Here is a 72089-nt window from a genome sequence, read left to right as displayed (position 1 = left end):
TTAGGCATGTCCCAAAGTAGAGTTTTATTGCACCACTATATAGGATGTTTTGTTGAGCACATTTGATGCAATGTACCTTGTCTTCTCAAGTAGCTTTAGTTAGGGGAATTACACTTAATTTATCTCTAAGTTATTCATTAGCATATTTAGGAAATGGTTTTGTGAATATGTCAGCAATCTGTTCCTTTTCATTCACATATTCTAGCTTCACTTCTTTTTCTTGAACTAATTTTCTCAAGTAGTAATACTTGATAGAAATGTGCTTTGCCTCAATGTGTATCACAGGATTATTTGAAATTTTAATAACAGTTGTGTTATCACAATAGATAACTACTAGTTCTGCAATGTATTCTTGCATTCCTTTCAACAATTTCTTAATCCACACTATATTTGAACAATTTACTACAATTGCCACATACTCGATTTCAGCTGTTGATTGGTAAATACAATTATTTTGAACTTGCTTGTCCATGACACCAATCTCTTTCCTAGAAAGAATACACCTCCACTAGTGTTTTTCCTGTCATCAATATGTCCTACCCAATTTGAGTGAATTGAAACATTCTATTCAAATCTATCACTTCTCTTGTAGTATAATCAATAGTCTTCTGTACCTTTCGAATATCTCATTATCCTTTTTATAGCCATCATGTGATTCTCTTTAGGATTTGGTGAAAATCTAGCAACTATCCCAACTCCCAAGGCAATATTTGGTATGCTGTGAACAACATATTACATATTTCCTACCATGGATATATATAGGGTCTGGTTCACATTAGTAGAATCATCATTCTTAGATAGCTTATGTCCTGTAGACATAGGTATGTTCACTAGCCTTGAATCTTCCATACCAAAATTTTTCAATATTTCCTTGATGTATTTGATTTGTAAAATGAAATTCCAAACTTCATTTGACATACTTATAATCCAAAAAATAATTTAATTTCACCAAACATAGACATTTCAAATTCCTTTTTCATCTCATCAAAAATTGATCTACATAATGCTTCTCTTCCTACAAATATGAAATCATCAACAAATATCTCAGATAACACTACTTCATTGATCTTGCTATTCTTCAAATATAGATTGATGTTATCATATGTCCTCTCAAAACCACTTTTCACTACATAATTATGTAACCTTTAATACCATGTTCTTGGTGCTTGCTAGAATCTTTAAAGAGCTTGTTTTAGTTTACATACCATGTTCCTCTTCTCTGGATCTACAAATCATTTAGGCTATTCAATATATACTTCTTCCTATAGTATACCATTTTAAATTTTATATTTGACATCCATTTTATATACCTTGAAATTCTTATAGGATGAGTATGCAAGAAGACTTCTAACTCCTTCAAGTCTGGCTAGAAGAGAAAAAGTTTCTCCATAATCAACTCCTTCTTCTTGTGCATAACTGTTTCATACAAATTTTGATTTGTTTCTTGTTACTTCACCATTTTCATTGAGTTTGTTCCTAAAAACATACTTTTTCCCAATGCCATTTTTACTTTATGTCTTGGAACTAGAGTCCAAGTATTTTTCTTCTCAATGTAGTCAATTTATTCATTTATAGCTTGTATCGACCAATCTTAATTCATTGTCTAAAGCATTGTTTATTGTCTTAGGCTCAAACTCGCTTAATAAGCATGGGTCACTTTTGAGTTTTCTTCTTGCCATAACACTTGATTAATAATCTCCAATGATTTGATCATCTTTATGATGTCTTGTCACATATCTTGCTAATGCAGGTACATTTCTTCTTGGCTTTTTGTCAAGTTCACCTAGAAAAATAATCTCAGGTTCATTTCCTCTTCCTTGTTTTGGTTCTAGATTAGGTTCAAGATTTGAATGTTGGACAATCACTATCTGATGGTTGACATTGTCTGTCTATAACTCAAGATCTTCAATTTTTTGCTCGGCACCCACTCTTTGTTGATAAAAAATTTGCATCTGCATTTCATCATTTCCTATCTGACGAGAACTTAGAGTTTGATTTGTCTATTTATATTGATTGTTGGGAGCATCATCATCCATATAAATGCATGTACTATAGTCTTTAGGTTCTTCATTACATGAAGCATCACCTTTTTTTGTAAACTCATCAAATCTCATATTTTCATTTTCCACATCATTATTAGTGTTAGAATCTATGCACTTATAAGATTTTATTTTTGTGGAATAACCTAGGAATATGCCTTCATCACTCTTTGCATCAAGCTTTCCATTCCTATTATCTTTAATTATATAGCATCTAATTACAAAGATTTTGAAATATTTAACATTAGGAGCATAACCATACCATATTTCAAAAAGTGTAGCACTTGTACCTTTCTTGACTTGAACTCTATTTAGGGTATAGACAATAGTACTAACTACTTCTCCCCAATATTTATGTGATATGCCTTTCTCCACTATTAGAGTTCTTTCACTATCCATTATTGATATGTTTCTCCTTTCAGCTATTCCATTTTGAGGAGGGGTCATAGGTGCTCACATTTGTCTTTTAATTCCTCTATCATTATAGAATGTATTAAACTCATGTGAAATGAATTCACTACCTCTATCAGATCACAAACACTTTAGACTCTTCCCTATTTCTTTTTCAACTCTGGCTAAATGCCACTTGAATAATTGAAAAACATCATATTTAACTTTAAGAAACATCACAGTCATAATTCTAGACTATTCATCCAAAAATAGAATTAAATATTGATCTACATAGAAAATTTTAACACCAATGGGTCCACATAGGCTAGTATGAAAAAATTACAAAATATCACTTGCAGGATATGCTTTACTCTTGAAACTAGACTTGGTAATTTCTCCTAATTGACATTGTTTGCACATAGCATTGTTAGGATTTTTTAGTTTAGGCAACCCTCTTACTTTCATCATCTTACTTAAATATTTACCAAATAATCAAAATTCAGATGACATAATCTTTTGTGCCATAACCAAATATCTTCTTGTTGTGCAAACATAGATGTCTCTCCTCATAGGTCTAGATAGAATAAGTTACCTTTTGTTTTCTCACCAATTCCAATTAGCTTACCATTTCCATCATGTATCTTGGACTTTTTATTGTCAAATTCAACTCTGTAACCTAATTTTGTTAGCTATGAAAGACTCAACAAACTGTAGTTAGGGCCTTCAACCTAGTAAACATTTTCACATTTTATCTTGTCAGTCAATTGAATAGTGCCTTTACCTTTTATAACACATGAGATATCATTACTAAATTTAACACATCCACCATTGTATGCACCAAAATCATAAAATCTATCTCTATCACCAGTCATATGATTGGAACATTAACTATCAATTATCCATCTATTAGTTTTGTTCACATAAGAAATTAATGCAATTTTCTCATCTTCATCAGACTCTACTTTCATAGCCACATAGACAACTTAATCACCATTACTCTCAGATTCATTATCAGTCTTTTCTTTAATAATATAACAAGATTTATTACCTTTTTCATCATTGCTTCTTTCGTAGTCTTTGTCATCTCTTCTTCCTTTGTACTTTATTTCCTTCTTTCCATCCTTCTCTTCTCTATCGTGACATCTAGCAGCAATATGACCAACTTTGTTTCATGAAAAAAATATGATAGGTAATTTACCTTTGTATTTACCTCTTCCTCTTACAAACCTTTTTTCAATGATGACTTCAAGTTTATCAATCTCATCATTAGAACTATCACTTTCACTCTTCACATGTTTCCCTTTCTTCTCGATAAGAACTATTTGTGACTTGAAAGAAAATTAAATGGTAGTAGGTGTATAGTTGTCAAAATTAGACACGTAAAAAGTAATAAGTCTACCAATTACACCTTCTAAGGTCAATTTTTACTTGGTGTGTATCTCAATTCCTAAATTGTAGAGATTCTAATGGCATAGATAGGCAGTAGAGTCCTCAATACCTTTCTTATTACTGTCTGATCATGGGTTTCTCCATTTGCACCTTGAATAAAATTAAATACCTCTTTGATTCTTGTGCACTATTGTATATGTTCTTATCATCCACCATTCTCATGTCATCAAATTTACCTCTCAAGCTTTTGACTTTAGCTCTTAGTACATTGCCATCAACTCCATATATGGTCTTCAATTTGTCCCACATCTTTTTAAAAGTATTGTAATATTTTAGGTCATCAAAGTTGGCATAGCTTAGGGCTGAGGAAATCTCCATCATTTCTTGTTTGTGATCTAACTTTTGCTTCAGTTCTTTAGAAGTCAGAGGAGAAGCTGTTAACTCTACATATTCATTCCTTAGAAAGTTGACAACAACATCATTGATACTAGATATGTGTAGCTTCATCAAGGCTTGCCATGTAGGAAAGTTCTCCTTATTCGGCTTGGGTACGTCTCTCTTGTTTCTCATGGTCTTTGGCTTTAATACATTCAAACTTTTCTTTGTAAGTATTGAGCTCTAATACTAATTGTTCAATTTTTTTAGAATAACTAAGGGGGGGAGAGGGTGAATTAGTTACTCAACTTCTATATGTACAAATTCAACAATTAAATAATTAATGTGTCACTATTCTAATTATCCTACCATTGCTTAGTCTCAACTATAAAACTATCATAAACTTAACTTGCATTCTATAATGAAAACATCACCACATGTAAAACATTCATAAGAAACTCATCACAGTTTGACACTAGGATTTTATGTAGAAACCCAATTCGGGAAAAACCACCAAGATCATGTCACCCTTTTTCACTCTTCCAAAATGAGCTATGTTAGTAGCCAACCTTGTTAAAGGTTACAACACACATTGTGAAATGTGACTTGGTTAGTGGATTTAATCACCTTGTTAGGAGTGGCCTTGAAGAGGACTTTGATCATTCCATTTAGAATGTCACCTACTTAAAGGATTTATATAGACTATTAAGTTTTTAAATGACTATTAGGTTAACCTCTATTAAAGGGATTTCAATTCAAAAATTTTACAATGATAAGAAATAAAACTATAGGTTTTGATATGTGTGATTACAACTCACTTTTTCAAATCTCTATTTGGTTCATATACTAGTTTAGTGATAAGTCTTTCATTGTCATCTCTAATCTTGATCTACTTAGTCACTCTTTAAGAAATCAATCCACTCTTCTTATCAACACTTAAGCCTTCTACTTAAATTCACTTATAAACACCAACATCACATATGTAAGTTTTCCCTTTTAGCTTCACATATACTCACTTCTATTTTTCTGATCAACCTTTCTTTGGATGACTTCCTTTATATAAAAGTTCACACACACACTGGCTGGGGCTAGACAAGTCACCAAATGTTCATCTCTATATAACCTTAAATATGCAATTTTTTCTTTACCATTTTGTACATCCACCATAGATCTTATGGTTTATGATCAGATTAAACTCAATCCAATGCATTTGTACATCTTCATGATCATCCCCTAGAAACTTCTCTAGAATCCTTCTATTAGGTCTTTACCTATTCATCACCTTCAATTTAATGATCCAACACCTCAATCTTATCTTCAACATGTTTTACATCTCCCAAGAAATCAATTGAGTCAGCTTGATCTTACAATTCCTTTGAATTTGGTCTTTTACTATCACTCCACAATCATTGACATTCTTGGTCACTAAAAATATTTCAGGCTTGTCATCAATTAAATTTATCAGTTGATGGTAATGCTTGATCAACACTAGATTTTCTTGGCACTAATTGTGGCTTAGTTGACACTAGAATTACTTGACACTTCTTAGTATTTTACTCTTTTTCTCAGCTTTTCTTTTCTTTCTTGACATAAACAATTACTTTTCCTTATCAAAGTCTATCTAATCAAACATCCATTGTAACTTGTTTTTCATAACTTCAGCCTTTCCTCTAGGTGCTATAGTCATGAATAAATCTCAAATCCTCTCATCAATCAAATAGATATGAAATTTAGATTAGGTAGAAATATGTCACATCCATATATTTGATATGAATGACAAAATAATAATTGTTCCAATTGTAAGTTTCCAACAATAGAAGATGTTTAGCATTTGGAAGATAATGTTGAACAAGAATTTGAACTAGAAATACAAAATGTACTTGAAACTATTTTTCAAGATGTTCCTATAGGATAAGAGAGAAGGAAAGAACGTGTACTAGAAAAATATGCTTGAACACATCGTGCTCTTGAGAAAATCACTGGAGATAAATAATATTGAGTTATGAAAAGGAAAAGACTCATAAGTGAGACATGTTTCCTTTATGAGTTTGATTCTAACTAAGTAAAAGATTCTTTGGATAATGAGGATTGGATTCAAGGAATGAATAAAGAAATTGAGTAGATAGAGAACAACAAAACATGGACATTGGTATCTCGACCTAAGAACAAGAATTTTATTTGAACAAAGTGGGCATTCATGAACAAGCTAAATGAAAAATTTGAAGTCACAAGGAACAAGGTAAGATTGGTATGTAAATGATATTCACAAGAAGAAGTAATTTACTATGGGAAAACAATTTTCCTTGTTGTAAGATTAGAAGGAGTTAGAACACTAATTGCATATTCTTCTTATGAAGGATTTAAGGTATACCAAATGGATATTAAATCTACATTTGTAAATGGAATATAAGAAGAATAATTTTACATTGAGAAGCTAGAAGGATTTGTTGACCATAGTAAGAATAGCATAGAATGTAAGATTCATAAGGCAATATATGGTTTGAAGCAAGCTACTAAAGCAAGGTATAAAATTTTGCATAATTATTTGGTGACTATTGGATTTGCAAGAACTAGTCATAACAACAATTTATACTTGAAGATGAGTAATAATAATAAAGTATTGTTATTTAAAATCTTTGTTGTTGCTATCATACTTGGTAGAAAGGAAGCATTATGCAAATCATTTGCAAATGAGATGAAGAAGGAATTAGAAATGTCTATGTTTGGTGAGATCAAATTATTTGTTGGTTTACATGTATATCAAATGAAGCAAGGTATCTTTATTACTCAACCAAAATACATCAAGAAGATATTGATTTTTTTTGGAATGGAAGGTTTAAGACTAGTTAGTACACCTATGGCCATAGGACATAAGTTATTTAAGATTGATGACTCTATTGATGTGAACTAGCCATTGTATAGATAAATGATTAGAAAGCTACAATATGCTATTCATAAAAGACCTAGTATTGCATTAGAAGTTGGGATAGTTGTAAGAAGATCTGCAAGTCCTAAGAATAATCATATCATGGTAGTGAAAATGATACTAAGAAATCTAAAAGGAATAAAATACTTTGGATTGTATTAGAAGAAGAGTGACAACATTTTTAACTAAAAGTGTTCATTTATTTAGATTGGACATGAAATGTTGACTATAGAAAGAGTACAAGTGGAGGAGCATACTTTTTAGGAAAGAGGCTAGTTTTATGGATAAGCAAGAAGTGGAACTATATTTCTCAATCAACACTAAATATGTGACAGTAGTAGTGAATTAGTAAAACATCATATGGATCAATTTTTTTTGAAAGGAATGAAGGAAGAGATCACTGATCTAGTTGTTATCTATTGTGATAACACAATTTCTATAAACATATGATGCATACAAAGACTAAGCATATTTCTATCAAATATCATTACTTGAGAGAGATAGTTAAAGAAAAAGAAGTGAGTTAGGAGTACTTAAACACTTAGGATAAAATAGCTCACATTTTCACTAAGACATTACCTAAAGATGCTCATGAATATCTAAAAGATAAATTATGGGTTATTCCCGTAGACAAGGCTACTTAAAATGAGATGGAGATCTACATCAAATATGTTGATCAAAATATCTCAAAAATTGATGCACATAGTCCTACTTTAGGAGTTGCTTAAAGTAGTAAAGGAAGAAGAAGAAAGTAAAGAAAGAAGGATATCTAATGATATATTAGTCATACACAAATAACAAATGATGAATTTAGTAATGACATAAGGATATCTACATGATCAAGATACATGAGATAGATGAAGTCTCTTTGGAATTGTTGTCAAAGAGGAAGATGATATTGTGATTCAGTTACCTTGGTATAACATGACAATGAGAAATATTGAGTTACCCTATGAAGGGAGTATGTATCTAGAAAGATATATTCCAAAAATGGAGAATGTATGTAAGGTGTTTCCAGTAATATAGAAGCATCTAATTAATTTCATGATCTAATATGATAGAGGGAGTTATGTATTCCATATCAGAGCTGCATGAATGAGAATCAAAATGGATATTAATAAATATCTGATACTAAACATAGAGGGAGTTTTCTTGATGCACTAAATGTTTTGGATTGCATGGCAACTAGAGTTGTTTCTATCAATGCCAAAGAGGGAGATTGTTAGAAACTATAATTAAAACAATTGTTATATTTTAATTAGTTTCAAACCTTATTGGTAAGAAACTTTTGTATTTGAATTAAGTGCTATATCTAAATTATTGATGAAGAGGACATAAAAATAGAACCTAGATGAAAGGTTGAGTTATGAGAAGAATCTACAATGGGGATTTGATTAGTTAGACTTTGATAAGATAAAGTGATTGTTTAAATCATGCTACAAGTAATGATAACAGTTATACTAAAACATTGAAGAAGTGATCAAAGATTGACCAAATGCATAGGCTTCACCGAGACAAGGAATATAAGATTAAGGAGCTTGCAATATTTTCCAAGTGATGGTAATGTCGACTAAGTGCTAGTATGTGTTGAGCAGAAGAAGTGTCGACCAAATATTAGTATATGTGTCAAAATAGAATGTTAGTAGAAACTAAGTAAATTAGTGATAACCTAGCATTAGAACAAAGTATTGGCTGAGAGACATCATTTTTCTAATTTTAGAGAAAATTATGATTTCTAGCCAACAGAGTTGATTTGTTGGAATATGTAAAGCATGCTGAATATAAGAATTGATGACCTAGGACAACTAATCAATGGAATGTTAGATATAGGGACTACTGAGAGGTGGGGGCAGGGGGGTGGGGGGGAGGGGGACAAATCAATACTCTACAAACTTTTGTTACCAACTTGATATTATTTATTACTTTGAACCATGCATAAGAAAATAAACAAGAAATGTTGAATAGTAAGAGTAACCATGCACAAAGAGAACTCATAACACCATATTTTGTTAACTAGGAAAACCCTAGCCAATGGAAAACCTTGGTGGGAATGATGCCCACAAAGATATATATATATATATATATATATATATATATATATATATATATATATATATATATATATATATATATATATATATATATATATATATATATATATATATATATATATATATATATATATATATATCCCTTTCTAGAGGATGGACCATATTAGGAGTTTATAAACACATTTAGTATATAAGAGTCCTTATTAGGAGACTTTGAATCCCTTTTAAGAGATTCCAACCCTGTTAGGAGTTGTGGTATAATGTATGCAAGAAGAGCTCACTATAAAAACATGAACTTTCAATTACAAGAAGAGCTCACTACCCAAACAAGTAATTTATTCTTTAAGTTCCTCAAATATAGAAGTATAGATGTTTTCATTTCTTTCTAGTTGATCTCTAACCTCAGCATAATCTTGGATCACACAATCAAGTTATCAAAAACTTGCTTCTAGCATATGATACAAAACTTCACATTCATATCTTTCATGCTTAACTTCACAAATAACTTCACAAGATGTCTTTGCATAAATACCATGCCTTTTCAAAAATTTTATCTAGGTCAGATAGGACTAAAATAAACTTTCCAACTTAGAATAAACATCTAAGATGTCATCCCCCATTGGTCAAATAATTATTTTGCAAACAAAATAATTCTTTTACCTTTCATTCCATTATTTTGTAAATGTTAAATATCTCTTTTCTGTACTATACATACTAATCTCCATGGTTATACACATCATCATCAACATGTATACTATTTACACATAACCTCTCTATTAGAAATAACATCATATAAACAAGTTATACTTCAAATACTGTTCTTTTTTCCTGTCTGATAAACACATAATTGCATTAACTAGAACTTGTATAATAAGTGTTAGAGTTAGTATTCCTGCAAGCATCATTAACCACATGTTCAACATACTTCATTCTTCCTCCATGTAACCTTGCTAGTCATAGCATGACATTAGCAACAAGTTGCATATAAAATAATACATTGTTGTAAACCATTTTCATACTTCAACAATTTTTTGAGTACCAAAAAGCTAAGTATCTTTATTTCTGAAGTTTTCTACAAGTGCAACATGTACATAATGTGTTGTCATTCATGAAAACATTTAAATTTCTACATATAGACAATTGTTAAAAATCTCCCCCTTTGGCATTGATGGCAATAAAGTAGGGAAAATTGGCTAAGTACAAAAATTTTACCAAAACTTACAACATTACTACACTTACCATCTATTACAAGTGCTCCCCCTTTTTATATGACTAAAGAATGCATAAATTACTTACATTTTTCTCATATTACTTCTTCCCCTTTGAAATCAATGAAAAATGTTGGAATGTCCAAAAAAATCTATTAAAAAAGTTCTGTGTTACTGCTATCAAAAAACTGTCAAAACTTGTCAAATTTTTTTGTCTCACTACCTCAAGCTTATATTGTCTTCATACAAACATCAAAATTTTCCTTTAGACTATCCATACCTTTCTCCCATGTGTCACTACTTTGGCAGTAGTGAGAATTGTATGTAAGGCATATGAAGCAATCTTAACTGCATTAAGGTCAGAATATATGAAATTAGAATAAGTGTCCTTTGTTTTAACACATTCCTTCAATTATCTCTCAATGACTAATAGTTTCAAAGCTATAGATTCTCTAAAATCTGATAATCTTCTCAAAATTTTATCTTTTTCAAGTTGTAGTTTCCTGATGTCAATGTGAAAATTGACAACTTGTCCTTCAAAATCATCAATTTTGCTAGAGGGTTATTGTAACTAACTTTTTAGAGCTTCTAGCTCACTTAGCTTCCCTTCAATCTTATTATCCAAATATTTAGTCAACTTGTGAGATAAAGTAAATTTGATGTACATCACCTTGCCATCTTATTGACATCTTTGAAGTTCCTTGATATAAGTATGAAGACTCAGCAAATCATTCTTTATGTTTTAACAAATAGTACTAAAAAGATTAGCATCATGAGAAATTTCAGCCTTAGACTCTACAAAATTTAACAAATCTATAAATTCATCATGAAACAATTTCACTACTGCTTTGGCTCTTTGTTCGAGGTTGGCTTTCATATGTTTGGCTGCAAGAGTGCTATGTAAATTATCAATTACCTCTATTAATGCCCTTTGTAGACTCTTGAATTTCTTGTTCTTATTAATCAACTTGCTCAAAGATGAGATCAATTTAGATTGATCATCATCATCATCTATAAGGTTGGCAAGAGATAGTGGAGTGGATGAGCTAGATGCTTTAGTTTCATCTTCCTTTTGTGATGTAGGAGATCCTAGGCTGCACTGATTTCCTGCATATTCTTTATTTTTCCTAGTTCTACTAAGTTGCAATGTCTTGCATTGCTGAGCTTTCAGTAATTGCCGAGTGTTGGAGGATGTCGAGTCTGTAGTTGCTACCAAGTGATCCTTTGGATGCCAAGTTCATAGTTTCTATTAAGTGAACCTTTGGTTGCCAAGTGCATGTGGTTGCTGAGTGTTCTTTGGATGCCGAGATCATTTGATTGTCGAGTGTTTGTTTGAATGTTGAGTTCTAGTATTTTGTGAAGTCTTCATTTTCTGAGTAGTCTGTGTCTAGTTCTAGTTTGGGCCAACCTTACGCACATTTAATTTTGGTATATGTAGTTAATATTTGATGTGAGCTGACTTGTGGCTATGCAAGTATTTAATGTAAGGTTTAGTTTTTTAATAGGTCGACCTATGGCAACACAAGTATTTAAGGAGGTCTAGGATTGAGTTTTGAAGGGGGTAGATTTGTTTTTGGAAAGGGGAATGCATATGTGTCTAGAAATGTGAGTTTAAAGCTAGATCATGGATCTAGAAGTTGAATTTTGTATCTAGCCATAACCTAGAAGGCCTTACAGTTAGGTAGTATGCTAATTACTTGATGAATCAATAAAGTGTTTCTCTTCTTCCTCCTTTGGTTGCTATTATGTGTGTTGTTTTTCTACTCTGTTAACTCCTGTAGGGTGGTTTGGATAGTTGGGTGTGCCCTTGGCCATAGTTATTTCCTTATCTCCTTGCATCATATGGTATCAGAGCAAGATTTTCCCTTTTGGAGATTGGATTATGCAAAACCCTAAGTGAATTTGGTTGTAGGGTAGTAGATTCAAGGATTTGACCTACAACTTGTAGAGGGTTACAATCTTGTAGTAACCTAATTTGTAAAGATGGTTCAAGGTAGAGGAAATATTGATAATGCAATATTAGATACATTGAGACAAACTGCAGCCATATTAGATGCTGTAGAGATAGCCTAGAGGAGAGGAGCACATCTTGATGATGTAAGTGATGATGAAATGGTAGCACCAAACCCTAATCCAAAATTTGAGGAAGATCAAGATGAAGCAAGGTTATTAAGAGTATTGTCTTGGGAAAATTCAAAGTCCCTTGTAGAAGTTGTTCCTTATGATGGAAAATTGGATACCAATGTTGTGTTGGATTGGATCTCTAATTTGGAGAAGTTCTTTGAGTATGAAAGTACTCATGATAATAAAATGGTAAAAATTAATATAACAAGGTTAAATTGTCATGCCTCACCATGGTGGGGGCATTTTCAAATTGATAGACAAAGGAGAGGAAAGGAAAAGATGAAGACCTGGAAAAAATGGTAAACAAAGTAAAGAACAAATTCCTTCCTGCAGATTATCAAGATAGCTTGTTGAGAAAAATGCATAATTTGAGGCAAAGAGACATGAGTGTGAAGGAGTATACTGAGAAATTTTATAGGTTGGACATTAGATCTAGACATGTGGATGATGATGTTGAGAAAATTGTAAGATACCTAAATGGATTAAGATCTAGAATTCAAGATGAAATAAGTTTTGTGAAGATGGGAAGTTTGGAAGATGCATACCAAGATGCCTTGAAAGCTAAGGAGATCTTGACAAAGAAGCATGAACAAAGACAAAGAGGTAAAGGTGGTAAATTTCAGAGAGGCAGAGGTAGATCTTATGGAGAAGGTGATAGATCTGGCAATTATGTGCAAGATAAGGGAAAATATGAATGGAAGAATAATGACAAAGGCAAGATTGAGTGGAAAGGTGGTGATTCTTACCAAGGAACCTGTACTAGTTCTTACTGAGGAAGAGGTAATTCTTATTCTAGAGGTGGATTTCATGGTAATTATTTTAGATGTGGCAAAAAAGAGCATAGATCCTTTGAATGTAGATCTTCTAAAAGTGGACAAAATAATAGAAATGTTGTGATTCAAGGAGACATTGAGAGTTCACCAAGTGGACCTAAGGCTGGAGAAAATATGATGGTGAGAAGAACCTTATGTAATAAGGGAAGTGACGAGGAACTTTTCCTAAGAAGAAGTCTTTCCAAAACCAAATGTAAGATGGCCAAAAAATACTGCAAGGTGATCATTGATAGTGGAAGTTCTAAAAATTTGGCATGAAAAGAGTTAGTTACAAAGTTTTAGTTGTAGAGTCTAAAACATCCAAAACCCTATCATGTTCAATGGATCAAAGATGAGCACAAGATATTGGTAAGTGAGCAATGCATTGTGAAATTCAAGATTGGACATTGCTTTGATGAAGTTCTATGTGATATTATGCCTATGGATTATTTTTATATTTTGTTGGGTAGACCTTGGCAATATGATATATATGCTATACATGACAAAAGATTGAATCAATATGCTCTTTGGCTATATGGGAAGAAACAAATATTATTGCCTTTGATTGAAATTCCAAATGAGGTTAATTGTACTACTATTAAAATATGCATGGTCAATGGGAAACAATTTGAAAAAGAAATGAAAAGGAGCCAAGTTTGTTTCGCTATAATTCCTAGAGGATTGAGTTTTGGTAGTAATGACCGAGTGAAACTAGAAACTAGCAGAAGTCGAGTACCAGTAGAAATTGAAACTTTGCTGAATGAATACAAGGATATTGTTGTAGAAGATATTCTTGATGGTTTACCACTAGTAAGGAGTATAAGTCATTGTATGGATCTGATTCCTAGAGCTAGTTTTCCAAAAAAAGCACCATATAGATTGACACCTATAGAGAATGAATAACTTAATAGAAAAGTACATGAATTGTTGTAGAAGGGATTAATCAGAGAAAGTTTGAGTCCATGTAGGGTACCTACTATATTAGCACCTAAGAAGAATGGAGAAAGGAGAATGTGTATTGATTCCAAAGCCATTAACAAGATCACAGTGAAATATAGGTTTCCTATGCCGAGGATGGATGACATAATGGATTATTTGAGTAAAGAAAAATATTTTATTAAGATTGATTTGAAGAGTGGCTATCATCAAATTAGAATCAGAAAAGGTGATGAATGGAACATTTCTTTCAAGATAAAAGATGATTTGTATGAATGGTTGGTTATGCCTTTTAGTTTGACCAATGTACCTAGGACTTTCATGAGATTAATGAATGAAGTTCTAAAGAGATTCTTGGGTAAAATTTGTGATTTTTTATTTGGATGACATTTTGATATTCAGTATGACTAAGGAAGAACATCTTGAGCATGTTAGACAAGTATTGCAGAGATTGAAAGAAGAGAAGTTGTTGATTAATCTAAAAAAGTGTTCTTTTATGCAAGAAGAGATTGTATATTTGGGATTTATGATTTTGGTTGATGGTTTGAAGATGGATCCTAAGAAGGTCAAAGCAATTTTGGAATGGCCTACACCTAAGAATGTAGATGAGATAAGATCATTTTATGGTTTGGCTAGTTTTTACAGAAAGTTCATAAGAAATTTTAGTTCTGTTTGTAATGCTATGACTAAGACAATGAGAGGAGTCGCAAAGGAATTTAAGTGGACACATGGAGCTGATAATAATTTTGAGACTTTGAAAGAAAAGGTTGTTGAGTTAATTGTATTCACTTTACCTGATTTCAATAAGTTATTTCAAGTTGAATGTGATGCTAGTGGTAGTGCAATAGGAGCTATATTGAGTCAAGAAGAGAAACCTATTTCTTTCTTTAGTGAGAAGTTGAATGATGCTAAAAGGAAGTACTATGTATATGATCAAGAGTTTTATGCTATTGTTCAATCTTTGAAAAAGTGGAGACATTATTTGATTCCTAAAGATTTTTCTTTGTATATTGATCATAAAGCTTTATAGTTCTTGGGAAGTCAACATAAATATTAGAGAAATATGAAATGGGTTGAATATTTGCAGAGTTATACATTTGTTATCAAGCATAAGAGTGGAGTTACTAACAGAGTTACTAATGCATTGAGTAGGAGACATTCTTTGTTGACTTAGATGAAGGTTGAAGTTCTTGGTTTTGATTAAATGAAAGAATTGTATGATACCGACCCTAATTTTTTTGAGTCATGGAGAGAGTGTAGAGCACCAAATCTAATAGATCACATAAGTAAGTATGATGAGTATTACATTCAAGAAGGTATATTGTTTAAAGGAAATTAGTTGTGTATCCCTAGAAGTTCTATGAGGTTGAATTTGATCAAGAAAAAACATAGTGGTGGATTGGTTAGAAATTTTGGAATTGATAAGACATTGAGTTTACTAAACGATAAGTATTATTGGCCAAAAATGTATAAGGATATTCAAAAATCTGTGAAGAGTTGTGGAGTTTGTCAAGTTGCAAAAGGAGTAAGTCATAATACTAGTTTGTATACACCTATTGTTGTTCCTAAGAAACCTTGGAGTGACATCAGTATGGATTTTGTTCTTGGATTTTCTAAGAAAGTGAAGGGGTACAATTCTATATTTTTTGTTGTGGATAGATTTTCTAAGATGGTACATTTCATACATTATAAGAAGACATTAGATGCTAAGAATGTTGCCAAACTTTTTTTTAAAGAGATTGTGAAATTGCATGGATTAACAAGAAGTATTATTTCTAACAGAGACAATAGGTCTTTTGGTTAATTTTGGAAGACTTTGTGGAAGAACATGGGTACTGAGTTAAAGTTTAGTTCTACATTCTATCCATAGAAAGATAGAAAAATAGAGGTTGTGAATACAAGTTTGGGTAATTTTCTCAGATGTTTAGTGGGAGATAAGCCAAGTAATTGGGAAGCAGTGTTGGCAGAAGCTGAGTTTTCACATAATAATTCTATGAATAGGAGAATAGGGAAAACACCTTCTGAGATTGTTATTAGAATGTAGCCTAGAGGTATATTGGATTTGAGAGATGTTGATGGTGAAGAAAAGAGGAGTGCTATAGGAGAATAATTTGGTAATTTTATGGAGTCTTTGCATAAGGAAATAAAGTTGAGGTTGGAAAAAAGTAATCAAAATTATAAAGAAAATGTTGATAAGTCTAGAAGAAATCATGTTTTTGAAATTTGTGATGAGGTGATGGTTCATTTGAAGAAAGGAAGATTTCCTATTGGAACATATAGTAAGCTAAAGATTAAGAAGTTTAGACCTTGTAAGATCTTGAAGAAGTTTGATAGTAGTAATGCTTATAAAGTTGAGTTACCTAACGAAATGGATATATCTCTTATATCATATTTTCTGATTTATATAAGTATCATGAGTTAGATGATGAAGTTGTTGTATCAGCAGATTATCTTAAGAAATAGATTGAAGAATTTGAATAGAAATTGGATCAAAGAGTTGGTAAGAACACAAGAGGAAAATATTACTATGAATATTTGGTGAAGTGGAAGAATAGACCTATTGAAGATGCTTCATGAATTTCTCAATCTAAGTTGGATTCAGCTCAGGTTGTGACATCTCAGTGATTTAGGAGAATCATTTCATCCAATCCTAGTTGTTTAATGTAGGAGCATCCTAGGTTGCACTGATTTCATGCATGTTCTCTATGTTTCTTAGTTCTATTGAGTTGTAATATCTTGCATTACTAAGCTTTCAATAGTTGCCAAGCATTGGAGGATGTCGAGTCTTTAGTTACTATTGAGTAACCCTTTGGATGCCGAGTTCATAGTAGCTGCCGAGTGAACCTTTGGTTGCCAAGTGTATGTGGTTGCTGAGCAATCCTTGGATGTCGAGCTCGTTTAGTTGCCAAGTGTTTGTTCAGATGCCGATTGCTAGTATATTGTGAAGTTTTTATTTTCCAAGTAGTTTATGTCTAGTTCTAGTTTGGGCCGAACTTGCACGCATTTAATTTTGGTATAGGTAGTTAATAGTTGATGTGAGCCGACTTGTGGTTGTGCATGTATTTAGAGTAAGTTTTAGTTTTGTGATAGGCTGACCTATGGTTGCACAAGTATTTAAGGAGGTCTAGGATTGAGTTTTGAAGGGGGGGGGGGGGCGGGGGGAGAGAGTTGTTTTAGGAAAAGGGGAATGCATATATGTCTAGAAATGTGGGTTTAAAGCTAGATCATGGATCTGGATGTTGTATTTTGTATCTAGTCATAATCTTAATTGGGCATGTATGTTGATTACTTGATGAATCAATAAAGTGTTTCTCTTCTTCCTCCTTTGGTTGTTGTTATGTGTGTTGTGTTTCCGCTGTGTTAATTCTTTCAAGGTGGTTTGGATAGCTAGGTGTGCCCTTGGTCCTAGTTATTTCCTTATCTCCTTGTATCATTTTGTTTCTTCTCTACTATCTCCTTTGTTTTTCTCTCTTCTTCTTCCTTTTCCTATTTTTCTTTCCTTTCCTATTCTTTCTTTTCTTCTTCTGGCTTCTTCTCTTCTTCCTCTTCTCTCCTCCTCTTTTCTTCTTTCTGCTTCTTTTCCTCCTCAAGCAACTTTAGCTTGGCTTCTTCAATCTTTTTTCATTCCTCTTCTAACTGCCTTTTCTCCTCTTCAATCAATTTTAATTGATCTTGAATGTTTTTAGAATGAGACTTGGGCTGATTAAATCCTACAAAAGGATCATCATCAATATTAATAGTAACATTTGTTTGATCAATTTGCGTTGTATAACTACTTACTAATACTTCCAAAGTTTTCTCTATAGTGGTAGGTGCTACTTTTAACTCAAAAATCATTTGGTTTATGGCTGTAGCTATTTCACTTCTTATGACATTCTTCTCACCTCCCATAAATAGAAATGGCCTCATCTTACTTCGTAAGTAAGGTGCTAGTTTTTTCATCAATTTCCTAATTTCTTCTTCATCATCAATTTTGCACATTATTTTTATCATGGATTTCTAAAATTCCATGTCTTCTTCAAGAACCAGTGCTTTCTTTGCTATAAGTCTATCATAGACTTTCAGATTCACAATGCCTTCAATATCTTCAAGTTTCAAATTGTTAAGAATCATATGTCTCATAGTAGAGATATCAATTTTCTATCTCTCAATATCATTGTATAAATCATAAACTTATTCATTTGCACAAAGTTCCCCTCATTTACAATAGTTGTGTTAATCTTTTCTATCTTCCATTTCTGGGTTTGCCTTGTTTTACCTACTGGCTATTTAGAAGCAATAACCTTTTCAGGCTATTTCACTTCTTGGTCCTCTTCTTCTTCCTCACTGGAATCTTCAATTGTCAACAATATTTTATTTCTTTTCTTAGGTCCAATAGCTTGTTTCTTGACTCTTTTTGACTTGTGAGTCTCAACTTCTACTAGCCTTCAAAATTTCTTTTGGGTTCACTAGGTTGCTCGACACATATGGGATGCTTTCCTCTATAGGAATTTCTACAATGGATACACCGGATGCTTGACCAACTAATAGAGGTTGCACATACATCACACCTTGTTCACTATTCTGTTTTAGTCTAAAGATTGTTTGTTTGACTGCCAGTGATTCACTTTTTGTCATATTGACCTCAATCAATTCTTTCTTCATCATCATCTCAACATTCTTATGAGATGCCTTTTTCTAAGGATGCCTACTAAGATGACTGAGTTATCTCTTCATATGTTCCAAGTATGTATGGGGCTTTTTCCTTTTTGAAGTTCAACAATAGATCAATGCAACCAATAGCTACATCATCACTCAATTCATAACCTAAGGGTTCAAGAAATATTTTCCTTGGTTCTACTACTTCAACATAAGTTAGGTCTATATCTACCATAAAACATATGCCATCTTTAAATCTATCAACAATTATTGGTGCAATTCTAAATCTTTGTTTCATTTCATTATAGAATGTTCTCATAATCAAATTGTCACTATCCAGGATTTCATCTATAGGATGCCTTCTGCATACATCTATTATCTTATCCATAGTACATCTTTCATTGTTCATGATATTTGTAATTGATAGAAATGGAAATATTTTAAGTACATGAAAGAAAATATGATTGATTAGTGACTAAAATTTCAATACACCATTTTTAGTTCTCTTAATCTTCTCTAGATTCTCAAGAAGTTTTACTCTCAATATCTCACTCAAATTTACTTGTTCTTTCTCAATACAAATCTTGTAGGCTGCATAGATAAAGCCTACATAAAAATCATCACTGTCAGGACTTGCACAAATAGAAGATATAATAATTCTACTCAAGAATCTCACATCATGTTGTCTAATGGTATTGATCACCAATGCCTTGCCATTATAAACTACTTTAGTATTGAGTTCAACCTTCTTCTTGACTAATTTTTCACCAATGGGTATACTTCCTTGTTTGCTAAGACTAGTAACCTCATGAATAAGGTTGACAGACATGTCAACTACATTGTCTCCCATCCAAAACTTCCCTTTATGTATTCTACTTAATATAATTTGAGTCCATTCTTTGTTCTTGAGTCCATAGTAGAAGTAATATCTGAATTGGTCTAAATCATTTAGATGTTCAAATTCAGGCTTTATAGTCATATCATGGTTGAAATTTTTTTCCATATCCTTTTTTATAAGTTCACCTCCAACACTTTCAAAGTCGCTAGACAAGTAACTTCCTACGTCTTCCAAGTAAACTATGTTGTTCAGAGTTATTAATAGAGTCAAATTAAGGTTTCCTTCTAAGGGTTTCATAGGGAAAACCTTCAATTTGGGTCTCACAATGTTCTCAACATTGTGAACTACTTTCATATCCATGATTTCACCAAATAGAAATTTATTGAAGAAGTTTTGTGTGAAAAATGATAAAATACCTTTTTTTGAAGTAGGGTTTTGCTCAAGATTGCTTTGACAAATTGCTCCTATGTGTTCTAAGCTTCTAAGATGATTGCAATTTGGTGCTAATTAAGTTTGTACTCTATTTATTTATCCAACATGAAATTATGTTAATTGCGTACTTAGATAAATTTAAAAAGCTAATAATTTGATTTTGAAATTAAATACCTACTCAAAATCATTTGTCTAATCTTCAAATGCTACCTGAGGTTAACCATAGATTCCTTTCATCATGACAATGCTCCAAAAAATTTTGGTCCACAAAATTTGCTGTGAAAACATAGATTTCATCTTCTATTATAGAATAAACTTTTTATGTTATAACATTACCTCTTATTTCCTTTGTGACTTATTCTAATAAGCTCCAATTTGCAAGTGAGCTTAGCTACATTCTAAACTCATCTATATACATCTTTTCCCAACCTAACTACTCATAGTTCGATCTCTAAATGAAGTTTAAAATTCTGGTGTTGTGAACAAGCTTAATTCAATTTGGTTGAATCAAACTCAATTACTAACTTCAATCTTCCTTTCTTTGCATCATCTAACTTTTCCTCAAATCCAATAGTTAATCCATTTACAATTGTCTCATCAAGTTCTTCTCGAAGTTCACTAATTACATTTCTTTGATCTCCATTATCTTTGCTAGTTCCAAAGTTCCTTTGATGATTCTTTCTATCATTTCTAAAGTTTCTTTCATTGTTCCTTATATTTCCAAAGTTTCTTCCATTGTTCCTTCCGTCCATTCTAAAATACTTTGCTATATGTCCAAAGTTGTTGCATAACTGACATACTGGGGTTATGCTTCTAGGATTTTGTTGATCAATAGGTGCTTGACAATTCTGGGCTATTTGTCCAAAGTCATTATACTTATAACACACAATTTTTTTCTTTCTTCATAGGGTCTTCTTTCTCTTGACGTCCTCTCATAAGACCTTGTTCTATCTACAGGGTTAGTATTTCCATACATTCTACTATTCCTTTTATCATTATCATATTTAGGTTGCTTACAATCAATTTCTTTTCTGATAAATACCATGAGAATTATGAATATAAAAATTTGTAACATGATAAAATGACTTATTTGTACAATATCTTTTCATATGAGCTATTTCATTACATGAAAAATACTTATCTCTAAATTCATACATCGTTTGTTTAGGATATTCAGATTTCTTAGGTTCATCCAATTTCTTAGTTTCCTTGTCTTGTCCAACTTCTTTAGATTTATCAAAAGATTGACTGGATTCAATCTTATCATCATATTTATCTTTTTCTTTCAAATCTGATCCACTTTCAATTTTCTTTGTAGACATGCTAAATAGGTAACCAAGATTAGTCTTATCATAGGTAGGTCTTTGTACTAACATCTATTCATAAAGCTTTTTTCTACTAGAATAAAGATTTTGAAGCTATAGCTTGCTTTGACTTAGTTCACTTTTCACAATAGTGTTGTACTTTTGAAGTTCTTCATGATCCACTTTTAATGCTTCAAGTTTAGATGTCCACTTTTCTAGATTGGCTCTAAGATCTAAATTTTCAGTCTTCAAATTAGATTCAACTTTTCTAAGATCATTCTTCAAACTCAACTTTAGATTGCTAATCTTCAATTCATTATTCAAGATCTTGTACCCTATTTTCAAGTTTAAATATTCATCACCATCAATTTTAGATTTAGTTGATTTAGGCTTGGATTTGAGATGTTCAATCTTGTCCTTCAGTTGTCCAATGTACAATTTTGAGTCTTCATATCTATTTCTCAAATTATCTCTTTCTTCAGTAAGTAGATCAATTTGTTCAAGTGCCTCTTCAAGGTTCTTCATCAACTATTCCATATCCATTGGGATCTTACTCAAGCTGTTGAGCCTCTTCTAAGTAATAGTGCTTTGATACCAATTGTTAAAAATAGGGAATATTGAGAGGGATGGTGAGCGGGGGGGGGGGGTGTGAATCAATATTCTAAAAACTTTTTTTACCAACTAGATATTATTTATTACTTTGAACCATACATAAGAAAGTAAACAAGTAATGGTGAATAGCAAGAGTAACCATGCACAAAGAGAACTCATAACACTATATTTTGCTAACTAGGGAAACCCTGGCCAAGGGAAAACCCTGGTGGGAATGATGACCACAAAGATATACTGATATATATATATTCCTTCTTATAGGATGGACCCTATAAGGAGTCTATAGACATATTCAACACATAAGAGTCCCTATTAGGAGACTTTGAATCCTTGTTAGGAGATTCCAACCCTGTTAGGAGTTGTGGTACAATATATGCAAGAAGAGCTCATTGTCCAAATATGCACTTTCAATTACAAGAGGAGCACATTGCCCAAATGAATAATTTATCCTTTAAGTTCCTCAAATATAGAAGTATAGATGCTATAACTTCTTTCTAGTTGATCTTTGACCTTAGATCAATCTTGGATCACAAAATCCAGTTATCAAAAAGTCACTTCTTGCATATGATACAAAACTTCACATTCATATCTTTCATGCTTAACTTCACAAATAACTTCACATGATGTCTTTGCATAAATACCATGCCTTTTTACAAATTTTTTCAAGGTGGCTAGGACCAAAATAAACTTTCCAACTTAGAGTAAACATCTAGGATGTCATCCCTAATTGGTCAAGTAATTATTTTGCAAACAAAATAATGCCTTTACCTTTCATTCTGTTGTTCTGTAAATCTTAAATGTCTCTTTTTTGTACTATCTGTATGGATGTCTGTGGTTATACACATTATCATCAACATGTATACTATTTCCATATAACCTCTCTATAAAAAATGACATCATATAAACATGTTATACTTCAAATATTGTTCTCTGTTACTATTTGAAAAACACATAATTGCATTCACTAGAACTTGTATAATAAGTGTCAAAGTTAGTATTCCAGCAAGAGATGTTAACTACATGTTTAGCTCACTTCATTCTTCCTCCATGTAACCTTGCTAGTCATAGTATGATGCCAGCAACAAATTGCGTACAAAAAAATACACTACTGTAAACCATTTCCACACTTAAACAATTTTCTAAGTACCAAATAGCTAAGTATCTTTATTTTTGAATTTTTCTACAAGCATGCACATCATGTGTTGCCATTAATGACAACATTTACATATCTACATATAGCCAATTTTCAACAGGAAAACATTTTTTTCACATTTCAATGCAAGGATTCAAGGATAAGTTTGGAGAAGTTTCTAAAATAGAAAAGAGGAAAAAAATGTTGGAAGGATTCAATGAATCTAACTAACCCTAAGATTTATGATGATGTTTTAGTGAAAAAGATCATAATTACTTATTTAATGAGGTACAAGGGCTAGCCTAATCTAATGTGGTTGGGGAAGTTGTTGATGCTATTGATTGGTGAACTAAAGTAGAAGGCTAAAGAAGAGTTGTAAAGAGGTGGAGAGTGATTTCTTGAAGGGTTGACAAGAAGATCAAAGATATAGATGACAATGAAGGCTAGTTTGTGGATTAGTATGTAAGTCTAACTTTGTCCTATATTTGCAAAGTGAGTTACATTTGAAAATAATTTTTTTTTGTTACTTTCTAACCATTTTATCAGTATTGAAATTCTTTAATCAATGTTTATCTAATAGTCATATGTAAATCTTTTAATCGAGGTGGAATTCTAATGGGGAAAAGCACATATTTGTGTCACCTTTTAGGACCTCTAAACCTATTTTGGTAAAATTTCATTTCTCTGTCAAAACTTAATTTTTTTTCAAAAAATAAAAATGCCCTTTTAGAGATCTTAGAGTCAATATTAGCATTATATAAATTGTATAGTATTTTTATTAGTTATAATATGTTGTAATTTCAAAATATTATAAGTAGGTATTTCAACATTTCAGAAGATGATCACAAAAAAAGAAAAAAGTAAAAGTAAATCATATAAAAAATATTTAAAATTTATATTTATCTCTAAAGGAGAGTCCTCTTCAAGAATATGTAATTTATTTTTGAAAAGGTGTAGATTTGATAGGAAAGTTTTGATAGGAGGAATTTATTTATTTATGAGAAGGTCAACTTTGAGTACTTATATCAAAGAAAATATACATCAAAAACCAATATTTGATGTTTTGTTCCCTTGCTATACATGTCATCTATAACATATTTTCAAATTAGAGAAAAAAAGGATGATTTGTAAATACTTGTTTGATGAGAAATACACCTTATATTTTTTGCAGTTAAAAAAATGACTTCAAAAATAAAATAAAATAGAATAATTTCTTGATAAAAAATATTAAAAAAATTATAGGTGCAAAATTCATCCAATTTCACACATTTCATCAGTTTACATCATCTTCAAATTCTAAACACAGGTACCATTTTTATGTCATTAAAGTTGAACAGTTTGCATTATGGAATCCTTTTTCTTTATAAAATGTGACACAAGTTTGTGCATTTACCCTAATGAAATATTGTAAAGTCCTCTAACAAGGCCACTCATAACAGAGTTATTAAATCCTTTAACAAGGTCACATTTAATAGTGTGTTTTGTTACCTTGAACAAAGTTGACTCCTAACAACACTTCAAAAGAATGAAAATATTGGTCACATGTCACTAGTGGTTTTTCCCAAATTGGGATTCCATATTAAATCATAGTGTCAAACTTGTGTGGATGTTATTTGTGATGTTTTATAGTTAAGGTTTGACATTCTACAAGTCTATTATATTCATGATAGTAAAATGCTAGTTTATGTTACTAGAAGTTTACAATAGAGACCAAGCTAATGGATGTTAAGATCTGAAGTAGTTGAAGTGTTTGTTTTTTCAATTGGTACATCTAGACCTTGGATAACTAATTCACCCCCATCTTAGTTATTCTAAACATTCTAACAAGACTAACCACCAAAATTTCCCTTACATGGCATGGTTTAATAATCTCTAGACATTATTTTTATATGAATATAGTACCATTTAAGTAGCCCTAAAATAGGTAAAAAGTCATTTGGAGCTCTCAAATCCAAAATTTTGGTTAGGGTCTTTGAGAGGTGAATTTGAAACAAATTTTACCATTTTGTAAAGGAAAAGGATGACAAAATGTAAACTATTCAAGTTTAACGACATGAAACTTGGATTTGTGTTTATATTTTGAAGATGATGTAAACTATAAAAAAGTACAAAATAGGATGAATTTTATGCTCGTAAATTTTTTTTATAAAAGAAATGAGCATCATTTTATATATTTTTGAAACAAAATTGAAGTCTTTTTTTTAATTGTAAAACATATTGGGTGTAGTTTTCAACAAAAAACAAATAAATGAGAATATATTTTTCTCTAATATCAAAATATGTTATAGATGACATGTATGTCTAGTGTAGAAAAGAAAATATTTGATTTTGATATATAATTTCTCTGTTATAAATACTCAAAGTTGATCATATAAAAAATCAACGATATATTTCTCCCTTCAAAATTTCTCTACCAAATATACACCTTTATAAAATAAAAATTCCATATTTTTCTTGAATATTAAAATACCTACTTGCAATATTTCCAAAATTGGTTTAGACATTCTCTAGTGTGACATGGATTTTTTCTTTTACTTGATTAATATTTTCATGGATGGTAAAGACATATATTTAGTATTCTTGGGGTGTCATATCTGATCAAATATCATCACACTTGATACCTTTTTTTCAAGAGATAATTGTAATTTTTTTTATATCAATAGTAAACACCTTTCCCCCATAGTAAATAAGTCAATCTTCCCTTTTGGTTAATTAATTAATTAATTATCTTCTTAGATATATAAACATGTGTAGACAATTCAACTATTTTTTACTATTTATGTAGGACTATAATAGATAGAATTAAATATAGGAATTACAAAAGTGACCAAAATTATAATATTAATCTAATAATGATGCTTAATAATCTCCTTGTTTATCATTGATATAAAATAAAATTTCAAGAAAAGAAATAATCCCAGAATATCAAAATCAACCTTACAAAAAATAAACTTGTTTTTACCCTATTTCAAAATATTTTCATAGCATTTGGTGTGTGTATATATATGGTAAAAATGGATGAGACCATTATATTTTATTCTAAACTAATTCAAAAGGCTCTAGGAGGAAAGAAGTAGTGAAGAATACCTCCCTTCATAGTTGAATGAACAATATATATTCAATGAGAAACTACAAAAATCTATCCAAAAAATAAATTGGAGGTAGATTTAAAACCAAAATACTACATGAGAAGCCAAAAACCCTCTAGACATCTATCAGATATTAAATGAAGAGACTTCACCCAACACCCATGCTGAATCTTTATCAGTTTCAATGAACTAGCTTATGATGTTGGATCCTATTCAATCAACCCTTTACCCAAAGCAACTACTTTATTGGCTAGCCAATCAACTAATTTGTTGGCCTCCCTAAAGCAATGTGAAATTTTGAATTCTTCTAATTTAGAAAGTAATGCCCTCATCTCCTAGACAATGTAGTGGATCTCCCAACTAGAAAAGTGTCCTAATGTAATGGTTGAAGTTATAATTTAAGAATCCTCTTCTATGTGGATTCTCTAAGTCCCATTAGAAATTGCAAGACCCATTCCCAAGTGCAAAGCCCTTCCCTCAACAATGTTATTAAAACCAATTGGAATCTTGGAACATGCTACCCAAATAACTTGGGAATTAGAATCTCATAAGACATAACCTACCCCTAAAATCCTAGGATTTCCTCTTTTAGCTCCATCAAATTTGAGTTTAACAAAATCTTTATTAGGCAGACCCCACTTAATGTCCTTCCTTCTCTCCATCTTATTTTGTTTCCCATTAACACTCCTTTGAAGGGGATAGAAATGAGTGGCCACCTATTGGAAATCCTAGAATCATGAGAGGATAAAAGTGAAGACAGTGACTTAGATTTGGATGTATATGCATTGATCATCTCAAACACTAATTTTTTTGCAAACTCACAAACTTGAGCTACCAAACAACTCTCTTGTTTGAAATTCTCTTATTTCTTTCCCACCAGATACTCCAAGTGATAGCTGCTGGAATCACCTACCAAACTTGAGAAAAAAAAGAGTCTTTATAAAGAAGTGACCATTGTTCAAGAAGGCCCTAAAGGTCAACCAACAAGAGGCCATTCCAACCCAACTTAGCAAGTGTTTGATACCCAAAATCCTAAGAAAAGGAACATGAAACCAACAAATGATTCAAATCTTCAAGATGCTTTTCACACATTAAACCATAAAAAACAGCTTTCTTTTGGCAAGACTGTAGGGTGCGAACAAAATCTAAAGATGTGTCTACTAGGATAAAAATTATTGCTATTTAAAGAAAGATAACCAAACCTGACTAAATACCTACCATTTGGAGCTAATTTCCAAACTAACTTTTCCTCATTTTGATTAATGTACAAGAGCCTTTGTTCAAAAATATTAACCAAGAAGTTCTTCTATGACTGTGTAAGTTGAAGCTGGGAGAGATCTTTCCAAACTGCCAGGAACCCATCATCTTTTGTTCGAGTTAGAATGAAATAATCCTTTACTGCCAACCCCCATTGATGCTAGAGAAGAGTTTTAATTGTTGGATCAAATTTTGGCATGGAAAAAATGGGGGCATCCCATTCCATGAGTCATCCAAAAAAAGAGCCTTATCCCCTGAATTTATCACCTAGGATAAATGAGGAAGGATAACTTGTTTGCATTTGATAAAAAAATTCCACATGAACGATCCTGAGGGAGGTTATTTGATTGTGAAAATCTTGGCTCGATCATCAAAATCCAAATACATCATCCTAATGATCTTAACCCATAAAGATCTTGGATTCTCATATATTTTTCAAGATAGTTTAGCTCCTAAACTGATGTTTCTCTCAAAAAGGCTATGAAGACCAACACCCCCACAATGTTTGGGTAAAAAAATCTTATCACAAGCTACTAAAGGAACCTTAGCTAAGTTATCCTTATTGCCCTTCCAAATAAAATCTTTAATGTATTTTCTGATCTTTTCCATGAATGTCTTGGGAGCCAAAAGCACTGACATAATGTAGTTGGGAATGGAAGAAATGATAGACTAGATAAGAAGGATTTTTCTTGCAAGCGAGAGCCATCTTGCCTTCCAAAAAGCAATCCTATCTCTTATAGATTGAACTATGTTGTCCCAAAATGAATATTTATATGAACCTTGAAAAAGGGGGATGCCAGGATATTTTCTAGGAGTTAGAGCAAGCTCAAAGCCAAGTAACTTTTGAATAGTTGATTGAATTGATCTTGGGAGATTAAAAAAACTATCTTTGATTTTGACTTGTTTAATTTTTGGCCTAAGAAAGAGTACTAAACCTCCAATGTTTCCTTGATGACTTGAGCTTCCTAAAGGGAACCCTTACCATACAACAATGAATCATTTGGAAATAATGTGTGAGTAACCAATAGCTGGGAGTGATGAAGAGAAATACCTTCCCAAGTACCTTGAGCATTCTTAGTAGTCATGTGTCTACTCAAGCCTTCTGCCATAATAATAAAGAGGAAGGGAGATAATGAACTCCCCTGCCTAACTCCCTATGAAGAAGGAAAGAAACCATGAGGGGAACCATTTACCAATACTGAGAATCTTGCCCCTTTGACACATGCTATAATCCACTTGATCCATTTAAATGTAAACCCCATTTTTTGCAGAATTTTCTTTAAGAATAGCTAGCACACTTTATCATATTCCCTCATCATGTCTAGTTTAAGAATCATAGCCTAGAGACCCTGAGATTTAATGGAGTAAAGAACCTCATGAGTGATCAAAGCTCCCTCAACTATGTCTTTTCCTGCAACAAAGCCTCCTTGTTGATCAGAGATGATTTTTGGAATAATTTTCCCCAACCTAAGTGAAATAGATTTAGTAATGATTTTTTATATTGTATTACATAATGAGATTGGCCTATAATCTACAACAGAGGACAAATTCAAACATTTAGGTATTAATATGGTGAAAGTATTATTGAATGGTCTAAACATACATGAGTTTCTCCTGGATTCCTCAGCTACTGCCAGACTATCTTCTCCTATGAAATCCAAACATTTTCAAAAAATAAAGGAGTAAGACCATCTAGGCTAGGATATTTATTAGCCTCCATGGAAAACACTACTATCTGAATCTCATCTAGAGTAAAAGGCTGAAGCAAAAGGTTATTATCTTCTTTTGTCACAAGTGACGGGATAAAATTTAGAGAATCTGGAAGGACAAGGGAGTCACCCAATTGGCTGAGAAGGTCTTGGAAAAAATAGACTGCCTCTATTTGAATATCCTTATTCAAAGTAAGGGTGTTTCCCCTAACATCTTTAATTTAAAAAATAGCATTCTTTTGTCTTTTAATTCTGATTGAAGCATAAAAGAAGCTAGTATTCCTATCCCCTTCCCTAAGCCATAATTCTCTAGACTGTTGTCTCAAGTAAGTCTCTTCCTTGAGGAGAGTTTCATCCAATTTTCCTTGTAGATTCCTCTGGATATCATAGACCTATTGTGAGAGACCATTGTTAATAACATGAGCATTCCAATCCTCCAATTTCCTTTAAGGGCTCTCCTTTTCTTTAAAGATGTTCCCAAAACTGAAATGATTCCATTCCTTGATCTTCATTCTCATGAAAGCCAATTTTTTGTATAACTAAAACATCATATACCCTTCAGAAGGGGGCACTCCAACCAGTACTAATGAAGTAGCTGCAAAAAATCTTTATCTTTGAACAACATTTGTTCTATCTTGAAGTATGACTTAGACTTAAAAGAGTTAGCTTCCAACTAAATCTCTAGACTTATTGCAAAGTGATCTGATCTAGGTAAACTAAGAATATTAGAAGTGCAACATCCATGTTCCAATAACCATAATGGATTAAGAAAGAACCTATCCAATCTAAGCCCTACATACTAAGATCCCTTTCCCCTATTTGTCCAAGTTAACTTACCATTAGTTGGGACGCAATGAAAAAGGACATTACCATCAACAAAATTCCTAAAATCCTAGGTAACCTAATAAGATGGATCAGCTCCTCCAACCTTATCCTTAACTCCCAATGTAGCATTGAAATCACCACCTAAAATGACCTTAAAGTCCCCAAGATTTGAGAGAGCTTGAGATAGTGTAGTCCACAATATTTGTTTACTAACAACTCAGATTGAGCCATAAATGCTTGCCAAATAAAAGGAGACTACAAAGATAGATACTTGAACAAGCAGCCAATTATTATTTTATGAAACCAACTCCACCTTACACTTATGAGGCTACCATAAAATTAACAAACCCCATGAAGCTCCTTAAGAGGGAATGTGGAGAAAATCCCAACTCTTCTAGGATCCAAATAACTTGTCACCTCTATCCCTAGACAATTTTATTTCCTGCATTAAAAAAATATTTGCCTTGCTTATCAGAATTTGGTCCCTGATAAGTTGGACCTTGTTAGAGGCATTAATGCCTCTAACATTCCAAGAAATAATTCTCATTGGAGCCTCGGAGAGCCATTTGCTCTCCTTTCTTGCTTCATCTATTTGGCTATTGAAATAGTAGCCACATCTTTCATCTTCCTGGATAATTTGGGGAAAGAGAGGGTAGACTAGATCCCCAAAGCTATTTCTTCCTATGTTTTTGCCCCCTTAGGAGGCCTACCTCTTGGTCTTTTTGAAGAAGAATAGACCAGAATTTTGGAAGTGTCTGCATCTATTTGGACAATAGCACAAGAATTATGCAAAGGGAAAAAATTCTCATCTATGTTCTCTATCCAAGTGAGCTCTGTTTGAATTCCCATAAATTTATCATAATCAGGATCTTTCATTCTTACAATCTCATCAAACAGTCTATCTGCCACTTCCAAAACAAGGTTGTCAACATAACCATCTAGATCAGCTTCAGAAAGGTAATTAACTTTAGATGAGTCCTCAATATTCTCCTTACCAATATAATCTTGAAAGCCCTTATGAGGAGAATGAAATGGAGCAAAATCCTTGTGGCCCTACTATACCCCTTGATTAATTTGTAATTCTTGGAGGAAACTATGTTTAAGATTTTTCGTAACTGAGGAGCTAGCCAACTCCCCATTGATAGAAGACTAGTCAGGCTCATAGTCTAAATTCAATCCTCCAATTATTAGAGATTTCTGAGGAGAAGGAACTACCTTAATATTATCCAAATATTTATTTAAAAACATACCATCTGGATTTGCCTGATCTAGTACCTTCTCAATGATCAAAGAATCATGATTTTTTTTGGAGATAATATAATAGGCTGACAATCCTGATCCCTTGAAAGGTTCAAAAGCTTATCTTCCCCCAACAGAATACTTTGATCCCTTTGAACCCCTTAAGAACTCTCAATGGGACTTGGTTGTCCTGATTTGACATTTACCTGTGGGTTACCGTGTTCTTCTTGGGGAGGGAAATCTGCCCTGAAATCATTCATGATGCAATCAAGAAAGTGACCGATCCCCTTAGGACTTGCTACTCTATGAGGATTATGTGAATTGTGGAGGTAAAAGGAAACTAAAAAATCTGATGGATTTTGGGAATCATTATAGAGAGCTTGGCACTTTGAAGCATGTGAACAAGGATCTAAATATATTTGTATAGAGAGTTTATCTCTCTGATTACACTGAGACCCCAATTGGCCAAGTGAATCCATTTTGTTCAAAATAGTATGAGGGCCATCCAAATGGATTTGTTGTTGAAGGGAACCAAATTTAGATTCCAAACACAAGGCTTTAGGCCATTTCCTTTTGACATCTTAGAGTAGGCACAACCTTGGTAAAAGTTTGAAATCATCCAAGGAGATCTAGTCATGCCTGAAAAATATACCCAGTTTATTAGCCATTGCATCCAAGATTTATGACTATCTGAATTCAAGAGGTAATGCAGGAAAGTAGATCCAAAAGGGGAAAAATTTAATCTGACACTTGTCTGGTTGAAAATTAGGATACCAGAGCTGTGTGTGGACACCCCAACCATTAAATAACTAATCCTTAGCATGATGTACTTTATCTCTGCTATCCTTGTCCTAAAGATGGTAGTGAAAAAACTAAGGCCATTATCTACAAGAAAAGACTCTTGGGACGCAACCCAACTTTTAGCAATCCAATCTAAAATTTGTGTTTTCGAAGGAGTATAGTTCCAGATCTTACCAATGAGAGTTTGCGCTTGTAAGTCTTGGACAGAATAAGAGTATATTGGCTTCATAATACATAGTCTGAATGCATCTCATGGTGCTGCTCTTTCTTGTCGGGCAAGGATATTATAGGTGAACTGGTTCAGAGTTTGGAAGTCCCTTTCAATTGACTGAAACTTTGGCCAGCAATTGGGGAAACTACTTGATCAAGATGAGATGTATCTAAATAGGACAGGGAGATGGGCGCACAGATATCAAAAGTTACCCTTTTCTTTGGCCTCTGTCATCCCATTTTGTGAAAATGAGCACCCAAATTCTGAAAAGATCGATTCACAGGAATGTGAGTTGGGTTTTGAAATTTTTTCGGCCAAGATTTATCCACCCAAGTGCCAGATTGGAAAACCCATTGAGGTGTGTTTTCAGGCAACGAGTGTACTGGTTCATCCACCGATTGACCTGAGCAAGAAACCCTTTGGGGAGCCGAGGATGCCCTAGCAGCCGAATCATGAGAAAGCTTTTCCCTGAGATCCTATATCTATAAAAACTGATTTATCTCATCACTCCATCGCTCTAATCTATTTGTTTCCTTTCCTTTATTTATTTGGGTTGTTCCTACCTCTCGCACCTGATCCCTAGTTGCAGCCTGTGCACTTGTATTAAGCCTAAAATTTTACACTTGGTCTCTATCGGTGTTACTGGGAATGGAGATGGGAAAATCTCTGACGACATAGTTGGACCTTGATTTGGTGGGCCTCTACTGCTATGGGTGCCAAAGGGGCTAAATCCTCAAGGCAGGGGGAGGCGCAGTTGCAGACATCATGCCCATATTTTTCCTTTGGTAGTTCCATTTGGTGTCTATATATCACTCCCAATCTTGACATAAATAAATCATTTAATACACCTTAAAAATATTTACAAGAAGTAAAATATGTCAACAAATAATAACATACCCAATTTTACTAGAATTTCCTTCCTTAAAGTAGCTATCATGTTCACCATATTTTAGAACCTATTGTTACTTCTTGTTGTTCCAATTAAAATAGCAACTCTAAGGAGATGAACATGAACATGAATTTATTCTAGAAGGGTTTTTCCATTTTCAATGGAACTATGGTAAGTTATGGTTTCTTTTTCCAGCTTCAAAATCACATGAATAATATCGGTGATACAATTTGCATGAAATTACAAAAAATTACAAAATATTATTTAGAGGTACGAGAATGTTGTATCTTTATTTTTTAATTCAAAAAAATCCTTATGTAACTACTCAATTGTCTCTCTACTAATACTACCTAGATCATCTAAAAGCTTGAAAGATTAATGCACCTATTTGATAAATACCTCTTAAGCCTCTATCTCTTCCCAAATTTATTTAATTTACTGCACCCAATGAATTTTTTATTTAAATGGGATTTCCATCCATAATTCTAGAAATATTGAATTTTCTTTTGCATATACCCTTCACTTATTATAATTGTAGATAATTTATATTTTCTCATTTAGGTGATCTTTTTCTTCTATAGGTGATGTAAATGAATTTTCTGCATTGATGAGTGATCCATATCTAGTTTAAATAAGAAGGTACAATTAGGCACAATTAAGTACGAGAATGTTGTATTTCTATTTTTTAATTCAAAAATATCCTTATGTGACTACTCATTTCTCTCTCTACTAATACTACTTAGATCATCTAAAAGATTGAAAGATTAATGCACCTATTCGATAAATACCTCTTAAGCCTCTATCTCTTCCCAAATTTATTTAATTTACTCCACCCAATGAATTTTTTATTTAAATGGGATTTCCATCCATTATTCTAGGAATATTGAATTTTTTTTGCATATACCCTTCAATTATTATAATTGTAGATAATTTATATTTTCTCGTTTAGGTGATCTTTTTCTTCTATAGGTGATGTAAATGAATTTTTTGCATTGATGAGTGCTCCATATCTAGTTTAAATAAGAAGGTACAATTAGGAACAATTATTGGAAGAGTAAAAGTAGTATTTTCAATGGTATTATAAATTTCTTATAAACATTTATATAACTATTTCTTAAGGGATTCAAAATTGAATAACTTATCCAAAAACAATTAGATGGTGTATCATTACCAAAATCAATAAACAATTGAAAAGTCTTTAAAGGGTAAATCATAGGGCATGCTATGAATATGCTCCTAAAAATAATTATTGGAGCCTTTAAAAGAAATAAATGTCATAAATTGAGAAACCACTTAGCTACAACACCTAAATAGTTTATCAATTGAATTGAAGGTAAGGAACCCTAGAAGGTATTATAAAAAATATTATTATCATATCATAAATAAATAAAATAAAGTTTTAGAATGATATTCCACTATATGTAATTCATTTAGGAAGGTTTGAGATAAATATTTTTTTTCTAAAGTGGTCAATTCTATGTATAAATTCGGGTGAGACATCTAGTCTATTCCAATGGTGTTGTGAGAGGACCTACTTCTTTTTGTGTCTTTGATATATCCTTTTGGTAGTTTTTTTACCTCATTGATAAATATTTATTTTTAACTCAATATTTTTTTGTAGAGCATGGTCTGATAGAGGTATCAAATTAATTAGGGATCCTCTAATAGACAACCACCTAGGAAGTTTGGAGACTCTAAAGGAGAAATATAAGATACCTCCTACACATAAGAAAACTCATAAACTCATTTCTAAAACTATTGACATTTTTCCCTAGAATGATTATCAACTTTGAGTATTTCTTAAATCTTTTGAAATAGAAATATGGTAATCTCTTCTTTGATACTTCAACCAAATTGATTTATAACATGCTAAAAGACAATAACTCCATTATTAACTAGATTAATCATTGATGGAATTTTAGGTTGTATAATACTAGATGACACCTTTTTCTTGATTTGTTTTGGCACTACCTACAAAATCTCAAAGAATACTTTACATGGATTTTTCTTCTTAAAGAAGTTTGCTATTAGTTCTAGGTTGATATCTTTTGTTTCAAATTTTGTACATTTCTCTCTTTTTGAGTATGAAGGAACTTTTGAGTACATTTATCTTTTAATATTAGCTTTCTTTAAAAATATAGTATTTCCTTCTTGGTAAACCTATAACCTAGAATTACATTCAAGGAATTACTTTGCAAGAAAGCTTAGATGGTTTTGCGAAACTATTTGGTCTGAATGCGAATAAATTTTTGTTTGTTCTTACTATGGAAATTTTATGGTTCCTTTATTTGACGAGTGACAATATTTTCCAAAAAAAAAGGAGGATGGTTACCAATTTTAATTTTAAATTCACCTACTTTTTGATAATATCTTAAGTTTTTCTAGAGTTAGAGGTGCTAATGGATGAATTTATGACCCTGATTCAAGAAGAAGATATGACCTTACTCGAGAAGGGTGTTCATTTGACCTAATATTTTGACAATTGTGGTATAATGTTGAATGCAATGCAAATTGAGAGACTTTCATTTTCGACACAGGAAAACATCATTGACAATGAAGCCAAAACACATACATCTTGGATGAGGGTGAAACTAGTAGACTTAATTGGAAAGGAGATTCTAATGGTCAAGAAGTTTCCTATCTAGAGGGAAACACCTGTAACAATAATTAGTGTGAATGAATTTAGTTTGGTCTAATTTTATTCTCTTCTTTCAATAGTCTTTGTCTTGGGTTCTTTCTCTTTTATTTATAATATTATATTTTACATTTTTTATATATTAATATTAATATGTTGTGCATAATGTTTTTTTAATAATAAGGGTTTACTCCTTGATTTTCCACATTCATGCCTAGCCTTGAGCTTTGAAACAACCTTCAATGGTGGTCGTGATGTTCCCTCCCCCCCGCCCACCTAGATTTAGGCCCTCCTAACCTATTTCTTGTTATGAAATCCTTGCCAGTGTAGGTATATCTTTCTATTGACTACATTGGCATTTTCCTTGTAAAAGGCTTAGTGTTAGGCCCCTAGAGAGATTACTTAGCATTCCTAGGTCTCAATCCTCCAGAACCAATTTCCTCCACTTCTAGGAAACTTAGAATAATTTTTTTTCAATATCCATAGATAAACCCATGAATGGAGACCTCCCAAAGATTTTTTTTGGGTTTTGATGACCCAAAAATATTCTTGCCAAATTCCTTAGTTAAGAGAATGACGTCATCTTTCAAGCTCTTGTTAGTAGGATGGTTCCTACCATTTAGAACCTCTATTGATATAGTCATAAAATGGTGTGGTCAATTGAAATTTAAGGGTAGTATGATAATGGCTTCACTATAAGGAAGGATTTTCCTATTCTGGTGCACCCTAGATCTAGATGTAAAAATTGTGTTATTAGGTTCATAGAGATGTGAGAAGCATAGTTTATTTCTAGCCCATTAAAAACCTAGTTTTGACCACACAACAAACCTTTTCCACTTGGCCTCTATTGTATTTTCTTTCTAGGACTCCCCCTCAAATCTTGGGATGGAAGAGTCATAAGCATGAATAGTAACTCATTTGATCAGTTCACTATTAATGAGATCTCTAGATCCAAGTGTAGGCTTTTTTTTCTAGGATCTCAATCAATGTTTCAATTAACCACCCACTTCCCACCTCCATTTCTCTCAACTCAAAATGGATACAAAATATCAAGATGCTCATATATGAGGATACTACCCCATTTGGTCAAAACTTCTTGAAATATGGTCGCCTTAACCTAGATTACAAAGAACTTTCCTAGAAAGTCAACCAACGAGTTTCATCACCTAGTATATTTAAAGTGATAGCTAATGAGGTGGGTACTACCTTGAAAACACCTTTCTTGAACAAGAAAGAGAAAGATGAATCCCACCCTCCCCCCTCCCTAAATGGTAGTTCATTAAGATACTAAGATAACTATCAAGGAAATAAAAAGATACCATTTTACTAAAGATATCAATGCTATCTTCCAGTTTCCCTAGAATCCTACACATGGTTGGGCCTAAGCCTAGTTGTCTTGGAAGAACAAAAAATCTAGGAACAACTTTTGAAGTAGTTCTTAACATTAAATGAAAATATGACAAAGTTGAGCTAACCTTGGCCACCCTATGGCTGACCATTGAATATCCCTAGGGTGACTTAAGTTTTAACTCACCTAGCGCCTTGAAGAGCTTGATAAGGAGTAGAGTCACAAATACACTTATAGAAGGATTATCAAAGGAGTTGATTCTGGATGATAAAGGTGGGTGAGATGAAATAAAAAGGATATAAACTAAACCAAAAGAAGATGTAGAAACTGATACAAGAGTGAGAAGACCAAATGTTTGAACAACAATAAATAGGCTATAGAAATGCAGATTGCTAATAGAAAAAATCAAGCTTGGAAGGCTCATAAAAGAAAAGGAGTAAAGGGAGGTCCTCTTCTAGAATATAAGGGGTTTGAATAGTCCTAAATATAGTTCACTATTAAGAAAAAAATAAAGTTGATATCCCAATTCTTTAAGAAGTTAAGATGAAGTATGACAACTTTGCTCGCATTGTTAACAATTTCTAGCAAGGTGTTGAGTTTCACTATTTTGAAGCCAATGGTTCTTCTAGATGCATTGGAACACTATGGAATCAATGTAAATTTGTAGTGATTATTATTTCTTCCTCTCATAAATTTTTGGCTATATTTTTTCAAAAACATGATTTGTCTTGGCTTCTTTTCAATATTTATACTCCTAAATCACAAGATGGCAAGATTGCTAACTATGACAATATCATGATATTCTTGACCACTAATGGTAACATGAAATCTATTTGTATGGGAGATTTGAACACTAGCTCTTCCTCTTGAAGAAGATGGAAGGTTTTGTAGACTTTAATGATAATAAGATGGATCTTTCCAACTTCATTAGCACAGATGCTCTGATGGACCTAGAACTCCTTTGCCCCAAGTTCACTTAGTCAAGTAATATAAAATGACAAGTCCTCATTCAGGTCAAATGGGAGAGACTAATTTTCCTTGCTAGCTAGGAAATCTTATCTTCCTCAATCCTTCATTATCTCCCAAGAACAACCATGGATCACTTCCCTATTCTTTTTTTTTTGGAAGGAAAACACGTAGAGAGGACTCCAACCTTTTCTATTTGAAATAATGTAGCACTCACAAAAAAAATTCTAAAAGAAAGTGTATGAGTGGTGCAAAATAAAGGTAATATGCATGATAATGTTCAGACTGAGTATGAAACTAGAGAATATTAAAATGAGGTTATAGAATAAAGTAAGACATTATTTAGAAATATCCTTAAACAAAAGGAGGTTATTAAAAATAATCTGAATAGACTTTAGAATAGTATGAAAATGGGAGTGTGACATCTAAAGATTACTTGGAGGAAGATAATTGGCAGAAAACTACAAGGATAATATCACCTAGGAGGAAATTTGTAGGAGACAGAGATGTGGAATTCAGTGGATGATGTAGGGTGAATAGAACACTTCTTTCTTCCATAGGTCATATTCCATCCACCAAAAAGGAAATATTATTACTTCTCTCCTAGATGGAGATAACAACAACCTTTCAAAGATTGAGTAAATGGGAGGATAGGAAACCTAGTTTTTTAGGGATAATTTCAAGAGACTAAATGTTAATATTGATCAGGGGATTAGAGATAATCTCGTTAACTCAATCCCTTTTTGGTTGAATGACAATGACAATGTGAAAATTCTTGGCCTGGTCATAGAGGAGGAAATCAAGGTGGAAGTGATTTTCATGAAGGCTTACAAGGCCCTTGATCTTGATGGCTTCCCTCCACCATTCTTCCAAGCCTTCTAGAAACTTCTTAAAGAAAATCTGACAAAATTTGTGAAATATTTTGTCAAAATGGGTAATTTTTTGAAAACCCTATACAAGATGTTTATTGTGCTCATGCCAAAAAACTATGAGCCAAATCTTTGTAGAATCTAGACCCATCACCTTTTGTAGTAGAGTCTATAAAGTGTTTTCTAAGGACATCACTAATTGTATAAAGCCTCTGATGGACAAGTTTATAAGCCCCTCAAGGAAAGGTTTGTCTAAGGTCAAAAAACTAATTAACATTTCTATCTCAACTCCTAAAATATTACACTTGATGGACAAAAGAAACAAATTGGGGATGGCTCTTAGTTTGGATTTTTCTAAGACCTATGATTTGGTAAGTAGGGAGTTCTTGTTTTTTGTCATGGATAAGATTGGCTGTAGTAAAAGGGTTATTAATTTAATTTAGGACATGACTTATGCAATACACTACTCACTCATTGTTAATGGAATATCTTTAGTCTCTTTTTCCTTTTGGAGAGGTCTATGGAAATCTTACCATCTCTCACCATATATGTTTATCATGGGTAAAAAATTTATGGAAAAAAGAGAAGAGGGATCTATTAAAGAATTAAAATTGGCCACTACCCTTCCCCTATATGTTATACAACAATTTTTTGATTATACCTTCCTGTTGTACATCTCTTCAATTATGAAGAGAGTTAATGGAAGACCCTCTTGGGCTAGTATGCCCATGTTTATGGTCAACACATCAAATTTGACAAAAGTGTACTTCTTCATTATGAAGGCTAGTTTACAAAATAGAATCACTTGTATTCTAGGTATTGAGGTAACCTCTCTCCTAGATACCTACCTATGACTCTCTCCCATGCTCTAGAAGGTTAATTGGTAATTATGGAACATAATATTTCTTTAGAATGGGAATTCTTTATAAAAATGTCAATTTATTGAAAGGGAAGTATCTTAGTAGAATGGGAAAATTTCAACACATTCCAAATATTTGGTGTCATGGATTATATCTTGAAAAGGATTTAATGAAAATTCCTATGGAATGGGTTGGAAGAAAAAGTAACGATCAACTTGTTTAACTGGGATACTATTTGTAAAGCTAAATTTAGAAGGGAATTGGGGGTAAGAAAAGTTGGTGATATCAATGTAACTCTTCTAACTAGGGTTGGTTGGAAGATAGAAAAAGATCTAGGATGCTAGCAAAAATTTATTAAAGACAAATACATTAGTGACCCCTCTTTCACCTCTCAACTATTTGACATAGACCTTCTATATGGCTCTAGGATCTGGAACAATGTGATCAGGAACCACACATCCTTGTAAGAGGGACAATGTTGGTAGGTAAGCAAGGGAGATAAAATTAGTTTCTTAGAGGACAGTTAGATGGGAGGAAAGGCTCTAATCTGAAAAAAATTATGTAATGTCAAAGATTATTTGAAATTAAATTTGGCGATCTAGTTTCTAATTATATTACAACCTTCTACAAATGGGAAGTTTTCTACTTAAAATTGAGGGGATTGTGAGCATTAATTGTGATGGTATTCCTTTGGGGAAGTATTTGAAGCATTGCAAGAATAGTTCAAGAGATTGTTAGCATGATTGAAATGTTACATTCATGAATGTGTTTGTCATTAATTTTCACATAGTAGTATTTATGTATAGACTAGCAAAGTAGAAAATAGAGAACAAGGACATTCATACTATGTAATATGATAAGGTCAACCACAGTTGAGGATATTTTCTACATTATGTTCATATGTTTTGAAAAGGTGCATGTATAAAGAGTTGAAAACATGCGAGAGTTATTTGAGAATTATAGAGGATGGTGTACAGAAAAAGTACTTGAGGAGTAGTTTTTGATTTTTGGATTGTATCTCTTAACAATGATAGAATAATGATGAGAGAAATTAGATTGTGATAGTAGATATCCTGATGATCATGTTAGTGAGTACATAAGGTTAGAGGTCATATGTGTGAGAAGTTGTGTTTACTCTAAGACGTTACTATTTTGTAATTATGAAAAGATGCCATGAATTGTAATGTCTTAATAAGGTCCTACTATAATAAATTTGGAAAGCCTCAAGGTCAACTTATAGAATTATTTTGAGGATATGGTATAAAGGAAGGTTATTCTTGTTTTGGTTAAGTATGAAAACAGATCTAATTTTTGAATTGTGCAAGTGATATGTAAAGTTGGTAAATGCATGTAAGTGATCAAAGTGATTAGTGTGTTGCAAGTTTGAAGATTTGGTATTAAGATATAAGAATGTGTGGTATTGGCATAGTAAGAGGATAGAGAATGACTTTGAGTTTCTAATTTCCATTTCATTTCTATTATTCTACAAGGACTAATACAAATAATAGGTGGTCAATAAGTTCTGTGGACTTGGTCCTAAAGCTATTTGGAGAGTGGGTCAGTCTTCATTCTAAAACTCCTAACAAGGTTGATTTAACACCTAACAAGGTTGGAATTTCCTAACAGGGATTCAAATTTTTCTAATATGGATTGATATGTGTTGAATTTATTTCATTGGCTCCTAATATAGTCCATCCTCTTACAATAAGATTTTATATAAGTGCATCATTTTATGGACCTACCATCCCCATTAGGGATTTCCCTCTAATCAAGGTTTTCCCTAGTTAACATATTTGGTGTTATTATGCATGTGTATCTTCTAATGGTTGTTGACTATATTTTTGACATCCGTAAGGTTTAATAAGGTTGATACAAGTTATATTGATATGATAATTGACCCCCCTCCATTATAGTTATCTTGGTGGAATTCACGTTCTAACAAGGACTTCCTTAGGATCTGATGATTATGAAGGAATTACAAGAGATATTCAACCTCATTAGGATCCATGTTTCTCCATTGCAAGACATAATATTTTGGAACAAAAACCAATATGGTGACTTCTTAGTTATATTGTTTTATCTTTAGTTGACTTACTTATAGGTCCCCAAGATTTTCTAGGCTAAAGTGTGTATACCTTAACTTACCACTATTTTTTTTTTTCTACTAGTGGACCATTCTCCATGAAAAAGTATTGACTATATATAATCTAAAAAGATGATGTTTTCAATTTCCTAATCTATGAATTATCTATAAAAAACTAGAGGAGGATATTTTCCACCTATTTGTCTCCTACCCTTTTCTTTCAAAAATTTGGTTGTCCATGCTGAACTTCATCAACATCAACTAGGTATTTGGTAACAACATTCAACAATTTCTTGGACATTGGGTTATCCACTCTAGTCACCCCCACCTAGCTCATTTGCAAAATTTTACCTCTACATATCTATTGGGGTGTTTTGAAGGAAAGAAATAACATGAGATTTAAAGAGGTTGAGATGACTATGAAAGGTATTTCAATAATAATTCATAGAGGTGGTTGATTGGAAGATGCTTGATAGTCCCCCCTCTCCCTAGGATTCCTCAATGAATATTGGCTAGAAGATCCCTAAAAATGCTAATTCCTTTGATAGCTCAAAGAAGTTTCTTCATGTAAACACTCACTAGCATCTACTTAGGTGGATGATTAAAGCTAAACTTTGATGGGGCTATGAAAATTGTTCATGCTATGGGTGGTGTAATTGTTAGAGATGAAGGAGGGAAATTCATATTAGCCTATATTGGTAACTTTAAAAATAACCCTTTAAATATCTAGCTAAATCTCTAGCCATATTGTGGGGTATCAAGTTCATGACTTACTTTGAAAATAAAAGATTTTGGTTGAAGGAGACTCTAAGATATTTATGGATGTTGTTAATCAATAGTCAAAGGATGACTAGGCATTGAAAAGTGTACTAACTAATGGTTTTCTACTCCTTGAAAAAATGGATGAGACCAAATTCCAACACTTATTTCAGAAGAAGAGAAGGTGGTCGACATATAGGTGAGATTTGGTTTTTAACTGATTGGACTATGGTTCTGGGAAAAACTAACATTCCTTCAACATGAAATTTAAACACTCTCTAAGAGTCAAGGAACATGTCACCAATAGAATGTGGCATATCTATCATAATGGGTCAATTTGCATCTAGTTTATGGGTGATGAGATCAATAGCTACATTATCATGCCAAATAATTATGAGCTTATATGCACTTTTCTACATATTTTTCTAAAGGGGGATTTTGGTAAGATTTGGGGTGAAATTTTAACATATGTCTAGGGATGGAGAATTAATGATATATCTAAAAGGATATATCTAAAAGGCCATATTTATGTTATGTGAGTTATACCGAAAATAAAAATTTTAATTAATAGCCTTTCCTACATAATCTTTTAGAAGATGTAAGTAATTGGCCTTAAGATATTTGTAATAAAAGTACTTAGAAAAATAATTATGATGACAATAATCTTTCTAATCAAGCTACTCAAAAGAATAATTATGATGAAACTACTCTTTCTTATCAAGCCACTCATAATAATAATCATTACATCATACCTCTTTGCAAGGGTTGCTTTAACCCTTCCACAAAACTAAAACAATTTTTTAAAAAAATGTTTTCAAAGTAAAGGATATTCTTTGTAATTTTCTTAAGGTTTTCATGCTAGAAGAAATGGAAGAGCCTTCATTTTTAGTCAATATGGGAAGGGCAAAGGAAAAATGAAGCCCTTAAAAATTGAAAGTGAACGGTAGAAGAAAGAATGTTCTTGGATGTATATTACTAAGGGTAGTTTGTTTCCATTCATTAATCCCATGGAAGACTAAGATAAATTGATATCTATATAGTTAATTAACTCTTGGAATGATCTTAAGGTTAACATAAATAAAATTACTATTGATATTAATGAGGAAGTTATTTCTCAATCTACTGGTCTTTTACTGGATGGATAAAATGTGGGAAAGAGTGACTAAAGTTGTAGATGAGATGAGTATGAACTATTTTTTCAACAAAAACAAAGAGCCAATTTATTTGAGATCTTTCTTCAAGAAAATGAAGTTATCTACCCCTTGAAATTATGTCTATTTTTTTATTATAACATACCTAACTATAGATGACCATCGGAAAGTGACTTACTATTATGACTTCCCCCATTCAAACTAATTTTTCTATCATGATGTAATTTCTCTTCTTTTATTTTTATTTCATGATTTAGAGGCATATGTCATAGATGTTAGGAAGTGTAGGGTAGAAGGAAAAAACTACACCATTCTACACCAAGATCTCATTTTTTGGCTTTATAAATATCACTATATCACATGCCCTCCCTGCAATATTATTTTTCTGCAACCCCAGGCCCCCAATACATCTTGTATGTGGTTTTTAACTATATTCCTAATTCCCCTATTACTTCCCAAGATTCTCCTTCTTCTACTGGTAGTATCCTTAAAACCTAAGATAGTACTCTCTATTAACCTTGGGGATATAGGAATTGAGATCTTTTGTAGGGAGGTGGAGATCAAATAAAATTTCTATTATATCAAAAGAGAAAAAACATGATAGCCCTGAAGAGAAAGACTTGGATTTTGAGTCTAAGGGGGGTTGGGAAAAAGAACCCATGCTAAGTAGAAGTAAAAAGAATGGGAAGAGGAGGATACCAAAGATGCCTCATAGGAAAAATATCACAACCATGTCTTGGCTACCTTTAGTATGGTCTAATGCAGGCGCATCTCGTTACTAAATCATTTCAAAGGTCCAAGATTCTCCATATATTTTAAATGGTCAATTTTAATAATTTGGGATTATGTCTTAGTGGATAGAATTAGGTGTTTTATTAAATAAATGTTATAGTTTTTAGTTGGATATGTTAGAGAGTTAGAGGAAAGGGTTAATGATGTTAGTGTCGGTTTTAGAAAGGATAAAATTAGTAATAGAAATGCCATGTGGTCAATAATTAAAAGAATCTCATCAGAAAGTTGGTGGCAATTTTAGGAGTGTTCATAATGACGAAAAGAATGGCTATGGAATAAAAGAAACCGTTTCATATTTCTTCTATTTGGAGGAAAGTCGGTTTTCTTTAAAAAACCAATCTGATATGTAAGAAGAATATCCATGATTGCTGCATGGTATTGATGGTAAAGCATCTTTCAGATTCCTATTCTTAGCAGTTACAAGAATATCCATGATTGTTGCATGGTATTGATGGTAAAGCATCTTTCAGATTCCTATTCTTAGATGGAAAAGAAAACATTTTTATTACTACTAAACAGCAAGGCCAGTCAGACTTTGGTTATTAAAAAGCCAATATTTTATGTAAAAAAATGATTCAAAATTGGGAAGGAATGTGAAGTTTTATGTCTCTTTTGGTCTCCTGTGTTTTTTTTTCAAGATTATGGTTCTACTATTATGCTTCATATATTTCTCATGGCAATCAGTTTAGGGAATAACAATTGCAGAAAAATGTACTCTGATGCGGGGTCAATATCTCAAGTTTGAACCGTTGGATTTCTCTCAAATTTTTATATATTGTTTGAAACCTAGTTACGCCAAATATCAATGGTTGGATTGAGTAAATATTTTTTGGTTCGAAAGTTATTCATGTCTGAGTGCGGGTCTATCCGAAGGCAGCAAGAAGATATTTTGGGGGATTTTATTTTCAAAGTTTTGTTTATTGAATCTGATTTTACTATGTGATCCTGAAGGTTGTAGATGCCCCTTGAAGCAACTCAGTTGAGTGACTAATTCCTCCTGAGTTTTCCAAGGTGTGGCTCTGCATCATGGTCACAATTGATTTTGTGACCAATGACAATCTAATTTGGGCAGAAATGATAACTCTCCCTTGATTGTGACTTCCTCTCTCAAGAAGCCTAAGGAGGACCCACCTTTTTCCATTTCCCTAGAGAAAATCTCTTTTCAAACCCCCAAGACCCCTTTTACTCCTCTTGTGCACCCCCTTATTTAGGACCCCCTACTACTAGACCCAATTTGGATAAATCTACTTTCAAAGAAGTTAAATATGAATTGAAGAATCTATGGATTAAGCTAGAAAAATAGAAGAACCTGTTGGTTGATTGGAACACAAGGTTCACCACTCTGGTGGAGTTTCCTATAAAGGTTATGCATTCTACAAAAACCACTCCCCACCTTCTTCAGTATGGGAGGTAAGGAGAAGGAAGATGAGGTGAATTCCAAGAAACTCTATAGGTCCCTATCAAATGACTAGTTGGATGTGATAGTTTGGAAACAAATCCCTTGAGGAGAAGAAATAAAGATGTTTTGGTCTCATTCTATGCTAATTTTTTCACTACTTCTATGATTTTTTTAATGAAGGTTAAATTTTTTTCCTATGTGGCCAATATGCAAACATTTTTATGGACTTTAATACAACTAGCTTAATTAGTTTTCTTGTAGGTAATTGGTATGAAACTATCAACTATAATGCTTTTGATAGTGGTTTGGTTAGCTCTCATGGTAGTTTTCTAGGTTAACAGGTGGATGATGTGTTGTTTATGATTCTACTCATTAAGCTATCTGTTAGTTGATAGTATTACCTTTACTATGGTTATTTCTTCTTGGCTAGTCACCAATTTTTTATTTATTAAAATTAAAAACATCTTGTATGATAATTTCCTCTTTTTAAATTTCAAATATATATTTTTGTTTTCTTTTCTTCATCCTTAAATACTTTACTTCTTTATCCTAATGATTTATTATCTCTTTCCATTTCTCTTTATTCCCCTTTTCTCTCATCTTTTTTCATTCTCTATTTTGTCATTTTTTCTTCTTATATTTCTTCTTCATGTGCTTGTTTTATTTTCAAAAAATTTTGAAGTAGGGAAAATGTTTTAATTAGAAAGTATAGATTCTATAATTCTAGAGGATACTTCTTAAGTTTGTATATTTTCACATCCCTTGATTCTTTGAAAAAAATGATGTAATTTTCTTGATTTATATACTTATAAAATGATGAAGGAGAAGTAGATGATGGAAGAATCTTAGCATAAAATAACATACCCAATGTATATTCCATAATAGTAATCTTGCTACTCATATGATACTTGAATTGAGGTAATGTATCATTCCTTCTCATGATCTCATCTCTAGTAATAGATGTAAATATTTTAAAAGAATATTACTTTATATTATTATTAAATTTATTCATGGTTGTATTAGGAAAATATTCATCTTTTTTTTTTTTTTTCTTATATACAAATTTTGAATAATCTTATCAACAAATTATCTACAGTATATTCTCAATTTTCTCTATATCAACATCAAGCCTAGTACAATGCTATACAAATGTCTATGAAACATTTATCTTCCTAGGAGGAGGTTGGGGAGGTTAGCAAAATCTAATGCTAAGAGGAAATTGAAGGAGGGAGCCTCATAGGAGGAGGAGTTGGGCTCGAATGATTTGGGCTGCCCTGAATGAAGGATGAAAGAAAAAGTAGTAAAATTTTGGTAGGGAGGTATGGAGGAGGTGAAAGAGGAGATTTTAGACTTCTCCAGGTCATATTTGGGAGAAGGAAAGGAGAATAAGGATGTGTCACATGTTTCATGTTTCAACAATAGTTGATCTAGAGTGTGTGGACCTAAGAGGGGATACGTTCTTTGATATGGTGGATAGGGTGCCTTCCCCCATAATGATCTCCTCCTCTATTAAGGTTGTTTCTAAAAATTCTACTAACCCCCCGATTGTGTAGGATACTACAAAGGCTGGTATTGATGGCCATTCGGGTGAGCTACAAAAGGCTAATAATGAGGTGTGGGAGAGAATCCATGTGCTAGAGGAGAGAATGCGCCTATTGACAAAGTTTATGGTAAAAGTGATGCATGCGGCTACCATCACACTAAGCTTGCCTAAGGACACTAAAGGGGACCTATCTAAGGAGGAGTCTAAGATGTTGTTTGACTTCCTGGTGGAAGACTAGGTGAACATCCTTCTAGGGAGGAAGGTGGCCAAGAAATCTTAAGGGCTCCCTCCTTTTTCTTTTTATGCTATTAATTTGCTAGTTATTGGACTTAATAGGTTGCAAGGATGTTATTCCTTTGTTAATATTTTACTATAGTTTCTTAAGTTTGATAACAAGAAATTTGTTTAAGCCTGCTAATACTTTCTTAATTATGGTTTCAAACTTTCTTTTTGTTTCAAGTAGCAATAGGGGTTGGTTTAGTTTAGATGGTTTTCCACTAGTAGTTTTGGCTGCTTTTAATTCAATAACATTTATCTTCCTTTTGATTTTTTATACTCAAACAAATTATTAAGTTCATCCATACTATCTTAGAAATGAATTTCAAATAATTTATACCACATTAAAGAGATATTTGTTACATTATTGTCTATCATGTATTCCATTTATAAATCTACAATTATTCTTGATTTAAATTTTACCAAAATTCAAGTAAAATTAGATGAGCCTTGGTGGTTTAGGTTCTCAAATTCTTGGATAGAGTAAGGGTAAGAATACCTTTCATTCCCTTGAGAGATGGCAGTTATTTGTCACCTTTTGATACAATTTATTTATTGAATCCATTTACCTTAGGCATTAATCACTCATGTTATTGTGCTTAGACATTCTTATCATTATAACTCAGTATCCTTCTATTTTCACTTTTATTTTAGTTCAATATAGGAATAAAGTGTTGGACTAATTGCCAATATTTCTTTTTTGCAACATTTTTTTATAAATATAGTACCACTAAGGTAGCCATATCATATATTAATAATATATTTTATCTTTCACATTCAACATTTTGGTTTGGGTTTTTTGAATGATTTTATTTATATATGATAAAGACAAAGACTTAGTATACTTAGGGTGTCTTATTTGATTAAACATCATATCACTTGATTACTTTTTCAAGAGATAGTTTCATGACACATTTTTACCAATAGTAATCACCATACCCCTATAGTAAATAAATAAATATTCTCATCTATTAAATTAATTAATCATCCTCTTAAATATACATGTCTTGACAATTCTACTATTTTTAGTATTTATGTGGGACTAATATATAGAACTAGAGATTTGAATTACTAGAGTGACCAAAATTACAATATTAATTTAATGATCATGTCTAATAATCTTCCCATTTATCATTAATATGAAAGAAAATTTTAAGCAAGAAAACATTGTAAAAATATCAAAATTCCCCTTATGACTAATAAACTAGTTTTTATCATGTTTCAAAATATTTTATTAGCCTTCAGTGTCCTTTCTTTTGGTCAATAAAAGGAAAATGATTTTTTTTTCTATTAATGTAAAAAATATTTACATTTGACTCCATTCAAGTGAAGGCATCAAGGGAAAACAATGGAGTTAAGAAAACCCCCCATATTGCCTTGGATCAAAGTCTTATATACAATATTGAAAAAGGCCTAGAAAGGGTCTTTTAAAAAGGCATACATTATTTTACATAATAATAAAATATACCTAGTAGAATACTAGCAATGAGCTCTACATTTTAGATCTTGCACATTAATATATCCTCAAGAAATCTCAATAGAAATTATGCATCATGATGAAGAGGAAATGACAATAGTGAGAGGTTTAACCACTAATAAGAAGGACCAAATGACACAAGCAGAGGAACACAACTTAAACATCCTATAAGATGAATACCTTCCATCATAGACAAATCACAACAACCTCCTTGACCAATTATTGGAACATGTTAGCATGAGCAGTATTTCACAAACCTCAAACCAATAATGAAATATTTTGGCTAAAATAGTCTTTTTCTAGAACATTTTTTTTGGTTTACCCAATTGGAGATCAAAGACCATGATATATAGTGTTTAATTTTGAATAGCTTAACTAAAAAACCCAATAGATGTCTAGAGAGTTTAGGATGCCCAAATTTTCTAGGGATATCTAAGCTAACACCTCAAATTAATAATAAAATTGAACCATTCAATCAACATATTAGCATAAGAACTAAAGAGCTTTGAATTCTATAGACCTACAATAGATTTAGATTATGAAACCAATGCCCTAGATATCCACCATGAAGATAAAAGTCACAATATGTGGGTTAATTTAAAGTTTTTCTTAGGATTTTCTACATTGGGTAAAAAAAAGATCCATAAACCAAATAGAAAGAATGTGATTGCAATAGATAATATTATGGAAATCATTGTAAACTTTTTCTAAATTACCATTTCACTATGAGCAACATAACGCCTCACTAGGGAACCCAAAATAAATTAACCTAAATTTTTCACTAAGTTTTCCAAACATTTAAAAAAAAAGAAATAACTTAACAACAACAGATATAATGTAATACAAATAATAACATACACATAAACACATACCATAAAACATATAACAATTCTTAAGGGTCCCATGACATTGAATCACATTTAAGTTAAATTAATACTAAAACCAATATCATCCATATTAAAGAATAACTACAAGTATAAATCCATTTAAATAATACATAATTATCTTGAATGTCACTTGGCAATAATTAGAATGCATAATTATCCATTGTACAGGTCACTAGGTATGAAAGGCTAAAAGAATATACATCATAAAATAGATTGCATCATCTCTTAAGATCCATGAAATAAAATACAATACAATAGGTATAAACATCCATCATAGTACACAAGAACAAAATGAAAGGAAATATATAACAAGGAACTCCAACCATGACTTCAAACTGTTAGATCTCAATGGTAAAAGTAAATAACACTACCACCCAACCGCGTGGAACCTAAACGGTCTGCTCCCACCATGCTAAGGAGATAGCCTCAAGTCCCAAATAGTATAACAATACTAACATTCAAATCCAACATCTAGGTCAATGAGAACTTGGACACAATCTAACTCAAAGTACCAAGACACAAATGAAATCTAAACCTAGAGGAAACAATGACATGTAGGAAATCTACTATGTAAGTGGGCAAGTTTCATCAATTGAGTTAACTCTAAGGTTAACCTGGGAGCCTCACTAGACTCCACCCCCCTAGTGTCTCTATGCGGTATTATTGTCCTTTCATAGTAATAAGGCATACTAAAAAAGAAATCTCACAACAAAACATCCTCTCTACTCCCATCCTAGCTTGTACTAGCATTCGAGGCATCGGTGAGGAAAAATAATGACTCTTATTAATTCATTTTACTCTCATTTAATATAATGTTATCACTTATTAAAACAACTTATAATGGGTTATCCAAGCAGTCACTTAGAGCTTTGACCTCCATTTCAAGCCACTTCCCAATGAACACATGTTGAAAATAGATTGATAAAAGTATGATAAATGTGTTTCAATAATTGTTTTGTCATTGATGTCAAACCTATTATTTTCTGGTAAGAAAATTGCTTATATGATTTAAATACTATCGTGCTTATTTGATTGATAAAGAGGAGTTGATCAAAATGATGTAACAATAGCACCTAGAGGAAAGGTTGAGTAATGATATGAAAATAAGTACAAGAATCAACTAAGACAGTGATATCATAGTGCATTGATAATCTACTTATGGTTGCAAAAGTTGGTTACATCAAGCAAGTTCAGAAGAACAAGTTGAACGAAGTTTGTCTACCAAGCTTGACTGAGTGGATAGTAGGTGCCAAGAAAAATCAGTGCAAGCTAATTATAAAATTAGTTGGAGTGGAGCAAAAGTCTATTTTAGTGTAAGCTAAGTGAAATAGTTACCAAGTAGAGTTTAGTTGATGCTAAGCACCAGTAAAATTTAGTTCCTATCGAGTGTTTTGATAGTGGGTGCCAAGCAATGCAGTATGTACTGAGCATCAGAAGCTAGTTAATGATGAGTGTCAACATTATTAGAAAGATCATGAATTCAATGGATTTGAGTTGTCAAAGTTGATTTCTTGGATTATGTGTATCATGTGGAAGATAAGATTGATGATTTGGTGGCATAGAATTCATGGTAAATCATTATGAAGTGAATTCAAAGAGGATTGAAGAAGTTTCTTGAAGGGAATGAAATGAAATAAGGGCTAGATTCATTGAATCTAACCTAATCTATCCTAACCCTAAATTGGATGATGGAGAATGTACAAAAAAATATCTTAATTCTCTAATTACAGAGATGGCTAGTTAGAAGCAAAGGTTGTCATGTGTGAGGAAGACATGGAGTCTAGGGCACTGCTTCATTCAGTGACCTAAGAAAAGAGACTTCATTGGTAAGTTAACCAGGAAGGCTTAAGGGTATAGATGCTTGAAGGGTGAAAAAACTATCAGAGTTGAATTGTGTGAAAGCCAAGCAAAATGGAGGACCAAAACAAAGATCTATAATTTGCAAATGGAGTTGTAAGTTGTTATCAGATCAACCCTTACTATTACTCTCTAATAATTGTATCATCCTAGGGTAAATCCTTCGGATTATGGTTGAGCTAATATTCATTTATAAATCCTTTAACCAGATGACATTCCAAGTGAATGATCTAAATTCCTTTAACAAAGGCTCACTCCTATTAGGGTGATTGAAATCCTTTAATAGGGTCACATTTAATAGTATGCATTGTAATCTTTAACAGGGTTGGCCTTTCATAGGGCATCACTTCAGAAGAGTGAGAAAGAGTAGCATGTTACTGAAGGTTTCTCCCAAATTGGGTTTCCACATAAATCATTGTGTCAAATGTGTTATTGAATATTTTACGTTTTATGTTTATATTTCTGCAAATTGATTTGATAGTAACCTACAAGTTTTATTTGATTGCATAATCTTATGGATGCATGCATGATGATAAATATTTTATGGGTTCACTAAGCTGTGAAAATTTTTACTAGTACATTTGGACCTTGGATAACTAATTCATCCCCCCTCTCATTTATTCTAAAGGATTCCAACAATTGGTATCAAAGCCATCTGCTTAAGAGGACTAGTTTGAAGGTACTAGAAGCACAAAGATCAAGATGTTAAAAAGAGAAGTACTCAATTTTAATAGAGATAACTTTCCGACATGTAAAGTCTAATGAACCTACACCTTGGAGACTTAGAGATCATGCACAATCTACCATTACTATTAAGCATGTTGATCCTGCTAGAGCTCTAACTGTTGAAGATCTGAAAAAGAAGAAAGAACACAACCAGGAAATGTTGGAGATTGCTTCTTCCCTAAGCTATTATGAGTTTGATGATATCAAATCATGTGACGGTGCAAAGAAAATGTGGGATACTCTACACACCATCTATGGAGGTGACAAGAATGTTCTAAGAGCCAAAGCTAAGGTAAGTTTGATGATATGAGAATGCAAGAAGGTAAAAATATTGCTCAATATTGATTTAGGATAAAAGATGTTTTTAATACAATAAGAGGAGCTATTGGTAAAATAGATGATCTAATATTGTACCCAAAATTTTTTTGAGAATAATGCTACCCATCTAGGTATGTGTAGGATCATGGTCAACCAACCTATGCCCTTAAGTGGCAATGAAAAATCAGCAAATCAGGGTTATGTCAACTTGACATGCAATTTTAAACTTGTTATGAACTTTCAATCAAAAATTTCTAAGAAAATAATCTATAGGAAATTGAATTTATTTTCTGAACTACTAGGCCTTATTTGAAGAAAGAAAAAAAAATGATTGATCAAAATTTTGAATTTTAATGAAATAGTTAAAAAAAATTAGGACAAAAATAAGTAAGCATATGTCTGTCCATCTTAATTAGAACCAAATGACAATATTTTTAAATAAGATTCTAGTTATAAGTAGTAGACTCATGCCCTAGTGTTACACATTTTCTTGAGTATTATTACTTTGAATATATAATTAATTATGAATTTTTTACTATAGTATTTTTAGAATAAAAAAACTCCCATGTCTAACCACCTTAACTAATTCAAAATTTTACAAAATTTAAATTTTCTTTTATTTTCTTTATAGTAGTAGAAGTATATATTGTGATGCATCTTTTGGATTTTAAAAATGTTATACCATTTAAAAACATTATTTGGTTTTCAATTAGTCTATCAATCAACACTTTATGTGTTACTCCATTAGAAAATGAATAATAATTACTTATTGAACTCATAATTTGATAGACATTACATTTATTGAAATATAAGAACATTCTTAAGAAACCATTTTCAATTCATCAAATATGGGTGAAAGAAAGAGTCATCAGATACATGTTTGAAGTAAAAACCACACAAGAACAACCCAAAAACATGTTTTTGAGACATTTTTAAAGTCGACCATGTAGGGTTGGTACCCAAAGAAATAATGGGCCTTATAAAGGTATTGATATTTTGGTTTGGTATCAAGATTGGTGGAAAAAAAGTTAGAATAGATTTTGAAAAGCTTTGAGGCATTTTAGAACTACATATTTTTTAGATTGCCACTTTTTGGCACACCATGATTCTGCACATACCCATCTATGCTATTAGAGTTTCTGCAATACAAGAACTAAAATGTGTACCAGGGAATGATCTAACTCTTGAAGGTCTGGTAGGTAGGCTCACTACTTTTGAGCTATCTAACTTTGAGAATTACAAAATTGAAAATATTGAATATGCTTTCAAAGCTATGCTATAGAAGAAGAAGAAGAAGAAGAAGAAGAAGAAGAAGAAGAAGAAGAAGAAGAAGTATGTGTCCAGAGACAACGAGATAGATGAGGACGATGTAGATCAACTTGAAGCACTACTAGCAAGGAGATTTCATAGAGGTAAAGGAAAGTTTAAAGGTAAATTACCTATTATTTATTTCAATTGAAATGAGGTTGGTCATATTGCTGCTAGTTGTCTAGAGAAGAAGAAATATAGAGGTGGTGACAAGTACAAAAGTAGAAGAGATGAAGACAAAGAGTATTATAAAGATAAAGGAAACAAGTCTTGCTACATTTTTTATGACAAAACAAGAGATGAATTTGATGATCATGATGATAAAGTGGTGTAAATTGCAATGAAGGATGAATCTGATGAAGATGAGGCGACTACACTTGAGGCTTGTGTGAACAAGAATGACAGATGGATCATTGACATTGGGTGTTCACATCACATGACTTGAGATAAAAGTAAGTTCATTACCTTGAATTTTTATGATAGAAATAGTGTAAGATTTGGTAATGATGCACCATGTTTGATAAAAGGAAAAGGTTCTATCAAGCTCACAGAAAATATTTTATGTGACAATGCTTACTATGTTGAAGAAATTAAGTATAATTTGTTGAGTGTTCACAACTGAATAATTCAGGATGTATTGTTGAGTTTGAAAACAAGATTGCTAAGATATATGATACTGATGGAAAATTGATTGGAAAGGGTGATCAAACTAGAAATAATCTATTCTACCTTGATATAGAGGATGCTACTTGTTTAGCTATAGAATTAGATGATGTCTGGTTATGGTACAAGAGGTTATGTCATGTTAATTTTGATAACTTGGTTAATATTAGTAACATGAGAAAAGTTAGAGGTTTTCCTAAGTTGAAAAAGCATGACAATATAATGTGCAAACAATCTCAATAAGGCAAGATCACAAAGTCAAGTTTTAAGAGTAAGAGTCATACCTCTAAAGGAATATTAGCTATTGTTCATACTGACTTATGTAGACTAATTGAAGAGCAAAGCTATGAAGGAGATAAGTACATTATGCTACTTGTTGATGATTATTCTAGAATGATGATAGTAATGTTTGTAAAACAAAAAATTTATGCTTTCCAAATGTTTAAGTGGTACTTAGCAAGAGTTGAAAAGGAAATAGGTAAAAGTCTAAAATGTTTGAGATCTAAAAGAGGAGGAGAATTTACATCAAATGAGTTTGAGATGTTCTATAATGATAAAGGAATAAAAAGATAGACATTTGCTCCTAGAACCCCTCCACAAAATGGAATTTCTAAAAGGAGGAACAAGTCTATAATGGACTATGCTAGGACACTCATGATGGAGAAAAATGTTGCTTTAAAATACTGGAGAGAAGTTATAAGTACAACTATCTATACATTGAATCCTATGCAAGTCAAGAAAGGTACTCATTCAACACCTTTTGAACTATGGTATGGATACTCACCCAATGTAAAATATTTTAAGGTATTTGGAAGAAAATGCTATATTCTATAAGATTTTAGGAATGGTAAATTAGATGCAAAAAGTGAAGAAGGTATATTTTTTGGCTATTCCACAAGAAGTAAAGCTTATATGTGTTTAAAAACTAACAATAACAAAGTTGTGGAAAGTGAAAATGTGAAATTTGATGAATATACAAAAGTATACGAGGCTGAACCTATGAAGGAATTTGAAGAATACAAATTAATTGTATACTTTTATGAAAGTATGCCTACTAAAGAAGATGGTGGAAATCAAGTTACAGACCAACAAGTTTTAGCAACTATTGAGTCACATACTATGAATGCCAAGTTGCATTCAGGAATCAAGCTACATTTAGATGCCGAGTTATAGAATGAAGTTGACACACATTCTAATTCTGAGACTAGTGTACATGAAAGAGATGCTAAACTACCTGACAGAGATGTCCATAGCGATTCAAAAGTTGACAGACCAAATGAAAAAACTAGAGCTGAACCAAGATTGTCTAAATATGTAAAGAGACACCATCCTGTTACACAAAACATTGGAGATAAAGGTGCTAGACCAATGACAAGGAAAAAGTTGAGAAATGATAAATCCTTTCTGAGCATGAAAGAACCAAAAATATTGAAAGATGTCTTAGAAGATGTGGACTAGAGTAAAGCTATGGAAGAAAAGATTGAACAAATTGAGAAAAACAAAACATGGTCTCTAGTTCCTAGACCAGAAGACAAAAATGTGATTAGTACCAAGTGGGTATATAGAAACAAGTTAGATGAAAATGGTGAAGTCACAATGAACAAGGCAATATTAGTTTGTAAAGGATATGCACGGGAAGAAGGGATTAAATATGGAGAAACATTTCCCATTATTGCTAGATTGGAAGGAGTAAGAATTCTACATGCTTATTCTGCATACAAAGGTTTCAAATTCTATCAAATGAATGTTAAGTCTACATTTCTAAATGGTATATTAGAGGAAGAAGTTTATATACAACAACTAGAAGGATTTGTTGATGTTAACAATAAAAAAATGGTATGTAGGTTACACAAAGCTTTATATGGTTTGAAGCAAGCACTAAGAGCATGGTATGAGAGACTTCATAATTATCTTGTGAAGATTGGATTTGAAAGGACTGATGATAACAACAATCTATACTTGAAGACAAAGAAAGAAAAAGGTACTTTGTTATCTAAATTTTTTTTTGGATGATATCATATTTGGAGGTCAAGATACTTTATGTAAGGCTTTTGTAAATCAAATAAAGTAAGAATTTGAGATGTCTATGTTTGGAGAGATCAAGTTCTTTGTGGGTTTGCAAGTACACTAGATGAAATATGGTATATACATCACTCAGTCAAAGTATGTTAAGGATATACTAATTTTTTTTGGATTGGAGGATTCCAAGATAGTAAGTACACCTATGGTCATAGGACATAAATTTTCAAAGAATGATGATTCAGTTGAGGTGAATCAAATATTATAGAAGTCTATGATTGAGAAATTACAATATATAGTACATAGAAGACTTGATATAGCATTATCTATAGGGATAGTTGCAAGATTCTTTGCTAATCCTAGGGAGAATCATTTGATGGCTATAAAGAGAATAATGAGATATCTAAAAGGAACATAGGAATATGGTCTATACTATAAAAAAAATGAGAAATTTGAATTAAGAGCCTATATTGATGCTGATTGGGCTAGAAATATTGATGATAGAAAGAGCACCAGTGGAGAAGAATTTTTCTTAGGCAAAAGTCGGGTTACATGGACTAGCAAGGAAAAAAACTACACTTCTCAATCTACTGCTAAAGCTGAATATGCTGCTGCTGCAATAAACTGTACAAACATTATATGGATCAAATAGCTACTCAAAGGTATGAAGGAAGAGATCATTGAACTAATGATACTTTATTGTGATAATACTAGTGCTATAAATATATCAAAGAATCCTGTGATGCATACAAATACTAAGCACATTGCAATCAAGTATCATTACTTGAAGGAATTAGTTCAAGATAAAGAGGTGAAGATGGAATATGTCAACACAAAAGAGAAAATTATTGATATCTTCACAATAGCTTTACCCAAGGATGCCCATGAATATCTAAGAGGTAAACTAGGGGTGATACCCCTATCAAAGGCTATCTAAGAAACAAGAGGAGTGCCCTACATTAAACAAGTTGATTGAGATATGTTACATATTGATGCAGTAGATCTTACTTTAGGAGCTGCCTAAAGTAGTCAAAGAGCTAGAATTACAAATAAGTAAGGTGATAGAGGGAGACATTGAAGATGTTCATATCTACATATTAAAATGACAAGTCTTTGGCATTTTTGTCAAAGAGGGAGATAGTAAGGAAACTAATCAAAGGGAGATATTGAAGAAAGAGGAGAATCCTATGAGGAAGATAGATATTGGTAACAACACATAAAGGAATTGAACAAAGAGGGAGAAATCCTAACATAAAGTATGATGGAGAAATTCTGACTGCTAAGACAAAAAGTGTATCTACTAATTACATCTACCTAGTAAGAGGAAGATAATGTAGAGGGAGATATAAGAAGTATTTAAGTGGGAGTCACAAGGATGAGTTGATTTTCTATTGATCAGAATAGAATAGAATTTTGTAACCTATTTAGAAGATGAAAGTTGCTAATAGAGGGAGAGATTTCAATACAAGGAATTATTTTCTTTATGGTATTTTGTTGGTCCTACTATTTAAACCTAGTCAATTTGGTGGAGCGGTTTGGTTTGTCATCAATGCCAAAGAGGGAGATTTTTGAAAATATATTGATACAAGTATGATAAATGTGTTTCAATCATTATTTTTTCATTAATGTCAAACCTGTTATTTTTTGGCAAGACAACTACTTATATGATTTAAATACTATCACTTGTTTGATTAATGAAGAGGATTTGATCAAAATGATGTAAAAATAGCACCTAGAGGAAATGTTGAGTTATAATATGAAAAGGAGTACAAGAATTAGCTAAGACAATGATGTTATAGTGCATTGATAATCATCTTATGATTGCAAAGGTTGGTTATATTGAGCAAGTTCAGAAAAACAAGTTAAATGAAGTTTGTCTGCCAAGCTTGACTGAGTTGATAGTAGGTGTTGAGAAAAGTTAGTGTAAGTTGAGCTAAAAATTAGTTGGATTCGAGTGAAACAGTTGATGCCAAATAAAGTATAGTTGATGCCGAGCACCAGTAAACTTTAGTTTGTATTGAGTGTTTTGACAGTGGATGCTAAGCAACACAACATATGTCGAGCATTAGAAGCTAGTTAATGTCAAGTGTTAGCATTATTAGAGAGATCATGAATTCGATGGATATTAGTTATCAAAGTTGATTTCTTGGATTATTTGAACCATGTGGAAGATAAGATTGATGAGCTAGTAGCACAAAATTCATGGTAAACCATTATGAGGTGAATTCAAAGAGGATTGAAGGAGAAGTTTCGATAAGGGAATGAAATTAAATAAGGGGTAGATTCATTGGATCCTACCTAATCTATCCTAACCCTAAATTGGATGATGGAAAATGTACAACAAAATATCTTAATTCTCTATTTATAGAGATGGCTTGTCAGAAGCAAAGGTTGTCATGTGCAAGAACCCAAGGAAGACAAAGAGTCTAGGGTATTGCTTCATTTAGTGACTTTAGAGAAGAGATTGCATTGGCAAGTTAAGCAAGAAGGCTTAAGGGTATGGATGCTTGAAGGGTGCGAAAGCCAAGTAGAATGGAGGACTAAAACAAAGATCTATAATTTGGAAATGGAGTTGTAAGTTGTTATTAGATCAAGCCTTATTGCTACTCTCTAATAATTGTATCAATTTAGGGTAAATCTTTTGGATTAAGGTTGACCTAATATTCATTTGTAAATTAATCAGGTGACATTCCAAGTGAATGGTCTAAAGTCCTCTAAAAAGGGTCACTCCTAATAGGGCTATCAAAATCTTTTAATAGGGTCACATTTAACAGTGTGCATTGTAATATTTAATAGGGTTGGAATTTCACAACGCATCACTTTAGAAGAGTGAGAAAGAGTGGCATGTTACTGGTGGTTATTCTCAAATTGGATTTCCACATAAATCATTGTATCAAGTGTGTTATTGAATCTATTATGCTTCATTTTTACATTTATATAAATTGATTTGACAATAACCTACAAGTTTTAAGTGATTGCATAATCTTATGGATGCATGCATGATGATAAATTTTTTATGGGTTCACTAACCTATGAAAAGTTTTAATAATACATTTAGACCTTGGATAATTGATTCACCCCCCACACTTAGTTATTCTAAGGAATTCCAACAACACACATTATACCTACCCTAGGCTCATAAAAAGTACAACTTATAAAATCACAATTTTCACCTTAGCCCTTTACAAGCAACTAGAAAATACATAAAGGTAAAACATAATAATCACCTCAGTTTCTATACAAGCAACTATAAAGCACCTACAAACCAATCATAACAATCACCTCACTCCTATGCAAGAAACTAGAAAGCACCACAAGATAAATCACAATATCACCTCAGTCCTATAAAAGAAACTAGAAAGCATCCAAAAGATAATTGATCAAAGACTCAAAGGTTACACTAGAAAAGTCACACTATTCACCTTAGTTCTACAAAAGAAAACTGAAAAGCAAGTACAAACCAATGATCAAAACTTATCATAGACAACACATGACACATTACCATGGTAAAGTAGAAAAGATCATATCCATAACATCATCACATAACAAAACTCCCAAGCCTCTAGTAAACATCCTAGTTTGGTCAAAGAACTAAGTCAAAACCACACATGGAAAAACCACACATCATAAAAAGTACATAGCAATTCCACTTTCATAACTCAGTAGGTTTTGAAAACACAAGAGTTTAATCTTCACTAATAGTTTTCAAGTTTTCATTGTGGTTTTCAAGAATAAGAGTTCAGTATACAAACAAAGTTTCAATTACAACCAAATTCACATTTTCATTTTGTTTCATTTTAAGTCTTAGATTTACCAAAGTTTGCAATTTTTCCATTTTTACAAAACAATAATTATTTAATTACATCAACATTAGATTTACATTAAGTAATTCAAAGATAATCTTATTGGTTTAAAAATACCCTTACCAAAACTCGTCATTTTAAACTACCATATAATTTAAATTCATAGTAACCAAATTTGCCATTTAATAATATTAAACCTATTAACTAAATAAAATAAAATAAAATTATTTTAATAACCATTAAAAAAAACTATATTAAAAAATTTATTAATTATAATTTTTTTAATAATTTAAAAATAATATTAAAAAACATAAACAAAATGAAAGGAAAAACATTTTTTTAAGGCCTATCAGCCTACTGATGGGTTGTCACAATAGTCTACTCCCGCAATAGTACTACTACATAGCAGTGTTGGGATCGTCACTGGGGGGTGCTGACAGAGAGGGGAGGTGGGATGTGGTGGCCTACCTCCCTCTAATGTATATTTTTATTATTTTTTAAAAAAAAATCATTTATTTATTCAAACAAGCAAACCCCATTCAAGCTTTCCCCACCAAATGAAAATAATTCTTTTTAAAATAATAATATGGGAATGTTATCATCATATATATATATATATATATATATATATATGTGTGTGTATGTATGTATGTATGTATGTATGTATGTATGTATGTATGTATGTATGTATGTATGTATGTATTATTTATTTTTAAAGAATTTTGCTAAAATAAACTGATAGGAGAAATATGGAAAAAATAGCCAAATTTATATAAACAATCAGAGTTTCATTTTCAAACCCTACTCATATCAAAAGCTAGATTCTCTAAAACTTAACAAATTGGGGTTTGCTAATTCTTAAATCATATATAGATAATCTCAAAAAATGAAGAGTGATAAATTTTAAAAAAGGGTTTCAACCCAATTTAAAACTCAGAAAATAGATTCATCTAGACATGAAGAAGACACAAATTTGAAGAACGAAAAACTATTGTACAAATAAACCCACAAGATCCTACCTAGATCTGATGTTAAAAAAATGGCAAACACACGACGCACACAAGTAATCCCCCTTCTTCTGAAACCCTTCTTAGAAATTGCTTCTCCAAATCCCGACAATCGAGAAATGAACTCTAAATCTATAATAAAGTGTTTTCCCCTAATTTAGGGCTTTGATCATGTAATCACACGAAAACCCTTTTATCTTTTATTATTTAATTGTACTTTAATTTTCATGCACAAGCTTTTTGCAATTAATTAAAATATCTTTATTAAATTAATTTCTTTCTTCTCTTTAATTAACTCTCGAGACATTTTAATAAAATATTTATTAATTTAACTATTAGTAATATTTAGAGTTTATTTTAAAAATGAAACTCCTAAGTATTTTATTATTGAATTAAATAAATATGATTACGCCAAAATAAGAATTTTAACTACATCTTTAAATTTTATTTTTTCTTTAATTAACTTCTCAATTAATTAAATATAATTAAATATTGAATTTTCTTAATATAATTTCCACTAAATTAAATCATTAAATAATTTTTAAAATTTTATTTAATTATAATAGAAAATACTCACAGACCCACAAGAATGAAATAAAACCCCATAATAAAGTACAGAAAACTAGATCAAACTCAAGGGTTATAATCACAAATTTAGGTCACTTGACAAATTCAAAAGGTACACAACCCAAAAAATTTTCCTACTTTCTAGGAAAATTGGCTTTAGTTTAGGATTTGGACTCAAGAATTTATCTCCCCTCGTTTACCATTGAGATACTCCAATTGGGTATGCTCATCCTCACAATTCATGAAAGTCGATACCCGGTACCTACAATTTGCATAAAATCTATGCATGTACCTACACATATAATCTAAACTAAATAAGTAATGGCGTGAAGTGGTACATCGTGTAGATCCTAACTAGTAGGTGACTATGAATCCCTCCCTTAACCATATTAGAAATATCATACATAAAGTAAAACATACAAGTATACCATACACATGCAAGTATGGGGTAAGTATCCATAGAAAACACATATAAATAATCCATCTAACTATCATCATGAAATAATTGAAATCATTTTATACAATCCTCATCATCAAATAATAATCATGCAGACATGAAATAACTAGTACCAAAGTAATCTCACCATATAATCAACTAAGTATGAAACAATATCCAACAATTTGGAAATCAAATACCACTAATCATAAAACATAATCATAAAGTTGGCCTAAAATATTTTGACAATACAACATGAAAAGTCAACTAGGGGTAGGCATGACAATGCAAATCGAATAGAGATAATTTAAAGAATAACTATTAACTTACCATTTTAATTAAAGAGGCTAGAAGATCCTTCTCTCCTTCTCTAGACGTAAAGAGCCCCTCAACATAGAGAACTCATCGAATAGAGAGTGCATTAATATTTACAATTGACCAAAAAAAATTGTTAAAATATATAAAAGGAACTACAAATTTTTTTATATTGTTAGTCCATAAAAGAGATAATTAGATTTTTGTGTCATAGTTCCACATAGAAGTATATTTAAATTAGAAAATATTCATTTTTTTGTTTATTATTATTATTTAAAATTAAAGAATAAAGGGCCTTAAAGCCACATAGCCAAAAGCTACTTTGATACAAAAGTAATAGGGTTAGAATCTTGTAGTTAAAATTCACCAAAATCAAGTAGAACTGTATGCCATAGGAAGGAAAAAAAACCCATAAGTGAAAATCAATAGAAAAGATCAACCTCCATTTTTATACATAGTCCATAGATCAAGATGGTTAAAAACCCATCCATAATCATCAACTAAAGAAAAAATGGTACAATAGCACCCATCAAAATAGGAAAAATAAGAATTTCTATGTGGATAGAAGATATTTAATTACTTATCATCATGTTTCAAATGTATTTTGAATTTGTTTTAGTCAATATGTAAGGTTAATAAAGTCATTTGTGTTGAATTGTTGAAGGGCATAGTATTTTCATATTATTAAAATAAGCCTTTGAAAGATTAGTAATATTTTAAAGATGTCATAGATAGTCTATTTTTACATGTTATTAAGGGATTATAAAGTTTAGAGATCATTTTAATAAAAAATAAAAAAGTGTCAAATATGTAATAAAGTGTTGTCATAAAAAGTTGACAATATGAAAAGTTGATGTAAAGGGGAAGGTGAAGAGCTATAGAGGTAAGATTATAGGTTATAGAAGTTGGAAATTTTTTAAATATAATTTATTTGATATAATTTAAATGGTGTATACATATCTATATTGGTGGGGAAGTTTTGAGGAGAATTGAAATGAAAATAAGTTTTATTTTGCAAGTTTTATGTTAATTTTCTAAAATATTTTTTCAAAAATATGACACTTTCCCCCCCCTAGTGGTAAGAACACATATGAAAAGATAAAGAAGAGTAAATTATATATTTAGAAAGGTATGGGAGTCCTATTTTATGTGGTTTTTGTTTGGTTCTATGTCATTGTGATTTGCAGAAGTTATGGTCATTTTAGTGAAGGCATGTCTAAACCTATTTCTGAACTAGTAGTTTGGGAAGCAACGTTATAACTTTCATTCTACCCATTAGATTTATTTATAAATTTCAGAAAATATCTATAAAAAATTCACTCTTATGAAAGGAATTTCTCATGTCTATTCATTTATGGAAGTTATAAGTGAATCTTTAAAGAATTTTGATGTTGTTTCAGCTTGTAAGCTTTCCTCAATTGATGTATAAGAGCTCATTGTTGAAACTTCTTGAGTGCTCAATCCCACAAGAAGTTTCCAAAAGTGTATCTCTACATCAATAAAAAAGGAGGAAAATCCAAAGAGTTTTAATATAAAATGTATTAAATAGGATTATTTAAAATTCATAGGTTCGTGTCAATTGTTTACAAGAATAATCAAACTTTTTAAATAGTTATAAACTAGTTTAAGATTCAAGAAAGACTAAAGAATAAAGATGTCGATTTATTATTCCCTAAATGCCTTTGTAAAATGTTTTATTGTAGAATCTAGGGACCTCCCTTGTAGAATACCTTCCTCTTCAGATTAAGTTTCAAGGAGTTTTTCATCATAATGGGTTCCATGAGGGAAACAAAAAATATAAGGAAGTGGAGGTTTTCTTTGTAGATCAACTTGTCCTCCAAGAAGCCCCCATGTTCTTCCATGAAGATAATGAGGTAGGTAGGAAAAAGTTATACTCAAATATAAAGGATATTATAATTTGTGGCCAAAGAAATGGTAAGGTCCTCCCCAATATTCAACATGATAGTGTCCAATCTAATGAGTAGTTCTGCTTCAAAAAAATATTTGCATAAACTATCTATCAGTCATTATTTGCATAAAAATGGTTTGCAACTATGATAAACACCATAACTATGTCCACATTAGACCATAATTCATTAGGGAAGTTGATAAACTAGATACCAATATAATAGAAGATTGCCCTCTATATCAAGCAATTAGTTAATGCTACTTTAAAGGATTTCAAAAACATTAGGGCCTCATCAAGCATGGATCCTAATCTCCATTTTGGAATTGATCCTTTACAAAGAGCATTAATAATTAAATTTGAATCCCCATCATTCTCAATTTTGTCAAAATTAAAAATTAAACATAACCACAAACCTGTGACCAAGGTTCAAATCTTGTCCTCATTGTTAGAATCTATACTTATTCATCTAGAGAAGTTTACTAAGATATCTCGATTATGGTCTCTAATGAAGAAACTAATCCTAGTTATTCCCAAGTTTCCCTAGGATGCTCCATAAAAATTGATTTTTATCCAACTCAAGGGAGGAAGTATCCATATGCATTCCTCACTTAACTTTTTGTTATTATCAGACCCTAAACCAACATAAGGTAAAAGCCTCAAACCATACCACATATTTCTCATGGTCCCATTCTAGTGAGACACTATTGTTGGATCTACAAGTGGAATAATTTTCATGTTTTCATTAATGTCAAAGTTTATTGATAAGACAACTATTATCTTATTAGAGTACCATATCAAGATGATTGGTGATGAATATTTAAGAAGAAGAGATTTTAAAAGGACCTAGAGGAAAGGTTGAGTTATGTGAAACCACAATAGGTACTAGATTAGTTAGATCTTAACAAGATAATGTGACTATTTAATCATAACCCAAGTGGAGAAGATAGCTGTATTGAATCCTAGAAAAAAGTGATCAACAGAAGACCAAATGCATAGGCTTGACCAAAAAAAGAGCATAAGATTAAGGAACTAGAAGTATATGCTGAGTCATGCTAGAGTTGACCAAGTGATATTACAAGCTAAGCATAATACAGTGTCAATCAAGTATCAATATTGATCAATTATTAGAAAGTATGCCAGAAAGAAGAACTATTATTGACTGAGTAAGTAATGACTAAGTGTTAGAAGAGAGTGTTACCAAGTGTCATCATTTGACAATTTATGCATACATTTTGATTTCTAGCTAATACAATTGGATTCTTGGATTATGTAAAACATGTTGAACATAAGGATGGATGAACCAGAGCATTTAATTCAAGGGAAACTATGTTTTAGCATTTCTAGGAATGAATTCAAAGAGAAGTTTTGAGAATTTTCCAGAAGAGAAAGGAGAAAAAAAAATGATGGAAGGATTTGACGAATTTGACCAAACCCTATGATCTACAGTAATGATTAAGTTGAAAAAGATCAAAACTACCTAGTTAATGAGGCATAAGGATAACCTAGAGTAAGTAGTGGATAAGTATATGTTAATGTTATTGACTAGCGAGTGTAAACAAGAGGCTAAGAAGAGTTATGAAGAAGTGAAGTGTGATCACTTGAAGGATTGCCAAGAAGATTAGAGATAGAGATGATAATGGAGGTCAGTTAGTGGATCAGCATATGAGCTACATTGTGACCTTTATTTTCAAAGTGAGTTTTATTTATCAGATTAACTTGCTATTACTTTCTAACCATTGTATCAATATTGAAATCCTTTAATGAATGTTACATTCTAATGAAATGTTCTAAAGTCCTCTAACCACACCACTCCTAACAAGGTAATTAAATCTTTAATAAGGTCACACTAAATAGTTTGTTTTGTAATCTTGAACATGGTTGGCTCCTCACATAGCTCACTTAAGAAGAGTTAAGACTGGTAGTGTGCTACTAGTGGTTTTTTCCAAATTGGGTTTACATGTTAAATCCTAGCATCATACTTGTGTGGATATTATTTGATATTTTTTAACTATTATTTTTTGACATTATAAAATTTTTTTACTACTAGGAAAATATACTATAATTTTTTTACTACTAGGACATTGGACGAAAAGTTTTATGTTGTTTATTTTCTATAGGGACCAAACCACTTAATAACTAGGTCTATAGTATTTGAAGTGATCTTAAAAGTTCAATTTGTAAATATGGACCTCAAGATAACTAATTCACCCCCTACCCCCCACCCCCTACCCCCTGCCCCCCTCTATGTTATTCTAAATAATTCTAAAAACTATGTGGGATGAACCCTTAGTTATATATAACTTTCTATTAAGAAACATAATAATTAGTGTTTCAATCTTTGAAATAAGATAATTGCAGTCTGTACTTTGATTCTTCAAAAATAAAATTCTTCTATTCCTTTATTTCTAAATTTCCCATCAAATTATAAAGGGGGAAATTATCCATAGGCCTTTAGTATAGGAGCATCCTAGCTATAAGGGAAATCATGCATCAACCAAAAATATTTCTATTTCTAGTTTTTTAGTTGTGTTTTTAATAAGGTCTATTCCTATATAAAGTTTCTATTTGTGGGAGCTTGCTAGTTTTTGCAAGTTGGTATTATGTACTCAGATTATTCTAATCCCATATAAAAGTTTCATCTTTGACATATTATCCTATTGGATGAGTTTTATTGTCATATCATATGTATTGGTGCACTTGTTGGAGATTTTAAGTATGAAGTTAGGCTATCCAAACATCTGGTCCAATAATGAAGGCCTAAATGGTTTCAAAACAAGACAAAAACACATTAATGGATGCTTGCATGATCAATAGTTGTAAATTGCTAGCTAAGGATTATGAAATGGGGTTATAATAGCCAATCAGATAAATAGTTCGCTAGTTATGGTGTCCAAAAGTGGAACCATCCAAAAATGTAATTTATAAATTTTCCTGAGTTGATCTTATATAATAGAGTGAAATACAATGTTATAATATGAGGTTTTTCAACCTAAAGGGTTAGGGATTTCTATATCAAACCCTCTCAAGTAGTTAAAGGTTCACATATAAGGAAGGCCTATAGGTTGTCTAGGGAAGTTCTAGGTGATAGATACAACTCTATCTTGCCAATTTTTGTATGGAATAGAACCATGTGGGTTTCCATATTGTAATTTTGTAACTCCACAATTGCAATGATAATAAAAAGCCATATTTTTTCCTCCCAATTTGTGTTGTTCTATGTTTCTATTTTTTTTGTGGAATTAAGAGGAGTTTCCTTCATCAAGTGATATCAAAGTGGGAGTTCCTAAGTGTGTAAAATGATTGCTACTTGGGAAGTAGTTTTCACCAAAAATTTGGTTTGGGTTGAGCATATGGATATATCACCAATTATGAGGCAATTTTCATTTGTTATTAACGAAAGCCCAAATATTCCTCCATAAAGAGAGCATGGTGGAAGGTCATAGGTGTTATACTTGAGGGTTTTGAAGCCCTCTAGAGATAATGTAAGAAAGTAAAGTCCACCAAGATAACTAAGTGGGTGGGTGAATCTATTATCCAACTATTAAAACACTTATCAGACTTATTAATATTTAAGCATGTGAACATTATAACCAAAAACCATAAGAAGATACACATACATAATAACTCTAGATATGTTAACTAGGGAAAACCTTGATTAAAGGGAAAACCTCGGTGGGGATGTTAGCCACAAAATGATGTACTAATATAGAAGGCCCTTTTAAAAGGATGGACTTTGTTAAAAACCAATGGAATACATTCAATACATATTAGTCTTAGTTAGGAGACTTTGAATCCCTATTTGCAGTTTGGCAAACACTATTAGGCTTTTTAAAACACAAAAGGACCCATTGTTTGACTGATCTCTATATTATTCCTTGTAGAATAATAAAACTAAATAATTGAAACTCCTCTTTCCTCTTGATTGGACCAAAACCTTTTTTGGATCACAAAAAAACATCTATTAATTCTCATTGAATAATCCCTTGGATCACTTACTCACATTTACCAAGTTCTTCACATATTACACAATTTCTACTTAAATCAACACATCATCACAAGGAAAATAACCTTCCTTTGTACCAGATCCTTAAAATAATTCCTTGATTTGGCCTTTGGTATTTCCCAATAAAATATAATAGGGCTTCATTAAGATATTATAATTCATTACATCATATTGTAATTACAAGACACCATCAACTCACAGTCATTAAAATTTCTCACATCTATGACCTCTAACCTTACTCAATTTCCTAGATCATAATAATTTTTTCTAATTTCACTATCTAACTACACTCATCACAATTCTATCATTTTTAAGAGACACATTCTTCTCATCAGAAACAATTTATTGAGTACTCTATCTACACACCATCCTCTAAAATTCTTGAAAAACTCTTATATGTCTCCAAATCACCATACATGGAATTTTACACTTCATCAAGATATAATATGGAATATATCCTCAACTGAGCTTGACCTCATCTTCAATACACATTCCATACAACCTTGTTCTCTATCTACTACTCTACTACTCTTCATACAAATAGTACTATGTCAACATCAATGACAAACACAATAATAAGTGCAACATGTCAATCATGGTAACCAACTCTCCAATTCTTAGGATATTCCTCCATAAGAATACCATCAGCATTCATCATAAAAATCTTCCCCTTTCACATTGATGGTAACATATATGAAAAATATCTAAGGTCCAAGATGATGTGATCCTAGGTTATTTTGCTTCTTTAGCCCTAACCTTTCCAAGGAATTTCATAGGATTTCTCTTAGCCTATGATGGTTCCTTAGATTCCCTAATCCCAAGAGGACCTCAACATGATCCTCTAACCACTCATTACCTAGTTCTACTAATGGTTTTGGTTCCTTCTTCTCCAAATGCCTCTTCAAGCCCACTTGCTAAACTACTTCATTAGTCTTTCTTGACAGTGTTTCTCAATCTTGTAGAGTGAGGGGATATTACAAGTGATATAAGACTTTCTTTTGACTTATAGACACCAATTTCACAAGTCAACATCAAGTTCTTTGATCCTATTCCCAAAACTGCTACAAACAGGGCTACTAGAATTAGCCCTCCAACTTGAGTTTTTTGGCTTTAACCTTAATTTTCTCTGAATGAGGTAGCAAATAATATTTATATTCGAATACCCTTTTGGAAAAGCTTAAAATATTTTGTGGTTCTTAGGTTTCAAAACTATCTTCACACAAGAAAGTAACTTTTATGCTTATATTTAAGGGTTTTTGACATGAACAATAGGGCTAGCTAGGGTATGGTCATTCCCTCATCAAAAATTATCATGAATCTTTCTCCTTTGGAATATAGTTAATTTACTCACCCCTCCTCACTCTATAACACATGGTTTGATGTATTCCTCACATTCAAATCCCAAATCCTTTCATTCTTTGTTGTGTTCACCTACCCAAGTATAAAAAACTAGCCTAGGGCATCACATTTAAAATATTTTCCATACTTTCTAGGGCTCAAAAAATTATGTACATTATGTATACTAGCCTACTCCCATGTCCCCTAAATCCATGAAGAACTCATGATACAAACTCATTGGGGAGATATTGTTTCTTGGAAAGTCAAAAGTGGACCAGCACATTGGATGTTTTAAAATGAATTTCAATCCATTATTCTATACATGTAATCAAAAACTCTAAAAACTGTTAAAACTAAATTGGAAATTGTGAATCCAATTGCACAAAATTCCAAACTCCAAAACCCAACCCTTGGGATGTGTTTAATTGATGGTTTTATAAGTTTCCAAAGAGGTTGCAGGTACTTGAAATAACCACCAACCTGCTTCTTTCATTTTGTAACTTTTCTGCCAAAACGTTGTCAAGCAACTTTTCAAAAACTTGCACAACTTTGACAACTTTTTGCATCTTTGAGTAACTTTTCTCTCCTTCACTTGGTAACTTGCAAAATTGTCTAGTTTGATCCATAAATGATGTCTAGGCATTCTTTATCCTGTAAGGCATCACTTTATGTAATTTAAGTCATTTTTTTCTTCTTAACAACATTTGCACAATTGTTGCACAATTGACATCTTTTGATGTATTCTCCCTATCTAGATCCCAAATAATATTTTACAATCTCTAATCCATGCAAGAGGATGAAAACACATCATAGCAAACATTATGGGTTAAAAACATACCTTCCTCTTACTTTCATGGTTCTATACCTATGTCACCTTACACAAGCTCTACTCACAAACACACCAAATTATAACTCAATTTTGCTACTTCGAATCTCTATTTAGTCCTTATGTTGGTTCACTAATAAGCCTTCCATTGTCATCTATGATCTTAATCTACTTGGACACCCTTCAAGAAATCACTCCACACTTTTCATCAACACTTAAGCCTTCTTCTCTAATTCACTTATCAACAACAACATGATATCTTTAATGTTTATCCTTTAGCTTCACATTCACTCACTTGTGTGTTTTTGATCAATCTTGTTCTTTATGTTTCTCTCCACATACCAACTTGCATGCATGCACACGTGCACAGACATGCACACACACACACACACACATGCTGGACAGGGCACCAAATTTTTGGCTCTGTATCTCCTTAAATAGGTAGTTCATGCTTTACCATTTTTTACATCCACCATAGATTTTAGGGTTTATGGTTAGATTCAAATCTATTCAGTGTATCTATTCATCTTCTTGATCATCCTCTAGAAACTTCTCTAGAATCAGTCTATTAGGTCTTTACCTAATCTACTTCTTTAATTTAATGATCCAACTCATCAATCTTATCTTCAATACATTTTACATCTCCAAAGAAATCAACTCAGTCGACTTTCTCTTACAATTGCTTTAAATTTTTTCTTTTACTGTCACTTAGAAATCACTAAA

This window comes from Cupressus sempervirens, chromosome 1 (assembly GCF_028749045.1).
Source record: "Cupressus sempervirens isolate cs-2001-9-10 chromosome 1, ASM2874904v1, whole genome shotgun sequence".
NCBI classification, from domain to species: domain Eukaryota; kingdom Viridiplantae; phylum Streptophyta; class Pinopsida; order Cupressales; family Cupressaceae; genus Cupressus; species Cupressus sempervirens.
The sequence above is the reverse complement of the archived record's forward strand: the minus strand, read 5'-3'. Positions refer to the sequence as shown.